The 60948-nt window shown below is 38.3% G+C and overlaps 1 protein-coding gene across 2 annotated transcripts; it reads left to right on the top strand.

Annotated features, from left to right (window-relative positions):
* Positions 1-622: 622 nt before the first annotated feature.
* Positions 623-48008, top strand: calcrla (calcitonin receptor-like a). Of its 2 annotated transcripts, none has more exons than XM_038282908.1 (13): positions 623-854; positions 32920-33022; positions 34430-34583; positions 36460-36570; positions 36996-37108; positions 37877-37968; positions 38058-38184; positions 39774-39927; positions 40005-40065; positions 40185-40251; positions 42898-43116; positions 43488-43529; positions 44946-48008. In XM_038282908.1, exons 2-13 carry the CDS (start codon positions 32948-32950, stop codon positions 45165-45167), a joined length of 1437 nt encoding a protein of 478 aa, XP_038138836.1. In that variant the 5' UTR covers positions 623-854; positions 32920-32947; the 3' UTR covers positions 45168-48008. The 2 variants fall into 2 exon arrangements, with proteins under 2 accessions (XP_038138836.1, XP_038138835.1); XM_038282907.1 differs by lacking the exon at positions 623-854 and adding an exon at positions 29712-29735 and having other exon boundaries at positions 44946-45167.
* Positions 48009-60948: the final 12940 nt, after the last annotated feature.

Below are 60948 nucleotides of genomic sequence, written 5' to 3'. Positions count from 1 at the left end.
TCAAATGCCTCATGAGGCTTCATCTCACCATCACTAAACCGATGGTATCAGTATCGGTATCAGCCAATACTGCACAGCAACGTATCGGATATCGGTATCGGGGCCAAAAAAATTGCATTTTTTATACTCTAAAAGGGCCTGCAGCATTGGCTGCTAATAGCTGTTAATATGAAATAGTGTCTGGAGTTAAAACAAGACATCAGAAATGATTTCTCATGTAGAAGGAAGTTTGCAGGCCAGCAGTGACCTCTGATGAGGTTTATCCTGTGCAAGAAAACATTGAAATCCTCCCAGATTCACTTCATGACCTCTTGAGACCCAGACTGGGATCTCTGCAGGTCCAGTTTTAGGCTTTCACTATGATTTTTAGCCTTTTTGTTCATGTAATAAGACATATTTTCTAAAGTTTTCAATGAATAAAGTATGTGATGCGTTTCTGTAAGTAAAATTATTTAAAATGAGCAAGGAAGCACTTTTTGAAGTCTTTTGTCCAGACCCTTTGCTCTGGGTCAGCCCAAACATCTGCTCTGCAGGCAGCTCACGTTTCTGCATCAAACGGCCTCTCTGTATGGAAATCCGCCCAGAATAAGCCAATGTAGAGAGCGTGGGAGTGGGTGGGTGAAAGTGTCCACTCTGCTCGCAGCTCCTCAGCTGTGGGTTCTCCACTCCACTCCACTCCACGGTGATGTAACAGGAAGCAGTGGGCTGACTTCCAACGTCAAGCTGAAGCCGCCTGAGCTGCGCGCATAGAGCCGCGGAGGTCCGCTGTGTTTGGATCACCGAGCCGAGCAGGAACCGAACCGAACCCTGAGCAGAACCAGAGGACTGGAGCGCGTGCTGGATCTCTGTTTCTGGTAAGAAAAGCTGGAATGGATCAGGATTCATTTAGTCCGTTTTTGTTTTTTTTAGGGACGTTCCTGCCGATCGCTGACAGGAGTCAGTTTGGAGCAGAGAAAAAAAAACAAAAACGGTTCTGCATGTCTGAACTGAGCGCATCTGGATCCGTCCTCATTTAATCTGCATTGCTTTGCTGTCAGGAGGTGTGAGCGTGGAGGAAAATCCACGCACGGCGTGTCAAACCGTGATCACTGTATTGCAGCATGGCCACAGTCTGTGGCAGACTGCGCGTTAAAACGGTTCCAAGCGGTCGGCTTTGATATTAAATGTCCATTGATTGTCTGGAAGCAGCGCTGAGTCAGCTGCAGGATTTCTGCTGAACAATCCAGAGCTGCCATCCCTTCCACAGATTGACAAATGGCCCCCACAGAAAGCTTGAATCCCACCCAGGCTCCTTCCACTCTGATTAAACTGGAGAGCAGTGAAGCGTTCAGCTGAGCCTCCCAGTCCAGCCATCATGCTCTCTGCTTGCTAAATCATCTGCATGGTTACATAAGCAGCAGCAGCAGATTTGGACATGCTGGAAGTTTGTAGGCTGGATGATGGAGAAGAGGATGGATGGAGGTGCTGGTGCGTAGGAGGAAGGTGTGATGCTCTGGTGTTGATAAGGTGGAGGTGAAAGGTCAGAGACCAGCTCAAAGCTGAGTGCTTCTTTGGAGCAGCTTCTGATATTCTTTGCTGATTGAACTGGAAGTGCATACTGGTTGTTTCACGCTGTCTGAACCTAAAGTTAGTCCCAGTCTGGGCTGAACTCCTCGGGTCAAGCTTGATCCCACTGCGGGTTGGACTCCGTTGCGGCTGCTTCTGCTCCCTGGTTCAGTCTGTGGTTTTCAGGGATAGGAAATGTGTCTCATATTTGCTTTTGAGAATTCTGAAATCTTAAGCTTCCCCTGGAACAGTTGGGGGGAGTCATGGGTGATCCCAGGGGCCAACAGGGGCCAGTGTCTCTGTAGATATGGTAATTGCTCCTGTTGTGTCGCCTGAATCAAATACAAAATAGAGAATATGTTAATGATGAATATATTATGATATGCATCAGAGCCAGAACCGATAGGTTTCTTGGACTATTTAATATTTTTAGTTTTACAGTTTTATTTTATTTATGTTTTGCAAATGAAGTTGTTGCACTTCTAGCTTCAATCATATTGAACTGATTGTTGTTGTTTTTTCTGCTGCAGATGTCTCTTTGGTTCACTTTGTATGTCAAATAATGAACTTTCGACTTTTTCAGTTTTTAGTTATTTTGTTCGGTTTGTCCATGAAAAAGAATCGGCCCCACCCTGACCTCCCTGGTTAATTTGGTCTAGAACCACCACTGTGGGACTTTGAAGACCATGATGGGTGGACTGGTCTCCACTTAATAAGTCCTCTGCATGGTTACATAAACAACAGCAGATATGGACATGCTGGACATTGGCCATGAAAGCGGATGGTGCTAATAGTGATGGTTGTGTGTAGGAGGCGGATGTGATGCTCAGGAGTTGTTCTGATGGAGGTGAACAGAGATAACCTCCAGTCCAGAGATGACTGGAGTTCATGGCTATTTGTGTCCATGAGGGGAACTCATCACTTTGCAAAAAAAAGAAACTATAACGATGATTTACCAATTTAATATTGGTAAATTTCCATAAATTAAGACCCTCATCTGTTGCGTCTTGAGATGTTAACAAGCACTTAAAGTCAGTCTAAAGATAAGTGATCACATAAAAAAAAAAAAAAAAAAAAAATTCCTTTATTGTTCCACAACGGGGGAATTTGTTTCCTTTATTTTGACCCATTCTTTTGGGGAGCAGTTATTACTATTTGGTTATAGCTCTCATATTACAAGAGGTAAAAAAAGAAGCAAAATATGCAGCTTCATTATGCCCTCGTCTGATTGGCTGATGGATATTCTAATGTGTTCTATTAAAGCTTATCTTAATCCTTTATTATATTTAGAATAGAAATTGACTTTGTTTTCATTACACTGTGACAAGTACAGAGCAACGGAATTAACTCTCTGCATATAACCCATCCCCTTTGGGAGCAGTGTGGGTTAAGGGTCTTGCTCGGGGACCCAGAGTGGGAGTGGGGATTGAGCTAAGAACCTCTGGAACACAACATGCCCTAATCACTAGACCACCACTCCCCCTAGGTATAATTCTATAACCCCAAACATTTATTTCAATCCCTGGAAAGCAATACAGCAGCAAACTCACTCTCTCATGAGAAGAAGATAAAACTTTATGAGGACCTGCTTCTGTTGGGATACAATACCGCCCACATGCAGAACAACAGGTATGGAGGCAGGTTATGAAGGGTTTATCAGGTGCTGGGCCTCTGACTTTTCCTCATATTTAGCGTTTTTCCTTAGTTTATCTTTTCTGCATTCCATAGTCCCAATTTCATCAAGCATGAGGCTACTGCTGTCTACTATCTATTTCTATTTCAGCTTGTTACACGTTTTCCAGCTGTTTCTGTAAATTTTGCGAGAACGAGACATAGAGGATGCAGTTTCTTCCAGTTCACAAATAAAATGGCTCCTTATACATGTCGTGTTAAATGAGAGGCATTTTAGCTGTATGTTGGGATAAGATTTGGACAGCTTGGTGAAGCCAGATAGACGGGACGCCGCAGCGACCAATACAGTCTCTCTGTCACTGTTGTCTTCAGAAAAACGTCTTTTGAACATCTCTGGGTTGTGATGGGGAAACGTCCATTTTGTGACATCCAACCCGTAGAACGTGACACCGAAGTTTTACTGTCAGTGTTGGGAAAGCAGCTGTTGAATGTGGGATTGTCAACAGCAGTGCTGTTTCCAAAATATGTATTTCAATTGGATGGACCATTTCTTAAAGAGAAATATTTTAAAATGTGATGTTTACGGAAGAGAATTAGCGCCATTGGAAAATAAGTTTCAATTCTGAGAAAAAAGTAAAATTAAGAGAAAAAAATAAAGAGAAATCTAAGAAAAAACGGTGAAGTTCTTAGGAAGAAGTGAGAATTCTGTGGGAAAAAAGGTAAAAAAAAAAATAAGAATTCTGAGATCAAAATCTGAATTTTGACTTTTTTAGTGGGTTCCTTTTTTTCAATGGCCCTAATCCTTTTTATTTACATCCTGTCCAACTTTACACCCCAACCCTCTGTTTTATCATTTAAAGCTTTGGTTTGAATTTTTTTCATTAGTTTTTTCTTCTGCGTCAAGAAAAGTATAAGCTAGTTATTGTCTTTTAGTCATATTTGTATTTATTTATTTTTTTTATAAATTTAAACGTTATTTCAATGTCAACATGACTTAAATGTTTTCCACTCATTGAAAATAACCTCTTATTTAATTACAAGAGCTGCTATCTTTTAATTTGAAAATATCACACTTTTACACAATTATTTGCTGTTTATGAACCTGTTGATGGAATTTACTTCAAACAATGACTCTATGTATTAGCTAGGGCTGGGCGATATTGCTTAAAGATATATTGTTAGATTATTTTGTGATAGCACCAGAAATCTTTTCCCTTTAGGTTCATTAGAAAATTTGACGAAAAATAAATAATATATAAAAAAACATGTTTTATATGAAATATTCCTTCTCAGAGTAGACTTGTTTTACAGTTTGGAATGCTATGCAGTTGCAAACAATGAAATACAAGATATTTTCAGCCAGTGGAATTAAACACTGAGCTAGTTCAACTATTGCGGCCCAACAACTGAATTTGCTCAATTTGTATTTGTGGTAAATCATGGTGGAAAAACAACAACTCATCGCAAATGTTGACAACAATAAACATTTAGAGACATCTTATGATTTGACCCATTCATATCACAACGATCTACAGATTGTGAAAAACCCTTGAAAAGAAAATACTGTGTGCCATACGAGCCCACCTAAAATGGGACAGAAAAGCAGGTCAATGGGGAAAAACCTCTTGAAATCTAAATGGTGAAGGCATTGTGTCTGCGAGAATGAAATGGGCTTCAAACATACCAATCCTTAAGGGTTTTCTGCTTGATCTGACTGAGACTAGTGTGCTCACAGGTACTTGTGACCATTCCCAAGTACCTGTAATTGTCTTGAGATGAATATCCGCACTCTCTAAGTACTTGGTACTATCTTGAAACCTCGTCTTCTAAGTCTTGGTTTTGCGTCAGTTTCAGACATGGGAATCTTTCCTTGCCACGACCAAAGCGGCTTCACTGTCAGTTACTGTCAAATTCCTGGTTTCGTTCCAATACAATTAATGAAGCTTTCCACTCAGAGACCACAGTAGCCAAGACTTAGAAGATGATAGAGATGAAACACAAGAGCCAGAACATTCCTTAATGCAAACAAGTGGATGTTTTCCTGTATGTGGTAACACTGAGAGACAAAGAGTGAGTGTTAAGTCCTCCACCTGTTGCCTCCACTCACTCCTCCTGCTGCTAATGCTAAGTAAGCTAACACTAAGCTGGATCTTTGTTCCTTTCAGAGCTGTCTCTGTAACTTGTCTCCAGCTTGTCAAATGTATTGGACCAGTGGGATGTGATGCAAGATGGGCATTCTTTTGGATGAGATGCTGGAAACATTTGATCTGGCATTTCAACCTCATACAGAAGGCAGAGCAGACTGGTCTGGTACCAGAGGAGCTATGGTGACTGGACCTAGGTGCTGATGGGCATTGTCACAATTTGTCCTACCAGCATGGCATTGCTGATTAGCTGAACGTCTTGGTAGTGACGTCTAAAAAAAATGACATAGGAGTTACGTTTGCACAATAAAAATGAATATACACATAAACAAAGGACATTTTATGCAGCCTGCGAGCATCAGGCGTCTACAGACAATCCAAAAAAGTTTAAAAAAACGATCCACTGGACTTTGCTTCCAAGTTTGAAGACGTTTCACTTCCCATCCAGGAAGCTTTTTTGATTCAGAATGTCAGGAATAATGTTGAGTTCGAGGTTTTATAAAGTAGCCCAACAAAGCCTTGTTTTGAAAAGGACGAACGGGACTACCCCTTTGGAATGGGGTACCCCATACCTGTCTAAGTCTCTGAAAGGGGGGGTAACTGGCCTTGCTGAATAGGCAAGGTCTTCTTCTACCCTGTATGGGGTTGGGGTTGTGATGATAGCGAGAAGGGATCAACTCAATTTCTGCATTGTAGGTTTTCGAAAGCTGAAATTTGAGTCCACCCCCTCTGTTTAACGTTGGTTTTTCTTTCTTAACAACTATTTTTGTTGACCAAAATGTGAACATTCTGGTCCTCAAAAGAATGTCCTTTGTCCATAAAGTGTTGATGTACCGCCAAGTCTTGTCTGGAGGAGGTCGCTCTTCTGTGTTGGGCCATGCATCTGTGAAGAGGTTGTTTGGTTTCTCCAATATGAAGATCAGAGCATTCCTCACTGCATTGAACTGCATATACCACTCCGCTCATATTTGGTCTGGGAGTTTTGTCCTTAGGATGCACTAGTCTCTGTTTAAGGTTCCTTTTTTGGTTTGAAATTGGATGTACTTGTCTACAGACAAGCTTTGTTCGACAGTATTAGATCCACCATGGCAATCAAGTTCTGGTGACCCAAACGTTTGTAGGAAACCTACAGTATACTAGCTTAAAATTAGGTGTTAAAAAATCAGAGTCAACTTGTTTTACTCTAAATAGAGTATTTATAACTTTACTGATTGTAAATCAGCTGAAGTTTTCGAGCTATTAGTCAGTGAAAAATTTGACAGCCATGCAGCTTCTTTTAATTTATATGGTGTTGATTAACCACCATCCTTTGAGAAGTCTTCTTGATTTTGGCGCTACAACTAATTTGAAGTGGCAACAAATTTATCTGAAACAGAGTTCTATTCAACTTTTTCTGTGCAGCGGCCTGATGCTTGCTGGTTTCCTGTTTATGTGCTTTGTTTTGTTGTCAACACTGTGGAGCTACATGCTAGATCCTTCTTTCGGCTCTCTGCTGACCTCATGGTGAAGTTATCATGTTACAAAAGCTCCAACAATGATCATATGCACCATGGCCTGCAGTCGATCCTGGATTCAGTTTCATTTGAAACCCTTTGAAATTTCTTATTCCTCACACACTCATGAATATTGAAAGATATCCCCACCCCAATCCAGACACAGTTCGGCCTCAGCAGGGGTCTGCAGTGATGTGGCTAATCTTCAGTTCTGCGTTGAATCTGTGGTTTAGGTAGCATAGACGTGGAAAAGAAGCTGAACCTGAGCATTTTTTTCCATCCTGTGAAATATAAAATATTTATGTTCAGCTATAGCTATGGCTCTGGATCCTTTTTCTACTCCATGTTTTCAGGTGCTGTGAGCAAACGTCTGCAGCAATCATTTGTCTAAAACTTTGCTGAATGAACTTGCTCTGCTGTGAAAGTATGATTTATTATTGTAAAGCTAAGGCAGATGTTAGCTGTGATGGTAGCTGACCAATTATATTGGTTGCAATCGTTGATAAAATGTTGAGTATTTTGTGCTTATACGGGGCTTCAGAGAGGAGATACATTTCAGGAGAGGTCCCTCAAATGATTTTAAGACAGTAAGCCATTAATCTATATAATCCGGTCGGTAAATTCCTTTATTTCAAGAGATGAAATCTTTTTTGAATATCAAAAGGTTTGCATTGATGAAAATAAAGCTTTTTCAGTTTTACTCCTTTATTATTATATATCCCACTTAGCTTAGCTGTTACATTTTAGCTGTTTTCAGTGTGTAATGGTAATTATTAGTATTATTTTTTGTACCATTAGTGGCCTTTATTTGATAGTATACAGGGAATATGATTGTCCTCCAGTCTTTTATCATTTATTCTTTAAAGATTGTAGAGCTGAAAAGATTGAATCAGAAAGTAATACATTTGAGAAATGTAAAAAGGGTTTCATTCAGAATAGAAAATTAAAAGATGAGGTTAAAATTTGTTCTGACAATGGGAGAAAAAAACTCCAAAAACAAATAAATACATTTATTGTCCTATTAACACTGATTTAAAACCAAAAATACCTTGACAATCAATATCAATAATGTATCACTGGAGCAGCAGATCAATAATTTTTACCTGGTGCGTTAATCGATGGACCAGTTAGCCGCGCTCCAAGGGCAGCATCTTCTAATTTCTGCCACAGTTTCTGTTCAGAGCAGCACATCTGTAGGTTTTTCTGTTTGAGGTTCTGCAAGCTAAAAAAATCAGAGGCTGCAGAGAAAATATTTACTCTTTTTTTGAATATTAATAAGGAACGAATGAATAAATCATTACTGGAGAAATGCTGTAATGAGTTGAATTAAACGTTGGCGGTTATCTGCATTTAAAATCTATTCAAATCAGTTTTGCAGTCAGGAAATCAGTCATTCTCTCTCCTCTGTTTTAAAGCCTCGCATGAATTTCTCCTAAAAATCTGACAATGACTGATTGCTTTTTGTTATTATTGATTAAACAAAGATGAACAAATGATGAATAACTTCTGTCTCCATCTAAGCCTATGATGGATCACTATGTGTGTGAAAAATGACACTCCAGCTGCTCCAAAAAAACGATCAGCCAGATTCTGCTTCAGATGCGGTAATTTCTGTTGATCATTAGCGTTATGGAAGCGGAAGTTCAGTACGGTTGTTGTTCTGGAGCGTACAGGTGTGTCTAAATACCATGAGGGTGGAAAGAGATCAGTGGCCTCAGAGAAGCAGCCGCTGCTCCTTATTAGGGCCAAAAGTTCTGAATCAATTCGATTTCGATTCATACAGTTCTAAATCGATTAATTTAGTTTCGATCTGGTTTTAATTCATTTCAATTCAGTTTATTTATATAGCGCCAAATTCACAACACATGTCATCTCAAGGCACTTTACAGTTCAACCAGATCATACAGTCAAATTGATTCAAAGTTTTCTATCTAAGGAAAACCAGTTGATTGCATCGACTCATTGACTCAAATACAATCCCTCACGCTAAGCATGCTTGTAGCGACAGTGGAAAGGAAAAACTCCCTTTTAACAGGAAGAAACCTCCAGCAAAACCAGACTCAATAATGAATGTGGTTCAGCTGTGTTTGAAAACACTCATGTATTTTGTTTTCTTCCTGTCACATTAAAAACAAAGTGCAAACTTGTAATCAAGACAGTTTAAAATAAGCAGCGTTGTCTGTAACAACTAGAGGGTGTTTGCTGCTCAGCCCCCATTTGTTAATGTCTTCAGTCAAACTATTAGCTATATTTGCAGCTGTCTGGCTTGAAGTAATCTAGAATGTGAACGTCACCGTGATCACTATAAAATTAATCAATCTCATTCCCTAGACATCGATTTTGGAAAAATGTAAAGGAATCCTTTCAAAATCGATTAAATCAATTTTTTTACCCAGCCCTACTCCTTATTAGCCTAGGAAAGGTTTTAAAATCATGTCCAAACTATCTGAAGACCATCAGTCCACATAGAGAAAGATTATTTACCTCAAACAGCTGCTTAGTTTCCCAGGAGGGAACTTTTTAGCAGATTTAGTCCAAGGTTGAAGCGTGAAGCTCATACAAAATGACCAAAAACCTGAAGAGTTCCTCTTTATCACCCCTTGGATAACACTGGCCATCCCATTGCTATTTTTAATAACTGAAGCTGAGTTTTCCACACATCAGCTAATGCACCTGACTTTTCCCTTTACCAGTAAATGCAGCATGCTTTGGGTTACTGTGTGATGGTTTGATATACCCCGTTATGGTGGGAGAGAAATGAACCGAAGTTCCGTCTCTTTAAATTATCTTCGACAGGAGGGTGAACCCTGCACTGTCTGAGGGAGACTTCATCATTGGGGCTGCAGGAGGTTCCAATCGAGTTTGTGAGTTGAAGTAATTAATTTAGCCTTTTCTATCTGTTGAAAGTCCAATGCTGTTTGTCACTTATGCTGCTTGGTTTAATATGTTCGCTTGTGAACTAATGTAAACTGCGTATTTGCTGCTGTCATACACGTGCAGCCCTCATTCTGATTTCCAGCTGGATGATTTTCCCCGTCTGAGACCCAATGATTGCTTTTTGCAGAAGTTTTGCATCCTTGGCTACGGAAGAGGATTAGGGCCACTGAAAAAAAAAAAAAGTTAACTGATTTTTAAATTTTATTTCCGTTTAACATGCGAAAAAAGTCAGAATTCTGACTTTAATCTCAGAATTCTGACTTTAATCTCAGAATTCTGACTTTTTTTATTGTCAGAATTCAGTCAGAATTCTGAGATTAAAGTCAGAATTCTGAGGAAAAAGTCAGAATTCTGAGATTAAAGTCAGAATTCTGAGATTAAAGTCAGAATTCTGAGATTAAAGTCAGAATTCTGACCTTTTTCTCAGAATTTTGACTTTTTTCCCATATTAAACTGAAATAAAATTTAAAAATCAGTTAACTTTTTTTTTTTCCACTGGCCCTAATTCTCTTCCGTACTTGCAAACAAAAAAAGTTATTTTCATGTTTTTGTTTTTAAAGTGGTAGGGAATTCATATTTAAATTTAAAATCATTCTGGCTTACGGTAATCATGTATATAAATGTACTCTTTAACAGACCATGTTGTCAAAAAAAATGTCTTAAAATGTTTGTTGTTGTTTTTTCCATTATCTTATGCAGGCCAGTTAGTTATACAACAGTTTGTACACCTAAATTCGACCAATCGTATATCAACAGTCATCTGTTGAAGAGAGGATTAACATTTCTGGGATGGACTGGTGAAGTCAGACAGAACCTACCGCTCAGAGATGCTGCTTCTGCTGCTGGATCGTAGGGATGTACTTAGTATGTCACATGCTGTTTCCCCGTTTCAGTGACATCATGGTGAAATCTTTCATGAATATTTTTCTATTTCAGAGTAGAGCTGCAACTTGCGATTATTTTGCAAATCGATTAATCTGTCAATGATTTTTTTAACTAATCGATTAATAATCGGATAGCCAAAGGTTCCTTAGAGATTTTTTTTTTTTTTCTTTAACGAAAGTAAACCAGGTGAAACTAAACCTTCCATTTGAGGAGTTCTGGATAGAGCTTATTGATAGACCAAAACATCTTTCTATCTTAAATGCAAAATATTTATATATTTTTTTTTAAGTTTTTTTACATAATTAGTGCTCTAAGTGAGTTGCTCTGTCAGCTAAAGGAATGTTTTAGAGTCTCCAGGTTAATGATTAATCGATTACTGAATTAGTTGACAATTATTTCAGTAATCGATTAATCAGATTAATTGTTTTAGCCCTAATTTTGAGGTTAGATTATAAAATTTGTTTATTTTGTTGTCAAACCAAACAAAAATGCTTTGATCTGACAGACGATAGCTTCGTTTATTGCGACTCTAAGATTCTATTTTACTCTAAATCACCTTGTACATGTCAGACTCTCAGTCGGATATTTGGCTTCCTGTCGGCCGGTTTGTCTCGGCTCCGGAGTTATTTTTGTCTCTGGTTTATCCGTGGGGATTTTAGGGGTTCACAGCTGACATTCTTCGAGTTCAACTGTTGAAAGAGTTATGTGCTGCACAAAAGGAGTGAATAATGCATGAGTGACATTTTCAACTACCAGCTGCTTCCTGAATGAGGTGAGAAATCTCTTGTTTAAGGACTTTGAGGATCTCTTGCAGATACTATAAAATTAAGCCCTGAAACGTTTTTGCCTTAACTGCATCCTAAAGAGTTATTTAAGGTTTTGTTTGGAGGGAAAAGTCTGTATCAAAGATCCAGAGATATTATGAAGACCCAGTTCGTGAAACAGATTGGAGCAGACACCAGCAGGAACAGCCCTGGAACTCCCTCTCAGCTGCACGCTGCTCTAATGATGCATCTTAATGCAGGAAGGAAAGCTCTCTGCAGAGCTATAGCTTGATAGATTTACAAGGATCCCATAGAAATGAGACCTGAAGCTCCTGAGGAAAGTTTATAATCATGCATTTCATTCTGAGCAGCTGGTTGTTAATATGTCCAGCTGTATAAACTGGTAACTCTGTTTTGAATCCATCTCAAAGCTGAAAGGTTTCGCACTAAGGAGCATTGAGCGAGGGGAGCGCACGATGGACAGGTTTTATTTTTAACCCGTATATTTTTAACTGAGTATTTGTGCTATTTTTTCCTTTGCGCAGAGTGGAGGCCTCCTCAATAGGATCATCTTTCTGTGGGAAGAGCCCCTTTTGACCTCAAGACAAGCACCCTGCTCTCTAGTTTCAGTCACTTTAGACTGTTGCGTAATAATCAGACCTATCTCAGTTGTTTTGTTGATTGATTTAAATCGTATATTAATACTGTTTCTGGTATTCACAAACATATCAATCAGAGAGTTTTTATCCAGTGTTCAATCTTCTTTTTCCATTATTTCCAACCTTGTGGAACAAAGCAGGACCCAGGGCCTCAGTGTAGCAGGTTTTCTTCTTCAGATGTTTGGAGGATTCGTCAGGAGAAAAAAAGACTAACTTAGCAGCAGTCTTCTAGTGTGCATTCCTTGTATTTCCTGCAGACTTTGATTCTATTCATAATAAAAAATATTTTTTTGGACAGAAGTGAATTATTTGTTGCTTCACTTAAATTCTGCAGGCCATGTGGCCTGCTGCCACCTGCTGGAGAAAACTCTGTGCAGCAGGCTACACATTCCTGGATCTTCCTTTTGACTAAAACTCTCGTCCTGTGAGGGAGTCAGTGATATCGATTCAGAATACTTATGCAGCCGTGTTGGGTGGTCAGTGTCAGTAACAGTTGAAAAGTCAAGATAGCAGCTTGGATGGTGGTCTAGCTTGTAACAATAATGCCTTGCAGCACTAAAATCATGGGTTTGATCTCAGCCTGACGCATTTCTGTATGAAAAGCATTTAGTTTTGCGTAGATGTCAACAAATCTCTATTGCTTTTCATTGCTTAGGAAAAAAAGATGCACCTTACTAATTAAATTTGAGTAAATTTAGTCAACTTGAGCGCTAATTCCTAAATTAGCTTTTTTTGGCTACATTTTTTATATATCAAATATAAATATATTTTTTTTTTCTTTTTTTTTTTTAAGAATGCATAACGACATGGATAAGAGCCAAAAAAAAAAATAGTGTTCATTTTTAGCCTTCCAAATTGAGTTGGTATCAGATTGGATCAAATTGAAAATAACTGGTTTGGATGAAGTAAAATACTTTTGTGAAGTTTGAACTAATATTTTTGAGTGTAGAATAATTCAGTCCAGATTTGAGAGACCTAAATTAAGAATTTGAACAGAATATTCATTCTCCAGAGTTGTTAAAAAAATAGCCTTTTACTTAAATTCTGATCCTGGTGGCCTTTTTAATGTTTGTTTAGAGTTGTATATCAGGAAACATAACTAAAATGGAATTTGTTTTATCTTATATTTCTCTACACTGTCAGGTTTACCTGATTTAATTCCCTGATTCTTAAAGAAAAGCCAGATGGCTGCGTATGGAGCGTGTAAAAAAAAGAAAGGAATACCAGCCTCTTACAACCCAAAGAGAAGGTATCTGGCTGCGACTCGTTCCATGATTGAGAATCTCACAAAGCTTCATCATTTGTTCTGTCCTTTTTTCACTTTGGTGGGATGTGTCAAAGGTGTGTTATTATTTTTTTAAATGCATGAAATGGAAACTTAATTGCTATTTTTATGAGAATGACCTTGTAAAGAGTTGCCAAACAGATTACAGTTGTGGTTTTGCTGAAGCCAACAGTGTTTGCTATAAATAGAGACATTACTGTCCTTGCAACTTCCTGTAGTGCATTGTACATCTGCATTGTTCTGAAGGATGGAATGATGGGACCCAGTTTGATATAATCGCTTCTGATTCCTCTGATCAGGAATGAAGAAAAAACAAAGTTCCGAGATACTCATAGCTAATGTAGATACATATGTTGATGTCAGAGTATTTGGTTAAGTAAGTTTGGTCGATACTTTTCAGCTCTGTGATCCAAATTCAACTAAGACGGTTCATTGGTAATTAGATTGTAGCGTTCCTATTGGACAATAAGGTTGCTATGGGTTACATACAGGGTCAAGTCTAAGCCATTAGGAGCTTTATGTTGGGTCTAGACTGACACTTGTCTGGCTGCTATAGTGGTTCGGTCTCTGGCCTTAAAAGTAGCCTCAGTTCTTCTAAGTTCTTAAATAAAAGGAAGATGGACTTTTCTTTTATTTCTCTAAAACATGTATCCTTTTGATCTAAAGTACAGTTTTGAATATAGATTGGATATGGTGAGCTTTATACTGTAGATTGCTGTCTGAACAATCACACTAATACGAGAATTTAGCTAGTCGGATGAAGTCATGAGAAAATCAACCACAGGGGAGTGATGCAGTTATTGTCCCCTACACCCCCATTATGGTAGCACGCACAGACGGGTTAAACATGGAGGACTAATAACCTCACTGTGGGGAAATACATGGACATTTCCTTTTCTTATCACCGTTTCCAGATTGTATACTGGAGGGATAGAGAAAATGATCATAGCTTTATACCGTAGTTTTAATAGTTAAGTAGTTGTTGAGGTTGTTTAAAGTCTATTTTTTGTACAAAACTAAAGGAATAAATGGGGATAAACTAAAGGGATAAACTGGTACTGACTAGTGTTGCAGCAATACGGATACCAGTATCGGGCGGTACCCCGATCAAGCACTAAAATTGTGGTATCGGTATCGGCGAGTACCAACAAATAGGGCTCCCATACCATTTTGAGAGCCAAGCGTTTATTCAATTATTGTCACCCACTCCAGTTTCATAGAAGTTCTACTGGATTCACTTTGTTTTTGTATTTTTCCTGCTTTACAAAAGTAGGCAGCAGCTTGACAAAACCATGAAGGCAATTATTTTACATCCAAGTAGTATGCAGTTCTTTATATATACACACACACATTAATTTCATACTGATGGTATTGGCAAATAGCCTCGTGAGACCATCCTGATCTCGCGAGCTTTCAAGGTTTCACTCGCCGATCAGTCTGGCTACTCTCTGTTAAAGAAAATTTGGAGCAGTTCACCAAACGAAGGTCCAATCAGCGTTGGCTTTGAGGCGGGTTGAGGTGTGACGCAACGAGAAGCGCGACAGTTCAGTCTAAAGAACATGGCGGGTTCAGCCGATGAAACTAGCGTTAGCGTGGCTATCGAGCAAGTTTTATCGGAATTACAGAGTATTTCTTCACTGAAAGAAGAGCAAAACACTGCTCTGGAGGCTTTTCTCAGAGGAAAATATGTTTTTGCTCTTCTCCCGACTGGTTTCGGCAAGAGTAGCCTGGCTTGTGGTTGTGTTTTCGTCGTCGCTCTGTTAGTACGTCATATGCTTCGTTGATCTGATTGGTTTATTTGGCCCATCTATCACCAACATAGGCCAATCAGCTAACCAGTATTTTCGCCCCTTCCCAAAATTATTTCAACGGAAGGTTTCCAGATGGATATGCGGAGCAAATCCATCTGGCGGAGTCAGGTTAATTAGCAAATACCGCACAGCCAGGAATCGGGTATCGGGGCCAAAAGAATGGCATCTGCGCAACACTAGGGGTATGCTCATCTGACAGAAGACAGTATCACATCACTTCAGAAGGCTGGACAAAATGTGACTAAAAAAACAAAAAAAACATATTTTTATGACAAGATAAATTCCCTAAAAGAGCAAGGTTGTTGTTTCGTGTAGATTAGCTTCCAGAAAGAGTCTCTTCGCCTTTACTTTGAGCTATTTTGGCGTTCTGCTTCTCATCGGTCCTCCGTGATCTAAGAAAATGTTTGTTTGTTTCACAGTGCAGGCACAGCGTGGTTAAGCTGGCTGCTTCCTTCTTACATATTGTCTGTCCACTTGTTTACACAGGAACCTGAGGGAACTTGTGGGTAGAATCAGAGATGCATGAATCAAGGGATGCACCACTTTGTACATGATGGAGTAAGATTAGCATTTTATAATAATTAAAAGCTCAAAACCTTACCTGATAAAGTCCCTTTAATCAAAATATATATAAAATTTGGCAGCAGTTGTTCTAAACTGCTCTGGTTTGTTTCTTTCATCATATAAATCCTGCGTACTATGAGTGAAATGTGGCTTCTGTGTCGTCTGTGGAGAAGATTTGAAAATGTGATAAGAAACTGTGCAGAAGTTTTTCTACCTACACTATATTGCCAAAAGTATTTGCTCACCTGCCTTGACTCACATATGAGCTTAAGTGACATCCCGTTCCTAATCCATAGGGTTCAATATGACATCGGTCCACCCTTTGCAGCTAGAACAGCTTCAACTCTTCTGGGAAGGCTGTCCACAAGGTTTAGGAGTGTGTTTATGGGAATTTTTGACCATTCTTCCAGAAGCGCATTTGTGAGGTTGCACACTGATGTTGGACGAGAAGGCCTGGCTCTCAGTCTCCGCTCTAATTCATCCCAAAGGTGTTCTATCGGGTTGAGGTCAGGACTCTGTGCAGGCCAGTCAAGTTCATCCACACCAGACTCTGTCATCCATGTCTTTATGGACCTTGCTTTGTGCACTGGTGCACAGTCATGTTGGAAGAGGAAGGGGCCAGCTCCAAACTGTTCCCACAAAGTTGGGAGCATGGAATTGTCCAAAATGTCTTGGTATGCTGAAGCATTCAGAGTTCCTTTCACTGGAACTAAGGGGCCAAGCCCAGCTCCTGAAAAACAACCCCACACCATAATCCCCCCTCCACCAAACTTTACACTTGGCACAATGCAGTCAGACAAGTACCGTTCTCCTGGCAACCGCCAAACCCAGACCCGTCCATCAGATTGCCAGATGGAGAAGCGCGATTCGTCACTCCAGAGAACGCGTCTCCACTGCTCTAGAGTCCAGTGGCGGCGTGCTTTACACCACCGCATCCGACGCTTTGCATTGCACTTGGTGATGTATGGCTTGGATGCAGCTGCTCGACCATGGAAACCCATTCCATGAAGCTCTCTGCGCACTGTTCTTGAGCTAATCTGAAGGCCACATTAAGTTTGGAGGTCTGTAGTGATTGACTCTGCAGAAAGTTGGCGACCTCTTCGCACTATGCGCGTCAGCATCCGCTGACCCCGCTCCATCAGTTTACGTGGCCTACCACTTCGTGGCTGAGTTGCTGTCGTTCCCAAACACTTCCATTTTCTTATAATACAGCTGACAGTTGACTGTGGAATATTTAGGAGCGAGGAAATTTCACGACTGGATTTGTTGCACAGGTGGCATCCTATCACAGTTCCACGCTGGAATTCACTGAGCTCCTGAGAGCGACCCATTCTTTCACAAATGTTTGTAAAAACAGTCTGCATGCCTAGGTGCTTGAATTTATACACCTGTGGCCATGGAAGTGATTGGAACACCTGATTCCAATAATTTGGATGGGTGAGCAAATACTTTTGGCAATATAGTGTACCTGCTTATGAACATTTAATTCCTTTCTTGGTATAAAAAAGGACCCTGGCCTGTTCTGGTCCTGGATGTGGGCACTGGATGAAGATGAGAAGAGACACATTCTTTAAATATACATGTTACCTTTTGGATTTCTGGCTTCGTCATTCTTTCTCTGGCAGTTCCAATTTTCAGGCTTCAGGGACTTTGCAACGTTCCGTTAGAACATGTGGCGGAGGCTCACACAGGTTTTTTGTTCTTTTTTTTCCTCCTGTGAGTGTTAGAATGTCTTTTAGGTCCTGCGTTATGATAGTAAACAGATTCATGTGCTGGCCCTGAGGACGCTGGCATGCTGCAGAGGGTGTGAGTGTGATGACATGAATACTTTGGTATCTTTTTTATTGTCTGCCTTTTAAAGCGGAAAAACAAACGCCTCCTTGTGGTTTATGTGGTTGGAGAATCAGGATCTCATCACATTGAAAGATATTTACGTATTTTCCGCTACATTCTCTGAGATCTGAAACTGCTTCTCAGACGTCCACTTATGGTCCACTCCCATACCCTGAGGTTACTCTGTATGTTCTGCTGGGATGTTAGTATAGAAATGTCAATGTAGGTTGTGGGAAAAGCTATTTAGCTTAAAGTAACCCTGCTCTGAGAGAGGTCATATGAGAGAGGCTGTGGGAGAGGATGGGTTAGTAGGAAGCCTAATTCTTTCCCATTTTTCATTAGTTGGGGGCATGTTTGTGGAAAGTCAGAGCAAAGGAAGAGGATGCTAAATTAAGAAGGACTTACGTATTTCTTCAAGGCAACAGAAATATGTTTAATTTTCACTATGTTGCTTTTTTAAATCAGCAGAACAGAATATTAATGTGAAGTAAGCTGTATGATAATCAAAGTCGGATCCTTGCAGTATCAGTTTGTTTTAAAAAAAATGTGGTTAAAACAAAGACTGCTATTCTGAGGTTTAATTTAGAACACAAAAACAATGTTACCTACTGTTATCTGAAGCAGAGGTTCCTAAAGTAGGGGTCAGGGGGTCATGAGACAACAAGTGAAATCTTCTAAATGTGATCTCTAAGTAATACGTAAGGCCAGAATATATTGTAAATGAAATACATGAATGTTAACGTTTATGTATTTATCTAATACACGTTTAGAATATTCAATATATCATTAAATCTTAAATTGTACAATTAAAAAAGAATTATTAATACTTTAAAAAAGGAACAATTAAAAGTCATTTTCTTTTTATTTATTCATTTCTTTTTGAAAAAAATTACTTTATTTTATGAAAAACATTGAGTGAAGTAAATGTACATATTTTTAGGGCATCTCCACTTTGTTTCATTGTCACTTTTAGGGTGTCGGAATAAAATGAAACGCTGATTGTTAAAGTATTATGATTTTTTTTTTGCCTTTTATGTAAAATCTTATTTTAGTTCCATAAACTAAGCAGAATAAAAAGCTCCCAAATTTAGTGTTATATTTTCTTGTCAGGCAGAATACTTTCCCCTTTTCTGCAGTTCTGTTTGTTTTTGCTGATGTTAGCTGCTTGTTAGTCCACCTTTGTGTTGTGGTTCCGCTTGCTTTTAGCTTCCTAACAGACATAAGTTTTTAGTTTAACTGATAAAGTTTAGTGTTATAGTGGCAGCTTAAACAGGATGGTAGGTGGTGCTCAATTGATTTGCACATCATGACTTTTTTATGACTGTAAATGTTTTAACTAACAACATTTGCCTTTCGTGTAAGAAAGGAAAAACATTGAGCTGAGACCAGTGGCGGCTGGTGGAGTTTTCTCCACAGGGGGCTATAAATACAAAATAGACGTATACCAAAAACCAATCAAACGTATGCCAAGTTATCACACCACTATATCTATATGAACGCCAAAAAAACATTATAAAAATACTTTATAAATACAAAACATAATTTCATCAACAGCTTTACTTTTTCGACATAAATTGCATTTCTGAGGCTTTGTGAAGGGAAATCTGTGGTTTGTATGGTCCAACATGGTTTCACAAACCTAAAAAAAACAATGTAGAAGTTTAATAATGCAGACACTGTTAATCAGCTTAATATTGTTTTAATATATAAAAACTATTTTCTAAAAAATGTGTTTAAAAGCAACTATGCACATTAACAAACATGTAGAAGTACACATTATATTATGTCTGATGTGAATTTTTAAAAAGTGCTTTAAATTAGTCCTACCTCTCCTAATCCATGCTGGGTCAGATCCTGACGTTTAAAAAAAAAAGGCAGGAAAAGCAGAATAAAGCATTAGCCCTGCTGCATGCAGTTAGCCAAGCCTTGTAGCTAAACCATGTCCAGTCTTTGGACTGCTGATTAATTTTGATGTTCGGCTGATCAGGTCCAAACGATTTTGCCTCCAGCTTTTCTTGTTATGTTGGATTTAAGGGATTTAACTTCTGCGACTCGACCCATCAATCAGCCGCACTATGACTGTGACTTAGGTTCCTGTCAGCTCTGGGCACAAGAGAGCTGCGCCCCGGGATCTCCTGTCCTCTTGCTTGCAGAAGAGCTACTGTACATTTACAACTTTTAACGAGAGTCTGCTGCCAAAGATTTTGTGCCCCAGGGAGTTTTCAATACCAATTTATCTGGAATTTGGTTAAGAGTTCACCGTATTCAGAGTAGGGATGGGGATCGAAACCCGGTTCTATCAAGGACCCGGTTCCATTTTTTTCAAAACCCGAAAATCAATAACGTTTGGGCTTATCGATACCACTATCGAGTCTGGTCGTTTTTTTTTTCTCTCGGAGGTCCTGTAACATAATTGTGTGTCCCTCGAGTCGCATCACAGCATTTAAATCTAATCAATCCAATCACTGCAGCATGTACACCAATGTTTTGGAATGAAATTGTAAGCAAACAGATATTAAAAATAAAACAAGTGAAGTCTGGCACTTAACTTTGCTCGCGACTCGAGAATGGCTGAACGGAAAAGACTCCTCCTCCTCCGGCTGCTGCCGCCGCACCACAGTCGGGCCCGTCTTCATCATCCACTCAGAGTACCACTGGTAAACGCACACACAGACTTTGTAGCTTGTCCGGTCAGTTAAAAATAGTAATTATGAAATCCGTCTCGTAATCGGAAGCATACAAGCTAGTTAGCTTGAAAAGTAAATAAAGTTTCAGACGTGCTGCGTGATGATGTGTTCAGATTGGCTCAGTAAAACAACAATTAGGTTATGATGCGTTCAAGTGTAACGTAAAGAAAACGGGAAATTTAGTTTTTGGCGAGAAACATGAGTAATACAGTTGTATATTGCTCTAACTATTTTAGAACATATAATTAAACTACTGATGCCAACATTTATTAAAAATTACATTTAATTTAAAATACAATTATTTATTGGTTAAATATTTTCCTAATCACTAAAAACATGATGAAAATTGACAGTAGGCAATACATTAACCAACAATTGTGAAAATCTATTCTAGTTAGTTTTATGTCATTTCGAAGTGGCCTATTACATTAGCCATGTTTATTGAAGGCTAGAAACCTTTTTGTTATCTCACTTGTTAAGCAATAAAAGCAATACCAGTTCTGTTAAAAAAATTTTGTTGCATCGCCTTTCCACCAAATAACAGATAAGTATCGATAGTGGTATCGATAAAGACTCGGATCGATAAGGAGTATCGATAAAGGTATCGATATCAATAAATATTAACGATCCCCATCCCTAATTCAGAGTGTCAAAAGTCATGAGGTAGGGTTAGCCTCAATTGACGTTTGTTGTCTCTGACAGCAGCTTGGTCTGACCTAAGATGGCCGCTCTGTCTGCACACCTCTCATCGAATGACGGGCGGTCTCTCTAGATCTATGGATCTGACCCTCTGAAGTTACATATGCAAATTTTTTTAATTTTGGGGAGGGATACCGGCACAGAGCATCAACGTGCGCAAACTTCTGTATATTAACCTAAAAAGTAATTTAATATATTTTAAAATAAGCTAATGCTTGTATCAAAAGTTATACTTGTTGCTTAATTGAGGTCAAGGATACAGAACCGTTACTTTATCAATTTTTCCCAGAACCTTTAGTACACAAGAATATGACGTCTGCTGAACTTTCTGGACATTTCTTTCAATTCAGTTTATTTTTATAGCGCCAATTCACAGCACATGTCATCTTAAGCCACTTAACAGTTCACCAGATCATGCAGTCAAATTGATTCAAAGTTTTTTATCTAAGGAAAACCAGTTGATTGCATCTAAGCATGCTTAGTGTGAGTCGGATTTTCCGATGTTGCAGTGGAAACTTTCAACTGGAAATCCCCTGAAAGTCAGAATCCAAAGTTGGGGTAACAGAATAAAACTCTTCCAGTTCATGGTGGCTGCTTTTCATATCAACAGATGACAAACGTTCTTACTTTGAATGTCTTGATCAGTTTTTTCTTCTTTGCTGACATTTAGTCAGTCATAAATGTACTTTTTTCTGCTTAAAAACAAGACGTTTCATCAACAGTAATGCTCAAAATACCTTGTAGGATGTTTTAGTTTTTTAATATTGCTGTACTGTAACACTCAAGTGCATCCTCAAGCAATAAACTAGAAATGACACCTCTGAGATTATGTCACTCTGACGTCCAATTTATCAGCTCATAAATATGAGAATACAAATTCCTTTTTGAAAGTTTAGTTGTGTATACAGCTGCTCTTTGTTATGGTAAAACAAAAGGGGTCAAATTTTATTTGTATTATTGATTTTAAAGTATAAAGTAAGGAAAAAAAATTAAACACCTCAGATCTCTCCCTCTGTTTTTTTTTATTTTTATCTAATTTGTTCTGACTCTTAATTATGAGGCACGGCAACACTGAGTGGTGTTTGAAATGCAGGTACAGCAGCAGACAATATAGTGAATCAGTGAGTTAGAATTTCAAACCAAGCTACAGTCATTAAGTTGCTCTTTCCCAAGAGGCCTCGGATGGTAATGGGTTTCCATATCTTAATGATCTTAATTATGGGTTCATGTGAATCTCTGCGTTGTGGCAACAAGAGTACACTATGTTTGTTTTTCCATTTTGCTTCCGGATTTTATCTCTGAAAGATAGACTGGAAGTTCTTCAAAGATACACTGAACAGAGAGTTTTTTTTAGAATCCACTTCCAATTCTTTTCCCAGGTTTTTTTTTTTTTTTTACACTGAATTCCCTCGTTAGAAGTAAAATAAAAAATGATGTCGAGTGAGCAGCTTCACAGATTGAGGTCTAAATATTTGCCGCTCTTTTTCCAATTTAATACCTGCTCTGTAATTTTTATGATGACTAACAGCAAATTATTCGGTCTACATATGAAAGTAAATCTTTTCAAATAATTATTGAATCCAAGTTTACTTTTCATCAAGGGAAAAAAAAAACAAGCAAACAAATAATACACTACAATGCTTCCTTGGTTCTAGGTGAAAGGAAACATTTTTGAGATAATGAACATTGCTTAAACAATTAAAGCCTGAAGCTCATTAGGAGCTGATTGGATTTACAGAAACCTCAATGGAAAGGTTTCCAGCTCTATTATGTGTTTAATTTACCTCTACACTAAATGTGTGTGTGTTTGAGAGAGGGAGGGGTCAGTTAGGAGAGGATTTCACAGCCTGCAGAACAGCATCAAGGTCTCCCCTGTAGTTTCAGCTGCAAACATGCCGCCCAGTTGCTGCATCCCAGGATCTTCAGCAGAAGGTTCCAGCAACAGTCCTCTTTGCCTCCGTTTGATGGATGGCAAACTGCTCTTCTCATATTATCTCACCCTTTGCACAGGTTCTCCGAGCAGTTCGGGTTTTCTTGCTGGTAGAAAGTGCTGCCATTCAAAAAAGGAAAGTTGTTGTTAAGCAGTTAGAATATGCTTGTAAAACGCTAAAGAAAACTAAAAGTCTTTTTTAGAAATTTGCAACTGAAGGACGTTTGGATCTGGCAGAACTTTCCAAAGACAGTTGAATAAAGTCTGGTCTTCTGGTGCAGGCCATCATCCTCCTGACTTCAATTTAATGAGTTGGAAAAACATTTACTCTAAAGTTAAATGTTTTCCAGTTTTCCATCTCTAGATCCTTGTATTCACCATGCCAAATAAAGCTACTGTTAAAAACATAGCAATAAAAAAAAAAAAAACTGTTCTACAGTATTCAGCACATACGCAGCTCTGAAGTGTTCCCCTAAACACAAGTATTAACTACATGACTGATCTGACTATATGCTACAAACGTAAAGCACTACTAAAAAGGGCAAAGTAGGGAAGTTTAACTACTGTTGATGTGAGTACACTGGAAAAAACTATGGGCCTGATTTATCAAGATCCAATTTTGAGTGCAGTAATTTGCGCTCGCAAACTGGAATTTTGCGCGAGGGGCTGAACCATGGTTTGCGGGTGATTTAATAAGAGCGATTGCGTAACTGGTGGCAGGTGCAAAACTGTTGGAGACGCCCTATTTAAATGATGGTTTTGCGCGTTTTGTGGTTTGCGGCAAAGTAGTTTGTACAAACTAGTGCATTAAGAAATTTAAATCTTACAGTGACCCCCCCCCCCAAAAAAAAATATATTATATATATATATATATATATATATATATATATATATATATATAAATATAAAACTTTGGCAACCTTTATTCCCTGAGGTGGTATGTGGCCGAATTTCTACTTCACTGCAGTAAAACAAAAAAAAACAAAAAACTGGTGTTTTGTATTGGCCTGTAGAAAAATGCACATACCAAATGGCTCACAAGAAGTGACTGTGGATGAGATTACTGCGCATTACGCATCCCCGCAGCATTGGCATGTTGCTCCACAGGCGCAAGGATGAGGTCGGGGTTCTCCGGTAGGGCGTCAGGGCAACATGGCATTTAGAACGTCAGACAGCACTTCTGAAAAACGAGATTGGGAGATCCAATGTTGCAAGGAGTTTTGTGATATCTGGTATTGCGTGGGTCCTCCCTGTGGCTGGCTCCAAATCCATTCGGAGTTCCCCCAACAGCTCCAAAATGGCAATGCTGGATAAACGATATGTTTTGATGATCGTTTCCTCGTTCATTCCAAAAAATATTCATACGGAGTGAAAAAATGCGTTCTCTGTGTCTCCTTGCTTCATTTCCATGTCACCTTTTTGCGACAATAACCGCTGCCATGTGTGCGCAATTACGCATGCAGACCATTTGCACCTTCTTTTGAAACGTGTTAAATATAGAGTCAGATACCGTTAGCAAAATTGCTTTCAGTTTTAATAAATCACTTTGCGAGTGCTAAATTAATATATTTACATGTTCTCCTCCCACAAGACTCACTTTTGCGTGTAAACGCCCCATATTGCATATTCATTGCAGAAAAAGTACTAAATGGATAAGAGGCGCTATTTATCACGTTTTAAAGACCAAATCCTTTTAGCACGCTGTTGATAGATCAGTTTGTAAATTTTTTTGCGTGCGCAGTGAAATAGCTCACGTTTTTATACACGCAAACCTTTGATAGATCCGGCCCTATCTATATACCCTTAAGTTAAGTAGGTAAATAAGATGATATGACGATGGAATTAGTATTTTTACTCTTAAAATAAGATATGTCTTTTTTTCCATTTGCAAAATGTCTCTCTTGCTTTCTCAATTCAAGAACAAATTTACTTATTTTAAGAAAAAATGACTTATCTAGATTTTGATTTTTTTTTCTTGTGTAGCTTTCATCCTGAATGTGGAACTCGGCTGAAATCCTGTTGCACCAATTTTCTGACTTGTGATTTGGATTTTCTTGACTATTAATTGACTTTTACAAAATGAAAGTTTAAAATTTAAACTTCCACAGACTAACAAAAATAGAGTCAAAAATTATTTTTATATTAGTGTATTTTTTCCTTCCTTACTTCCTACCTTCCCCTGTACAGGTTAGTAAGACAGTTTGCCAAACAAATTAAACTCTTCATGTTTAAAACATTAATAATAGTAATAAAAATACCATTATCATATTTTATTTGCATAATATCTAATTATTTTATTCCATCCATCCATCCATCCATCATCTTACACGCTTGTCCCAATTGGGGTCGCGAGGGGTGCTGGTGCCTATTTATACAAATCAGATAGCAGATCATCTTATTTACCCACTCAAATTAAAGGCAAATACAGTTATTTTAGTAAACCTATTCATTTTTTGCAATGTAAATAAGGAACTCTAACCTCTGGTCACAGGCAGCTGGTCACAGATGAGCTGAACATTTTATGAAAATTTTAATCTCATTTCCAGAAAGATTTGGTACCAACCCCCACACTGCCAAAGATACTAAAACCTGGTCCATCTGGCATTACTGTGCTTACTGGACTGCAAACTAGCCTGACCAAAACCTCTGAGAGAATCTATGGAGTATTTTATGGACGAAGATGAGACACCATCAACCAACAACTTAGCTGACCTGAAAGCCACTTTTAGCAGAACCACAGGCTTGTCAGATTGTCTCCAATCCATAGCGCATGGATGCTTATAATTGATGCGACTTATAATTCTTCCAAAAGGATATAAAAATATATGTGGTTTATTTTTGAAAAAGCGAAAAACACTCTCCCATAATGCGGCTCCATTCTGGTTAATCTGGTCATTTCCTCCATTACCTCTGCTGTTTATTGACACACTGATGATGGCTGCAGGTCATATTAAATTAAAGCTACAAGGCACAGCTGTGCTGCTTCCTTTGCACGCACCATGTTTTCATAGCTGGCAGAAATTAGCCCTCTCCTCTCCTCTGCCCAGTTTGTTTTTATTATTTCATACCTTTTTTTTCTATCACAGTGCAGCAAAACACACAACAATCAGCATGAAATATTATAAAATATTTACCTTCCCTCTAGATCGGGCTTCATTCAGTCTTTAGAACCGTGATCAACTCGAGAGCTTACAAGGATTAACTTATTAATTACCTTTATTGGAACTAAACTGAAGCTTCATTACTATAACTAGTTTATCTTTGATCTCACATTATTATCTCACATCTTTGATCTCTAGCATTAGTCACAGAGCAAGTAGAAAGAGAGGTTGACAAAAATAATAACTGGGTTGAACTTAGAGCTATGAGGTTGTAGAGCGATGAAACTGGCCCTTGATGTCTCCCCTGGGAGCGGGGGTAACAGTAAATAAGGGCAGGCAGGGTTCTGGCAGCAGGTGAGAAGATGACAGATGTTTTGCAGACTCTGGGTAACTTTGAGCAGATTTTAAAGGCTGATGTCATTGCTTGTGTGAAGTTTACATGACTAACCACCTGAGTGAAACTCTCTGAGGTACTCCAGATAATAACAGGCCACCCACAGATCACACAGCTCTCACAGATCAATAATGGAGTTGTTGTGCCTCAGTGGAGGTCGGCATCTCTGCTTTCAGCTGCAGTCAGGAAATAAAACATTTTTGCATACTGTGCTAAGAGTTTCTGGCATATTGCATGAATCTCTTCTGAACTGGACTAAATATGTAAGACCAAAGATAAGGGGATTATTCTGAAGTGGAAAAAACATGTTTGTTGTTTTACTGATATAAAAATATGCAGATGCCTTAAAGCGAAGGCGGTGATACCAAATGGTTTGAGTGGTTGCCTAATCAGTGAAGAGATACAGATGTTCTATGAAAGCCTCTTAAAGACCTTAGAGAACAACAGCATCATGAAGACTAAGGAACACAGACAGGTTAAGTAGAAATTCCTGCAGGTTTAGCTTCTAAAGCAATATCCCAAGTTTTGAACATCTCCCAGAGCTCTGTGCAGTCCATCATCTGAATATAGAGAGAATTGATCAGCTGTAGACCTATGAAGACATGAGTGTTTTCCCTGAACTGACAGGCTGTGCAAGGAGAACATTCATAAGAAAATAAACCAAAAGGCCAATGGACACCCCAAGAGGAGCTGCCTCAAGGCTAATGTTAATTGTGCCCTACAAAATCTGACCTTTTGGAATCATTAAAAGTAAAAAATAAAATCCAGGAAGCTTTTTCAATTTAAAATGCAATAAATAGGATTAAGTTTGAGGCTTTAAACTGTAGAGCGGACCACAAAACAAAGCCTTGTTTTGGCTTAAGCCAGGCGTACACTGTGCAATTTTATGCCCTTTTTGGGCTGACTTTCCGGTCCTGCGAGAAATTCGATCGGCCCGCCTTTCAGGCCGATCGTGCATCGTGTAGTGCAAAGAGTTCAGCCTCTCATGACCACCTCCTGATCAGGAATCATAAGGTCGGGAGACAATCAAACATGTTTGATTTTCAGTCTGCTGTCGTGGGTAAATCGCTTAGTGGGCATGCATCAACATAGCCTCGTGAGACCATCCTGATCTCGCGAGCTTTCAAGGTTTCACTCGCAAATCAGTCTGGAGACTCTCCGTTAAAGAAAATTTGGCGCCGTTCACCAAACGAACGTCCAATCAGCGTTGGCTTTGAGGCGGGTTGAGGTGTGACGCAACGAGAAGCGCGACCGTTCAGTCTAAAGAACATGGCGGCTTCAGCCGAAGAAACTAGCGTTAGCGTGGCTATCAAGCAAGTTTTATCGGAATTACAGAGTATTTCTTCACTGAAATAAGAGCAAAACACTGCTCTGGAGGCTTTTCTCAGAGGAAAAGATGTCTTTGCTCTTCTCCCGACTGGTTTCGGCAAGAGTAGCCTGGCTTGTGGTTGTGTTTTCGTCATCGCTCTGTTAGTACGTCATATGCTTCGTTGATCTGATTGGTTTATTTGGCCCGTCTATCACCAACATAGGCCAATCAGCTAACCAGTATTTTCGCCCCTTCCCAAAATTACTTCAACGGAAGGTTTCCAGATGGATATGCGGAGCAAATCCATCTGGCGGAGTCAGGTTAGCATCAAGAGTTCTTCTTATTCTTCCTCTCAGATGAAAATACAGAAGCATAACAGGAGTGTGACTGAAATGAAGTTCTTTCTGTAAAATTGACAGACCGTAGTAGCAACATTTGCTCAGCCATGTCTTTGTCCAAATAGGTCGCCGCCTTTACTTTTTAGAGCTATAAGCACAAAATTGCACAAATTGCCAAGGCAGAGTGTTTCCCTCTACGTCGTGAGCTTCATATTCCTCTTCTTCTGGTTTGGCTTCCGGATAGACGAGTCAGAGTAGCCCCATCTCACTGCGGGGTTGAGTCCGACGTGTTTTTTAGACGTACATTGTGAGCTGTGAACGTCGTACTGTGTGAGCTGTAGCTGCATCCAACGATTGGTAAAAATCGCACAGTGTATGCCCGGCTTTAGAAAACAAGCAAATTGAACCATGAATTGAAAAAGCTTCCTGGATGGAAAGCGAAACGTCTTCAAACCTGGAAACAAAGTCCAGTGGATTGTTTTTAGCTTTTTTGGAATGACTATGACCTGGGTGATTGAGAACCTTCACCAGCAATTAGAGGAACACATCTATTGAAAGAATGCAAGAAAAGTCCCCACAACTGAGGTTAAGAACCCAGCTAACATGGAGGAGAAGACGTTGTGCTCAGAGGAACCCAGATTGAAATTTCCCTGCCTCTAAAAACACCTTTTAGATAAAAGAAACACTGCAGTTTGGCCTGAAGAAACCATCTCCATGGTTAAACACGGTGGTGGCATCATCATGCTGGAAGAAAACCTTTTGAAGACCAAAGATGACCAGAGATTGCGATGGAGATTTGGAGGAAAATTACCGTAAAATGGAACCAGAGATAAAATGGATGGTCTATTGTAGATAAAAGCAAATTTATGTTTTTGCCCAGTCAAAGTCCAAAACTATATAAAAATTAGAATGTGGGGCAAAACTTCAAGAGTGATGTTTACAAATGATTTCTATCTAGTCTGTCTGAGGTTAAGTTGCTTTATAAAGAAGAATAGACAAAAAAACAACAACAGATGTTCAAAGCTAATAAACAGATTTTAGAGAGATTTTAAGTAATTAAAATCTTTCTATTTTAATATATTTTTGTTCTCATTCTCTTCTATTTGAAAAAAATACCTCAGTTTTTCTGTTTTGCTCAAATAAAATAGTGATGAAGCACACAGTATTTTAATTATAAGACGACAAAATTTGAAAATATTTTTTTATGCTTTTGCCCATCACTGTTTACAGAGTTGTATGATGGTGAGAATGGATGTTCAGAAAGACTGGCTGTACCAATAGACTGTGTTTCAGTTTGTGCTGAATATAAACATGGGAAAAATGGCAAAAAACAACAACTCTAATTTTCATCACAAGCATTGACAGTGATATAGGACAGATTAGAGGGACTGAACCACAGTGTTTATAACTATTAGGAAAGCGGTCTGTGACGTCTGTTCTCTGCTGCGCTCTGACCAACACATCCTCTGTGTCACATGTGAAAAACATTCCTGGCCAAGAAACAGCTGGGGAACTTGGCAGAGCGTCCGCTGTGTGTTTGGGAACGTTATTTTGTGTATCTTCATTCATGCGTGAAGGAGCAGCTGACCTCCTAATGGCTGTTTCCAATTTGCAGATTCCAGTTCTGTTTTCGAGTCTCTCACCCTGTGAGCCCCTCCTCACCGGGTGAAGCTCTTATGGCTCCAAGCAGCATCTCTGATGGGATAGCCACACAGTGACCCGCAGGTCAGATTAATCTGCAATGCATTGTTGGACTAATAACCCCCCCGCTCGCCTTTGCATTTATTCGTCTGTGCCGACCCTGTTAGAGCCGGAAAAAAATCTATTTGTTAACCAAACAATGAAAATTGAAGGTTGCTTGTTCCCAGGGGTTTTATAAGAGAGAATCTCCCCCTGGACTCTGCTGCTGACTAATAGAAATCTAGTTTTTTCAAAACTAATCACTGATGGACGCTAAACTTAAAACTAAAAATAATTTTAATGTGTTTTTTTCTTCATGGAACTTTGGGTGATATTCTGTCTCTGTAAATGTATTTTTACTTGAAAGTGCAATTTCAATATACTAGAATACAAAAGCAAAATCATCATAGATATGTTTTTGTTTAACAGAAACCTGGCTCATGGACAGTATCACACTATCATGTTCTGGATTGTGTTTGAAAAGGAAACTAGCTGGCTACAACCTTGTCTGCCCACTATACACTGAGAATGATCTGTTGATTCAGTGGACAAAGCCCCATTCGTAAAAAACAACTGTGGATGTTCTTCATCTCTCTATGTCGAGATAGCTACGGCTATCCTGGAACCATAGATATTTGCTTGTGGAAGAGAAGGCATTTTTTTTATTTCTGGTTGGAGGAAAAAACCAAAATACTCATCTGGGTTTTTTTCTGCAAATATTTTGGCAATATTTTGAAGATGCAGGTAACAAGCTTAACATTTTAGATCTTGGTTTTAAAAACTGCTACAGTGGTATTTGTTTTCAATTTTAATTGTCTGTTACATAACCTCTATACCAAGACCATCCCTTTTTTTCAATTGGTCACAGTCGTCCAATCAGAAGCTCTCTGCTAAAACTCCTTAAAATGTAAAAAAAAAAATATATATATTTTTTTTCGTAACAGTTTAATAATATCAGAATAAATTAACTTTTGTTTTGTTAGAAAAAACATACTTTATTGTTGATCAAAAGCAAAATTTTCATCTTCTGCATATTAAAATAAGTCCAGTAATGAATTCTTTTGGACTTGAATTGAAAATTGATTGATTGATTAATTGATTGACTTTTTTCGATCTCACAGTGGAAAGTTTAAAATTTTAAAAGCTAAACAGATGTAAATTTACTATTTTCTTAGCATTAAGAACCAAGTATGGGAGTTTCAGGCAAGTTTAATGGATCATTTTAGCTGCAGAAAGTCTGTCTTTGAGTCAGTCACAGTATTGATCTGACAATAAAAACAGTTTTGGTTTTCAAAAGAGGAAAAGTTTGTCGTGTACCTTACATTTTCCATTTGAAGAAGACTTACCAAGATATTTACTTAGTAGGCCTAATACTTTTGCACTACTTAACAACAAAACGCCTCCATCTGCATCAGTCAGATGTCTTGTGGGTACCATTCTTGTTCTGCCTTAAGTCCCCGGGCAGTGAATGGTCCCCAAACACCTCACGTCTCTGCATTGCATATTTTATCCAAAATAATGCTGCCATGTAGAATGTAAACATTTTCAGATGTTCATTAGACTGTTCATTTTTGTTAAATCACTCACTTAATTTATTTAATTTATTCTACCTTTGCACACTCATATCGCCCAAAAAACGTGTGTGACCTTCAATCATATTAAATTTTCTGCAACAAAAATGTCTGAAAAAATGTATGAAATTTTTTACAATTGCGGATATTGAAGTAATTATAGATTTATTTTATTGTATTTTATTTATGTATTTGATACGTGATCTACAGTATTTTCCGAACTATAAGCCGCTACTGTTTTTCCCACACTTTGGACCATGCGGCTTATAGGAAAGTGCGGGTTTTCTATCGATATTTCCTAATTGCCTGAGGGGGAAGTCAAAGTTTGAAATGAAAGGATAAGGGGCTAATTTTCATTTGACACAAGAATATGGTAGCAGCAGGCACGACGAAGAACAAACGTCCCAAATTCACACATTTTGACATTTATTTGCCGCATTAAAGCTGCCAAACCAATGAAGAGACTGGGCTCAACTTATGCAGTCAGAAATAAGGAGCTTATAAAGCCCCATCTTTCAGTTGAAGCTCTTACAGCTTTGAGCCAACAAGCTAACGGGAGCTAGCATTCATCTTCTTCTCTATTTCAGGGGCTATATGTAGAGCTTCCCCTACAGGTTTGGTGGGGGACAGTTCAGTAGATATCAGAGGTTTATAGCACAGGGCGGCTTATATATGTACGTTTCCAGTTTTTTCTTTAGTGGGAACAACTTATAGTGAGTTTTCAATTGTTTCATTTGTTGTGCTGTGTCAATTTGCATGTTTTCCAAACAAAAACCTTGTTTTTGTTTGGAAAACATGCAACACCTCGAACTCATCTCTATTCCTGAAATTTTGAATTGAAAAAGATTCCTGGATGGGAAGTGAAACGTCTTCAAAATTGGAAGTCCAGTGGATATTTTTTTTTTACTTTTTTGGAATGACTATGACTTAACTTATATTAAGGTGCGCTCTATAGTCCAGGAAATATGGTATAAATGGTCTCTAGGGATTTTATTCAACAATAACCTGTTTCTCTTTTATAAAACATTCAAATGAAGACATGGATAGAGTTGCCACAGTGCAGTTCAACTATCTGGGTGTAGGCATTATCCTGCAGCGAAGATGAGTTCCTCCTGAGGGAGAATTTTTTTTCTGAATTCTGGCTCATCTGCTGTGTAGCAGCCATGAAACCCCAGTGGTCCCCAGCTTCAGTCCAGTAGAACCTCCTGAGTACAGCCTTTAAAAGTAAAGGCTGCAAACACACATGACTGAAAGCTAATGATGTGGTGTCTTTAAAATACTGCAATACTGCTTTTTTCAGGTTTAAATCAACGTCATAATGATCAGATTCTTTACACATAGAGTCCTTTAATTTCTGATTCCAATACACTGCAGGAGCTTCTCATTTTGACTGACCCAAATGATGTAAAGTCTGCAGTTTTCATTGTTCTCTTAATTAATCTATTTCTCGTATTCCCTAGTATTACAATGTGATGATATGTTTGTTGTTTAGACCTGTGACATGTTTTTGTTAGGTTTTGGTCATGTACATGTTGATTTGCATCAGTTTTTCTATGAATATGCTTTCCTCTCTGTTAGAATGAGATAAAATTCAGTTTAGGGGAGATCAGTGAAGCAGCTTTTCTGGGGGGATTTCAGTTGTTTGTTCTCTGTTTCAGATCTGAAACTGTTGAAGTGTTACTTGACATGGCTGAAAGGAAGATGGGCGGCTTCGGGTGGAGCTGGATGGTCACGCTCATGCTTTTGTGCAATTTAACAAAGGTAGGATAACCCCTCAACACGCAATCAAACACACGCAATCAAACACACAGCTTTGTAAACATAAACAAGCTTCAATTTTACTAAGCTTTGAACAGATACTTTTAGTAGCTAAGGTAGGAATCTATCCACGTTTATTCCATCCAAACCCAGTTCTCATGTTTGTTTCGGTGATTATTCTATTGGAAAACCCTGCTGGGTACAGGTGTTCGCCATTTACATCAGGCATCTCCAATGTCAGTCCTCAAGGGCCGCTGCCCTGCAGGCTTTAGAGTTTTCCCTGCTCCAGCACAGCTGATTTACATTGATAGCTGATTAACAGGCTTATGATGAACTGCAATCATCAGAATCAGCTGTGCTAAAGCAGAGAAACCTCTAAAACCTGCAGCACAGCGGCCCTCGAGGGCTGATTTTGGGAATGTCTGATCTAGATGTTGATCTGCATTGAAGTAAGATAACCTGGTGGTCATGCTTCTTATTCATTAGTCAGACTATCATGCAGTGCACCGGTATCACTATATAGCCCCTTAGCATGGTGCTGCCATCACCATGCTTCGCACTTGGAGTGTACGTTCCAAAGCTTTACCTTATTTGCTTTCATATTATCATTTCATAGTCAACTGTCAGTGGTATTATATCAAAGTAGATGTTCTTAGGTAAAACAACAACTGAGGTATGACGTGATGGGTCATGTAAACAGGCGGAGCAGGGACAGTGGATATTGATGCACAAAGTGTGCAGACATTTAACTTTCTGTAAAGTCACCTCAGACCTCCAGACTTGATGCAGTTTTCAAGTAGCTGAAGAACTGTGCATAGAGAGCTTCATGGAACGAGCAGCTGGCAGGCCACATACTACCACACACTTCCTTCTCTATAGTGATGAATTACACCAGTAGTACCAGTTGAAGTGCTATGAGTGCTCCCAGCAGTGGTGTGGCACCTTCCTCCTCCATCATAACTGTGCACAAGGAAAGGTTCATAGAAACCTGAATAGAAGAATTTGGTGTGGATGAGGTTGACAATGTCCTGACTTCCTCCTCTTTAAAAAGGAATGAAAAGGAGACAGAGAGTCAGGCCTTTTCATCTAAAATCATAGTCTATGATCTCTCAAATTGGCTTCTAGAAAAATCATCGAAAATTCCCATACACATTCTGAAGCCTTGTGGTCAGAGTTCACAGAAGAGTTCAGCCCATTAAAGCTGCAAAATGTGGACCAACATAATGTTGTACACAATCAATTAACAATGGGACGTCACTTAGTTCATATTCAAGTCAAGGTAGGTGATCATAAACTATTGGCAATATAGTGTTTGTGTGATTTTGATCCTGTGCGGATTAGAGAAAAGAGCCCATTGTATTAAATGTATTGGTTTCCCTAGTAATATTTTATGTCTGACGTTTTTTTCAGTTCCTTGGTAGGGCCAGCATGGAGGTTAACGAAAGTCAGCAAGAGCATCCTAACAACGTCTACCATGACATTGGAATCACCAGAAACAAGATAGTTACGGCCCAGTTTGAATGCTACCAGAAGATCATGAAAGACGACACAAACGGCAGACAAGGTAGCTTTAAGGTTTCATGTTTCTACTGCTCAACTCATTTCAGATTACCATACATGTGGATGGTACTGGGTAAAAAGAACAAAAAAGATAGCCTAAGAATTTGAGTTATTTTATTTGTTAGATTTTTGATCCCCTTTTTATGCGTTTGCACACATAAAAAAGGGATCTGATATAGTTTTACAACGAGGACAAAACTGTGATGGGATCATGGTTGGGTTGAACTGCAGTTTCTTGTGAGGCATATTTGGTCTGTTGAAATAGTCCAAGTAAAGAGCCATGCTAAACCAGCGACAGAGTCATTGGAGGCCAAGGCTCATTGATGCATATGTGGAGCAAATGCTGGACCACGCGGTCTGATCCATGAATGAGCTAACAAAGCTAAGATTGTAAACAAGTTAATCCTGGTTTTGACAGAATGTGGGAATAGAAAGGGCATCAATCGGTTGTGTATGGGAGATAACTGCAGATTGGACAGGACAGTCATGCTGTACCTCTTCATACTAAAATACAATATCTCAGAATTCAATAAGGTAATTTTTACTAATGAATCACGCTCTTTATTAATGCCATTTTGATGGCCAAATGTGTCTAGGTTAGCATTAGAGACTGACACGGGAGTGGATTTTCACTCCTGTCCCGTCCCACTCCCACAGAAAAAAATTATGTCCCGGGCCAGAGTAGAAATCTAAATCTAAATCCTGTCCCGTCCCACTCCTGGTGAAATTACTCCCACTCCCATCCCGCTCCCATTCAGAATGACTCCCGCTCCTGCACCACTCCCATTATTGTTGTCTTCAATAAGATTTCTGCCAATACATTGAATCTGAATTTCTATGAAGGGTCAGTTAAGTTCCTGTTTCTAACTGTAGTAAAGGTCAATTAAAGTAAAAGGAATAATAATTATAAATACATAATAAAAGTAACAAACAAGGAAACAGACCATGCTTATCTTAGGTGAATAAACAATCAAAACAAAACTTTTCGAAGTCGAGTTCGCCACTAACTGTTGGTCCCTCCATTGTTGTTTTTGAGCGCGGGTGAAAAACTCAGAGCGGAAGCACTGTTGGTTTTTGGGTCGTGTAGTCTTTTTGACTCGCATTATAGTGTAGGCTTCAAGGGAAAAAAAATACAAAATGGCGGCGCCAGTACTGGATTTTTTTTCTTTCTATTTTATTTTATTTTTTGGCATCGATCCTAGTTTTTTTTTTAGTTACTATTTGTTTGCTCCCGCTCCCGTCTGCTCCCGTTAAGGTTTAATCCTGTACCGTCCCAATCACATGATCGTTACTAATACTGACTCCCATCCCACGGGAATCCCGTGACCCATGGGATTCCCGAAAAAATGTCAGTCTCTAGTTAGCATTAGCATATACTAAAGGCGGATGATGAATTGACTGCATGATGATTTGGGTTTCAGTCTGTGAATAAACCTTAGGTCCTGCCAATGCGAATGTTTATTTGATTTGTATATAATACATAAGTCTTCTAGACTTGTAGGATGGTTTCTTCTGCCAATTGCTTGAGGAGCACATTGGACAATCGGAATTGATTCCTTAGACTTTAAATTTCCCTGACCTCTATTCAATAAAGCATCTGGGGCATATGAATAACAAAGAAGTCTGACTCATCAAGCCCCTCCAACTTCCAAAAATTAAAGAATCTACTGATAACATTTTGGTTCTTGACATCAGAGGACAAATTCAGGACTGTTGTAGAGTCAATGCCTTAAAGGGCTTAGAGATGTTTTGGTAGCCAAAGGGGGACCAACAAATATTAGAAGTTAAGTCTTAATGTTAGTAAGGCTTAATGTTATGGCTGATAAATGCGTATATTACTCAATCAAAGTAGCCCAACTAAGAAATGTCTGTGGTTTTAGAATCCATGTGTAATCGGACTTGGGATGGATGGCTGTGTTGGGACGACACCGAAGCAGGAGTTACATCGGAGCAGCACTGCCCCGACTACTTCCAGGATTTTGATCCCTCTGGTGAGATCTGCTGTTTCGAACAGAGAAAACAATAAACATGGATTTTATTTTTTATTTTTTTTTACCAAGAGTTTAAGGCAACTTCAACTAAAACAGCATCAAAGAAATTCTAGAAAACTACAGGGAAATATTGTCAAGCGTGGCATCCACTATGTTTTTGTTTTTTTGACTAGAGATAAGACAGGTATAATATCCTTAAATTATAATTGATTACCAAAATGGGTTCCTAAAGACTGTTTGGATCCCATCCATTATTTCTTTTTGAGATCTTTTGAGCCCAGCTGGCTGCATCGATTCATTGATGATTATCCGGAGTAAGCTTGTTATGGCATTGGAAATAATGAGTACCTTTCACCAAAAAAAAAAATTTATATATATATAATTTTTCTTTTAATTATTTTTTTAACTTCTGTTTTCTCTTTCAGAAATGGTGACAAAGATTTGCACGGAAAGTGGGCAGTGGTTTGTGCATCCCTTCAGCAACCGGACATGGAGCAACTACACACGCTGCACCGAGCACACCAATGAAGGCATGATGGTATGTCCTCATAAAGGACATCTTTGCATAAACTATTGAAGATCTGACCTTTTTCAAGCATCTGAGATAATACTAAACAGTTAAACACCAAACTCACACAGCACCACAAAATTGACCTGGCTTTTAGCTCAAAATATTCCCATTTCTAAAATTAGTAAATGTGTAAAGAAACAACAACAACAAAAAAAGTACAAGGCATTGAAAGTTGCCAAAGATTGATGCCATCATGTTTGGATGGCCAAACAAAGACATCAATGAATGACATCTTTATCAGACCCCACTAGTGATGGCAAAATTTCCACAAGATTTTGCAAAATAATTTACTAAGACATCGGGAGAGTTATCTTACACAACATGCCCTGAGACTTAGCATATCACTAACCTAACCACGGATCTAAAAAGCACTTTCTGCTGAGCCCTGTCTACCCGAAATACATTCTCCATATTTCTATTGAAAACATATTTTATTAGAATTAGTCCATTCATATATAAAGGCTCTTTCCCACTGAAAATGATGGGTTAACCCGTCATTTTTTTTTTAAACATTAGTGGACTGATGGCAGCTGAAAGGATTTCACCAAGCAGCGTCAAAAAAAAAAATATTTCCTTATACCAACGTATCTGGCTCCTAGCTGGAGAAGAATGCACACACCTCCAAATTGCACACATGATTTCAGGATTGTACCTTAACTGGTTCCAGGGAGGCCTAATGTAGAGGTTTTGAAGACATATGTAATTGAGGAATATCTTTCTTCCAATTCTTTCCAGACGGCGATGAATCATTTCTACTTAACCCTCATAGGACATGGACTCTCTCTGGTTTCCCTCCTTATCTCTCTGGCTATATTCTTTCATTTCAAGTAAGTCCCTGATATCGGCCTGCTTTAAGTTTAGGTCTCAATGGTTGATTCTCGTCTGAGTGAATAAAAATATCTTATTTTTCCTGCAGAAGTCTGAGTTGCCAGAGGATTACTCTTCACAAGAACCTCTTCTTCTCCTTTGTTCTGAACTCTGTAATCACTATCATTTGGCTGACCGCAGTGGCAAACAACCAGGAGCTGTTGCAAAGAAATCCAGTGAGTTCATTATTTGGTTCTAATCCATCTTCACTGTTTACTTCCCTGTTCTTTCAGCTTGCACTGCTGCTCAAATCTGGGCCTAAAAAGCAGCTGGGAGAATACTGACGAATCCTTCTATATTCATTTTAAAATCACAGATAAGTAATATATATCACTAGTAACCATTAATTGAATGATCTTTGAAAACACATTAGCTGGGAAGCCAAAATTGTAAATAATTGGGGATAATATATGTTTATTTTGAAACTGAAAGTTAGTTTTCTAGTTAACTGTTTATAGGGCACATTACAGTTTTTGATCACTTGCATACCCCTTACAAATGGAGTCCCCCCCATCCCTCAGTGAGGTCTAGAAGCAAAAGATCTATATCCAGCCATTTAGCAAAGATACTGCTACATGGCCGTTCATCTTATTTTGGCATTTGACCAATTAGATGGGCCCTTGAATTATATATTACCTACTGTAAATTAAATTGGGGAGAAAAAGAGTTAAAAAGTCAAGAAAAAGGGTAAAAAGCTAATAACAAAGTTCAAAAGTCAAGAAAAAAAGTAAAAAGCTATTTAGAAAGTTCAAAACTAAAGTTTAAAAGATAAAAAAAAGCTAATTACAAAATAATAAAAAAATCAAGAAAAAAAAGATAAAAAGTTTATTAAAAAGTTAAAAAGTCAAGAAAAAAGGTAAAAAGTTAATTAAAAAGTTCAAAAGTCAAGAAAAAAGTAAAAAGCTAATTGGGAAGTTAAAAAGTAAAATTTAAAAGATAAAAAGCAAATTAAAAAGTTCAAAAGTCAGGAAAAAAGGTAAAAAGTTAATTAAAAAAGTTCAAAAGTCAAGAAAAAAGTAAAAAGCTAATTGGGAAGTTAAAAAATAAAGTTTAAAAGGTAAAAAGCTAGTTACAAAATAAAAAGAAAATCAAGAAAAAAAGATAAAAAGTTTATTAAAAAGTTAAAAAGTCAAGAAAAAAGGTTAAAAGCTAATTGGGAAGTTAAAAAGTAAAGTTTAAAAGGTGAAAAGCAAATTAAAAAGTTCAAAAGTCAAGAAAAAAGGTAAAAAGTTTATTAAAAAGTTAAAAAGTCAAGAAAAAAGGTTAAAAGTTAATTAAAAAGTTGGAAAGTAAAGAAAAGAAAAGTCAAAAAGTTAATAGGCCTAGTTAACAATTATATTTAGGGTTATAAACTAAAAAAATGTAATTGCCAGTATCAGCATTAATGCCTCTAAGGTTATGTTTGACCAAAAAAAAAAGTGTTTCTTTCACACTCAGAGAGTTTTTCATGAATTTCTTATTGAAGCACTTTTGTTATTTTTCTTAATATTTTCAGGTAAGTTACATTACATTACATTGGCATTCATTTTTGCCATCAAAATATCCAAATTTTTTTATGTTACAAAGGTAATAACGTCTTGTCCTGGATTCCAATAACACTATTAGCTTGAAATGTGGATTTTCAAAGGATTTCACTATAAAGGACTAATAGTTAACATTTAAAAGATCCTTCTGAGAAGCCATAGACATACAGATGTTTTGCTGTCTTACAACTCTCCTGTGTGATATTCTCCTGTTTTTGTGTGTGTTTTTTGTGTTTCCTCAGGTCAGCTGTAAAGTGTCCCAGTTTATCCACCTCTACCTGTTTGGTTGTAATTACTTCTGGATGCTCTGTGAGGGGATTTATCTGCACACTCTCATCGTCGTGGCTGTGTTTGCTGAGAAGCAGCACTTGATGTGGTATTATCTGCTAGGATGGGGTAAGTGGGGACAAATAGGTCTATTAAAAACACAATTACTCCTCTATAAGCTAATTAAAATGTTGCTCCTTTTTTAGGCTTTCCTCTTATTCCTGCCTCCATTCATGCTATTGCTCGGAGTTACTACTACAACGACAAGTACGTTTACTAAAGATAATGATCAACATGACAAATCTTTGTGCCGAACTGTTGTAAATAGGCCGGTACTGTGCGCTGCTGATATTGTTGCATAAACTTCTCTCTTTACTCCTCTGTAGCTGCTGGATTAGCTCCAAGACATCGCTGCTCTACATCATCCATGGTCCCATATGTGCTGCTCTCTTGGTAAGACGGCTCTGATGAAATCAGTCTGTTGGCTTGGTGGAGTTAAACTGATCCGGTCCATGTTGTCTCTGGGCACCCTGTTTTTATTGCACAATGAGCAGAGCGACCTGTTTCTGGCCTCTTCTGAGAGAACACTGCAGTGGTGGTGGACGGCTTTAATTTTGTTTGTCTTGTGAAATCACTTCATCTGCCCTCCGAGGGTCCACTGATAGCCCCCCAGGTTGTTTTTTGTTTTGTAAGAATTGACCCAATTAGAACAACAGGACGTACTGTATTTCAGAGGAAACGGATCAGTCAGCTGTCTGAGACAGAAGGTTGCATTTATTAAAACTTGTTTGGATTTCAGACGCAAAGTTTTAATATTGTAGCCATCAAACAACTTTTCAATCATATTCTTAAGTGCTCTTTATCATGAAAAGTTTAGGTTTTTGTGTTTTTTACCTTTGCTGCTTTTCTTTCTGTGCAGCCTTTTCCACAAAACGACTCATTTAATCAAATACAGTTCATTTCTCTTTGGGATTAATAATATATTACTGAATTGAATCGAAGTCTGTTGATGAGTAATGAAAAATAGTTTTATACCGTTCTACATCATGTTCTGTCCTTTCCCAGATATGGAGCTTGTGTAGGGATTTAAGCAACTGCTATGATGTGATCCATTTTCCCGGTGTTGGTCTGAATTAAGCTCCTGATGCCTGATTTTATATTTACAGAAACACATAAACTGAGGCTGATGTGGTGATCTAAACTACAGAAGACAACTGGGACTTTTGCCCTTGTGTTTCCCTTTACTTTTATTTGTTTTCACACTGAAAGATCAACCAACAGGCCTCCAAATAGGAATTGGCTAAAAGCCTCATGGGATGCTAGGCATGGGCATGGGAAAATAGACAACCAGTGTGGAATAATTCAGTCCAGTTTATGTCTAAATCAGATTGATTCCTTTAATGAACGACCATAGTAACCTGTGATTGGGCACTTTGCTGAAGTTTATTCTACCATACAGTAGTACGGAAGAGGATTAGGGCCACTGAAAAAAAAAAAAAGTTAACTGATTTTTTAATTTTATTTTAGTTTAATATGGGAAAGAAGTCAGAATTGTGACTTTTTTCTCTCAGAATTCTGACTTTTTTTCTCAGAATTCTGACATCTAACAAACATGTTAGCATCAAACCATAGGCATGTCTGTTTTAGAGACTAGCTCTCTTGTTTTAATGACCTTCTGCTCCTCCATTAATGAGGAGACCCCTCAGGCATGTAAAAAGTTGCCTAATTCCGCCATTTTCCACCAATGTGTCACTGGCCACCTCAAACAACTCACATCGTTGTCAGTGAAGCTGAGTGCTCCACATCTCTTCCTTCATGGTGTCCATCTACATTAAGATCCAAAATTCTGAGATTAAAGTCAGAATTCGGAGAAAAAAGTCAGAATTCTGACTTTTTTTCCCATGTTAAACTGAAATAAAATGTAAAAATCAATTAACTTTTTTTTTTTTTCAGTGGCTCTAAATTCTTCCGTACAGTAATACTTAGGCCCCGTCCACACGAAGACGAACCCTGGCCTAAACGCACAAATCTTTCACCAAACCAGCCTATCATCCACACGAAGCCGGCGTTTCGGGGGTCTGTAAACTATCTTTTTTTTATTCAGCCTTCAGAGTGGGAAGATTTCGAAACGCCGTTTTCGCGTTTCCATCTTTACGCTCTAACCGCATATTTTTTTTTACAAGCATGCGTCATAGCGTCGCCTCTAAACACGCATGCGCGACCAGTATCACAACAACAATGGCGCCGTTGCTGCTAATGCTACTCACCCTGCTGTCGGGCTTACAACAGAATCTTCCTCTTCTGGAATATCTCCAGGAAGAACAGATCAATATCGACGACATAGTTCAGCACCTGAATTTGACTTAACCACGAAAATGGACCCGCAGGGCAACCATGTATAAATATTAGTGCGCATGCCCAACATTTCGTCGCTTATTTTTGCTTTGGCACCACAGCGCCACTTACAGGCCTGGCATACATTTTGCAGCGTTTTCATGCATTCTTGTGGACGCTCACATTTATTTTACGTCTCCGTCTTTACGGCAAACGTTTTGGAAAATATCAGCGTTTCGTGTTCGTTTTGACTTCGTGTGGACGGGGCCTTAAATTGACTCAAAGAAGGAAATGTTTGTTTCATTACGAATCTTCAGGATTTCTGCACAGATGATTCAAATAAATAGGCTGTATTCATTGTCTTGAGTCTGACCTTAAAGCGTGAAATTAGAATCGGAGGTTCCAGACAGGGCGCCGATGATTGAAAGCCTGGCAGAGAACCGTGAATTAAATTGAACCCCAGGGCTTTGTGGTTGGGAATAGTTTTTGGTAGATCATAAAGAGTTCCACCAAGAAAATGGCATTTATCATGTGACTAGAGACTTTTAAAAGCTTCAGCATACTCTTTAAAGGACTCCGAACGTGTTTCAGACAGACATTCTGTCCTCTTGGCAGCAGTGAACACATCTGGCAGATGTGCATTTACACATGGTGAAGGCAGATGATCTGCAAGCAGGTCGGTCTGTCCTAAAAAGACAGACTGAGAGTCAAACCCAACAACCTTATATCATAAGGAATATTGACCTGACTCCCTTTTCCCTCCAGGTCAACTTGTTCTTTCTGCTAAACATCGTCCGAGTTCTCATCACCAAGCTGAAGGTGACGCATCAGGCAGAGTCCAGTCTCTACATGAAGGCAGTTAGAGCCACTCTCATCTTGGTTCCTCTGTTGGGAATTGAGTTTGTTCTGCTTCCTTACAAGCCGGAGGGACGGGTCTCCTCTGAAATTTACGACTACCTTATGCACATACTAATGCATTACCAGGTAAGCAGCCAACCATCAGCTCTGAGTTACCGACTGAAATAACCGGAACCATCTTGTATAATGTATAAATTGTGCTTTTTAATAGCTGTTCTCTAATAATATGTGCATAGAAACATCTTTGGGAGTTTTATCTAATTTATTGTTTATTAAATCTCTGTACATCATATATCTTCTCTTTACTGAACATCATTTAACTAGAATAAACTGCTGCTTGGATATCCTGCCCATTATATCCTGCAATACGAAGAACAAGCCCCCCACCCCCATGAAATGTCTTTTCTTAACTTTATCTACTTTGTAGCTCTATAGCCACTAGAACTGCTCTCCCACATAAGTCTTAATGGAAGAAATGTTTTATTTTCCCATTTCAGGGTCTGCTTGTGGCAACCATCTTCTGCTTCTTCAATGGAGAAGTAAGTCGGACATTTGACCTTTGAGTGATCTCTTCTATACTTCGTCTTTGTTCTCCATGTTTAAGGTATACCGGCAGCCAATGTTTTAGACAGATATTTGCGTTTTTTCTGCATCAGTATTGGCCTTAAAGAGCTTGGTTGAGTCAATCTCTACTCAACATACAGAAACATTACTATTTTGTTCTCCGTTCTTCTTCTATCATGTTATTTTTTTTTCCTAAAGGCCAATAAACTTCAATTAATGCTAACTTATGTAGCATTACTTTCCTGCAACCATGGGCTGAGACAGGGGACAGGGGTCCTGTAGAACTGATCATGTCCACTGTACCGAAGATTTAGAATTAAATGTATTTCCTATTATATGTACTTACAAAGAAACCATAACTGATTGGTCACTTTGATTTATTTTTTGTCAACCTTTACAGTTTTATTTCAACAGTGATTTAAAAATGAATGTGTTGCTCTTTTAGCTTCAGTTGTATTGAGATCGGATCACAGTTTTAGGGGTGCGCCAGTTATCGTATTCTGGCTGACAGCCGATCTTTAAAAAGCCTGAAATGCTCATTGCAATTTTGACCAATAGCAGTGTTTTATAACAGTTGCTATAAGGTTCACAACGCACCCTGAATTTTACAAAAAAAAAAAAAGTCCTATGACACATTAAAAACTAATTCAAAGTAGACAGCATTGTTCTGTTGAGTATAAAGGAAAAGTTAACAGCACTGGGATTAGTGGTTATTATTGGTTTTACATCTAAATTTCAGCTGGAAGCACATGGTGTATAAATCAGTGGGCTCTTACTTTTTATCTGCTAAACCTCGGTTCTCCAGATTTGCAAGTGGCTATTTGCCTTTTTATTTCTGGCCCCCATGAACAAAATTTAGAGCTACCACTCGTCTTTAAGGTACATGTATAGTGGAGGACATTCTTTTTCTGGGTGGATCATCAAAATAAGTGGTCCTCCTAATTGTCAATCATTCTGGTGATATGTTTATGTAAGGCCGTCCTACGTGCTTTGCCCCATTTTCACTTACCGGTGGTAAGTCTGACATAGTGGAAAAATTGTAACTCTTCTTTTGGAAAGTAAGTTTGTATGAGCGATGCAAAGAACAACTTTTAAACAGAGCGCGCACGAGGAGAAATGGGCTTGTGCACGCTCTCGCAAGTGGTTAATAGGCGTTCCCTCTCTGGAGCGGGTACAGGGTTGTGCATGTCCATTTTTTTAAGGTGGAGAGCACGAGTCTTTTCAAAAATTCGCGAAAATCCTCCACTATACCTTTAACAAAGAGCAAATTGTTAAGTTATATTTAAATAGAGCAATTATTTCTCATTATAATCAAAGGGATGAACTGTATTCGATAGGGCCACTGCTTCTCATGAACTCCCTTCTGTCTAACCCCCGTCTCTCTTGCTCAGGTCCAAGCGGTTCTGAGGCGGCACTGGAACCAGCACCACATCCAGTTTGGCAGCAGCATTGGGAACCACTCGGACGCCCTGCGCTCAGCCTCCTACACGGCCTCCTCCATCATCGAGGTGCAGGGCTGCTACACCATCGATGGTCACACGGAACACATGAACGGAAAGGGCTTCCACGACACAGACGCTTCCATGCTGAAGTCGGACAGCACCTTCGCCTGACAACCAGGCCCTTTCTGACTCTACCCATCCCTCCAATTTCTTAACATCTGCATCATTCATGGAGAAGAGGGGAACTCTGACCGGACGGTGTCAGGAAGTGTGTAGAAAAGGATTCAGAGTGTCACAAACATTAAGGAAACGCTCACTTGTCTGCCTCTCCGGAGGTCGGTGAGCTCTGCACAGCTTCTCTTCCACTGTTCTGCTGACGTGTCGGTCGTTCCACCTGGACTCTCACATTCTACTATTCCTGATACAAAAGTTTTTAAACTAATGCATAAGGACTGCTGGTTTATGCTTCTGGCACCATGTTGTGGACAAAAGCCCTTCGTTTAGACTGTAAAAACCCTTTTAAAGAGACAGTGCCAAACCCGTCTTTCCAATACAGCCGCTCTCCTTACGTTTATCCAAGAAATGACGAAGATATAACATTAAATCATAATATATATATTAAAGATACACCATATTGTTTATCATGGTTTTATCTAAGCATTCGTGTTTCTAAAATATTACCATGCTGTCTTTATTATAGACCTGCTAGGTTTTATTTGAAATCAGACAGCAGATGTGCTTTAAAATCATCTAACCATGACTGGGAGGAAAAGTCTGGTTTTGAAGAGCAAGATTGTGTCACATTCCCTTTTTATCCCTTCACGGCTCAGACTGAGCAGAAATGAAAGCTGTTTCGGGTAGAAGCTGCAGATCGTTGTGTGAGAGAGAGAGAAAAAAAAAGAACTGAAGGAAATCTTGTTTTATAACTAGAAGTTTTACCTCAGGTGTACGCAATATACTCCACAATGGATAGTATTTATTGATGAAAGCCAAGGGGACAGGCTATGAAATAAAAGCTAAGCACAACCCACAATTTTATATCAGCTTCGGGTCATTTCGACCATTTGCAAATTCATACCTCCATTTTGTACCCTTAAAAAGACATTTTCTCTTTCTTTTTTTTTTGTACCTATGTATGTGGGATTTTTTTCTGATCCCAGTTTGAATCAGTCCACTAATGAAGTTACGCTGACAAAGATGACTAATCAAACCAGAACAACTTAAACTTTTTAATTTAATCATGAAAAGAAAAAATTCTGACTTGGACTCGTCTGTTGAGTCCCTAAATATCTTTATGAACTAAAATCAGGAGTCAAAGCGAAGTTGTCTGGAAGCAAACTGCCGCTGTGATATGGTCAACATTCATGCTCCTGTCAAAGGGAGCGCTTGATTCGTCCACCAGTTACCTTCAGAGCTTTAACCTAGAGTTGGTAGCTTCCTGCAAACAACATAGATATTTTCTAGCTGAAGTCTGTATTATTTTATTTTGGATAATTTTAGTGGTGAATTAGCCAAACCGCCTAGCCTAGCCTAGCCTAGCCTAAAAATGGAACCTTATTATATCGTTAGATTGTTATAAGGACCTTTTTCTGCTTAACAAAATAAAAGCTCTCCCTGTTATTTTCAGACATTCAACATAATTTTCCAAGTCTAACAGAACATTGAATCATGCCAGAAATCTTTAGTACAGTCCTTTTTGTTTGCTGATGTTTAAAGGCTCAACACTTGTTCATTTGCAGAACTAAGTGTGGAGAGCTGTTGTTCAGATTAAGAACCAGACACCAAATCACACCAGTGATCCCTAAAGACGCCTAATTAGGGACAGGGAGAGCATTTTTTTTTATTTATAAAACCTCACTTAATTACTGACTTAAAATGAATTCAAGCTGATTTAAACCACTGGTATTGGAGAGAAGTAGCTCAGGTCCAAATCCTGCTTCCCATGTCGCAGCATTCAGCCTAAAAATGCTGAGCAGCAGCAGACATGGAGAGGATTAAGAAGGCGGGTATCACACCAGATGGACTCTAATGGGATTTCCAGAACAACTTGTTGACAATGATGCAAACTTTTTTTTTATTTTTTATTCTTAAGATTAGCCTTGATTGCTTTCAGGTTGAGAATCTTATTATTATTATGATTAATTTAGAAAGAGTTAAACCAAACCTTCATTTTTTTAGCGGCAACTCTTGTAAGATACAATAAATAGAATTAAAATATGTTCACAGCTTTGCAGAAATATTGAAAAAAGTAGAAATTCTGTTTTTTATTGACTGACGTTAACCAAAAAAACTGTGACTTTAATCACAAGGTATCTGTAAATATTTTTAGTGTACCTTTAAATGCCATTTACTCACGATCCTGCTATGTTGTAATTTATGGATTGGAACATGTTTACTGTTAAGTCTTAAGAAGGTTTACAATTAATGTCTACACAATCTCAAAAAAGTGAAGTTTTCTTTTGACAAAGATTAAATAAAACCTCAGAAATTGAAAAAGAACAGGTTTTTATCTATTTTTTTTATTGTTTTGTCTAAATACAAACCAATAATCAATTTTAACAATTTGACATTTGATGGAAGAACCAAAAATATAGATAAAACAATTAATAAAATAAATTCAAAGGGTTTTAATTTCAAACATCAAGATATGCAGGGTTATATGAAACCTATCTAATTCATATTGTTTGTAGAGTTAAAGAAACCAGATAATTGAATTAAAAGAAATTCCTCTCAGAAGATTCCACATAAATCAAATATAATATTTAAAAACACATCAGTTTTCAAAGGTACGAAACATGTTGGTATGAATTGAAGCATGGTCTGTCGAAATGGCCCAACCTGCAAAAAGCATCTGGTACAAAACGACCAAAAGTACAAAATGGCGAAGGGACGAAATGACCAGCACCCTTCAACAGCTTTTAGAGCCAAAACGCAGCAAAGGTTGAACTTTATCGCTTTTTCTACGGCTTACATTTCAGCTTAGACATTAAAAACTGCTTACGGACAAAAGAACTGCAGGCTGGTTGTTTGTTTTTTCTAGAGGGGCTATTTTAAGGCCAGTATGGATAAATTATTACAGCAGAAATATTTTTCTAAGTATTTCTTGGAAAGCAGAAATAAAACATAGAGGACTCTATAGAAGCGTTGTGCAATAATTGGATAAAATCCAGAAGCAACTAAAGCCTTTTTCATTGCAAGTTCTCATTACACCAAAGAAAATGTATTTAATTAGATCTGAGGAAGGAAAAATGCATAAAGTCTGTTTTTAATATACTTTCCATCTGAACATAATAATTTCTAGTTTATTTTTAAGTTATCTGTACACTTTCGTTTCCAACAATGCAAATAAAAATGAGGCGATTGATATATTTTTTGTAACAGGTGAGTAAAATCTAATAAACTGTCATCTTTCTAGCATCATTAGCATGAAAATACAACAGGTTCTTAATTACTACACTTTGTTGTCTGCATGCGATCGTACTCAGCCCATTTATCTCCCAAACAACTTAATTTTCCCTGGATTTTAGAGGCCTTTAATGGATCGGATCCACAATGCTGGGAACATGAATCTGTTTGAGCTGGTGTAAATAATTTTGTACATCTTTTACCAGAGAACATGCAAGATAATGCCTGCATGATTTCTATATAGACAGTATTTCTGTAAATTCAGAGGCATCCAACCACTGCTCCTGTGTTTGATAGAGAGGGGTGGCTCCGCTGAGCAGGAACTCTCATGCTACCGTATCCGCCTGCCACTCGGACCTGTCATCATCCCCGTCACATTGTGTCACCTCTCCATTGTGCCTGTTAGAAAGCATGAAGCTGATAAGCTCCAGTTGTCTCGCACACACTTCAGATCCATCAACAAAATCATTGCTGGTTATTTGTTCATCGATTGAATGTCTCCGTTTTCAGACTTTAATTCAGCTGTGATGACTTACAGGATGCAGCGCTGACCAGGAGGCACCATATCTGCAGGAACAGTACATGGACTCATTAAAAATTATTTGTTTTGAGAAATTAGATGATATACCTGGAATGAATCAAACAGGCTTGGTAAAAAGAAAGTACACCCTGGTTTGAGCAGGTCATTTCACAGGACAAGATAAAACCGGTCAGGACCCGAGCAGGTTCGAAAGCTAATTCTGTTTGTGCTGGGGTGTGGAAAACGGATTTGACAATGTGAGTTTTGATAAATAAGAGCCTTGATCCAGCAGCTCATAGAACCACCAACAATTGTAGAACCACTGTCAGCTGTGTTGAAGTGTGGAGAACCTCCCTTACAGCTGGTAAAACCTTCCTAAAGGCTTGTAGAATCTCCATAGACATTTGTAGAACCTACATACATGTTTGTAGAACCTCCCTTAAGCTTGTAGAACCTCCCGTAAAGCTAAAGTAGCTCCCTTACGGCTTGTAAAACCTCCCTAAATGTTGTAGACCACACGCTTGCAGAACCTCCCTTACGGCTTGTAGCACCTCCCATAAAGCTTGTAACCTTCCTTAAAGCTTGTAGAACCTCCCTTAAAGCTTGTAGAACCTCCCTTTAAGCATGTAAAACCGTCCTAAAGGCTTGTAGAATCTCCCTTAAAGCTTGAAGAACATCCCAAAACGCCAGTAGAACCTCCCTAAATGCTTGTATAACCTCCATAGACATTTGTAGAACCTACCTACATGCTTGTAGAACCTCCCTTAAAGCTTGTAGAACCTCTCTTAAGCTTGTAAAACCTCCCGTGTAGCTAAAGTAGCTCCCTTACGGCTTGTAAAACTTCCCTAAACGTTGTAGACCGTCCTTACACGCTTGCAGAACCTCCCTTACGGCTTGTAGCACCTCCCATAAAGCTTGTAACCTTCCTTAAAGCTTGTAGAACCTCCCTTAAAGCTTGTAGAACCTCCCTTACGGCTTGTAGCACCTCCCATAAAGCTTGTAACCTTCCTTAAAGCTTGTAACCTCCCTTAAAGCTTGTAGAACCTCCCTTTAAGCATGTAAAACCTCCCTTAAAGCTTGTAGAACCTCCCTTAAAGCATGCAGAAGCTCCCATTTGGCTTGTAGAGCCTTCCTTATGGCCTCCACCAGCAGCAGAGGCTCCCAGTAGTCGATAGAGAAACTCACGCTGCAGTCAGTCTATCTGGATTCTTTTAGTCTTTCACATCTTCGGGGAAAAAAATGAAACATGCATTGACTTTTGCAGATATTTGTTCCTGCACAGCTCTCTGAATATATCCAGAGAATGTACTTAAGGCTGAGGTATCTGCTCTTTGACTAGGCCACTGAAACGCCTTAAATGCTTTTTAATTAATCTGTTTCATATTAGCTGCTATGTATGAAATCTTCCAGCTTCAACTGTTGGACACAATTGGCACAAGTTTGATTCTTAAAACAGTGACTGCAAGGTGTCCAAGTTACCCAGCTGCAAAACTAGTGAGATCATTGAATTAAGTTGAATTTATTGAATTGAACCAAACTGAATCATTGTCCCTACACGAAGCTTGACACTTACTAACAGCTGTTTTATGCTGTTCTGTATGTCTTTTTCCGAACACGTAGAAAGACATCTTTGCTCTAAAATATCATTTTCATGTAATAATGCAGAAGTGTTAATGTTGCACTTTTTTTTTTTTTTAATACAGAGTAATAGTGTTGGATCCATTAGATTTTTCTCCATACCTACCTTATAAGCCCCAAAGGATTTCATAAAAGCCTGAAATTAAAGAGGGTGTACTTTCTTTAAACCTCAAATGTTTTTGTTTTTTTCATAAAAAATAAACTTTGCAGGATAATCTTTCTGATCTTTGACAGAATTGTTGAAGTGAAAGAACCAGAAGTCAGAGTTAAAGATTTTTCATCAAGACATATTGAACCGTTTTCGATGCTTAAACTTTCAATAAACTCATCTAAACTGTGGTAAAGCCAAACAATTTTTGGCAAAGTGTTGTAAGTTTTGTGTATTTATGTGTGAAAAGTTTTCATATGACTCTCCAAAGAGTTTGTGAAGTCCCCAGTGACAATTTTTGTAAACTGTTGTAAAGGATGTCAAACGCATCAAGGACAATGTCTGTAGTTCTTGTTTCTAATGTACTGTATCTAACTTTAATAGTCTCGACACGTTGACGCCACACTGCTGTTTGAATGTTTATGGTTTTGTTTTTATTTCTTGAATGTTAAGAACATATATCTATATATTTACATATCAATGTTTCTCTTTTAGATATGTCAGTGAACTAGACAATGTTGCTATCTTGTGTGTATCTGCATACTAAAACAGAATAGCACAGCACAAGTCCTCGAGTTCTTTGTTTTTATTGGCATTTCCCGAAAAGACAATAGGGTCTTGGTTTCACAATTGTGACAACACAGGAAGTTTTTACCAGGGGGTCATGATGAGAGACAATGTTAAATAGGTGGCCGAAAGAGAAGAAAAGTTTTTGTTTCCTTTGAATATTTAGAGAAAAAATAAAGAAGTTTGGACAAACTTTGCAGAAATTGTGCCCTTAAAATCAGTGAAACTGAATTATATATTTCTCAAGTGGACGTTAGTCATCATGTGTTGACATTTAAAATTCTAGACGTCATATAATTTGGTCCATTAAGATCACTGTGATTAAAACATTGTTAAAAAAAAAAAAAAAAAACTCTTCGAAAGCATATGGATAACACAAAGAGGCTTTGGAAATACTGGAAACACCTGTGTTTCTTCTAGATGTTTTGTGGCGTACAGTACATGCCCTAGAATGGGACAGATTATTATGTACAGTAGGAAAAGGCCACATGAAGTATAAAGGCTGCAGACATTATTGTCCAAGTGTCTTATTTCCATGCAGAAAACATTTCTATCAAGCATATATGAGTAGTAACAATAAAATGACTTAAAATTTAGTTTTATTCAGTTTTTCAATTCCATTAATATAGCGCCAGTTCACAACACATGTCATCTCAAGGCACCTTACAATTGAACCAGATCATACAATCAAATTAATTCAGAGTTTTCTATCTAAGGAAAACCGGTTGATTGCATTAACTCATAGGCAGTCCCTCACACTAAGCATGCTTGTAGCGACAGTGGAGGGGAAAAACTCCCTTTTAACAGGAAGAAACTTCCAGCAGAACCAGGCTCAGTGTGAGCGACCATCTGCCAGGCCGACTGGGGTTCACAGAGACAGAAGCAGAGATAAAAAAGGCAACTATAAACCAGGTCCACAGGCGGCCACGTTCAGTAAACACAAAGCCAGCCAGACAAGCTCTGAGCCAGCTCCCATCTCAGAGGATGAAGAGAGCACATCCAGCCAGTCACCAGGACTACCCTGAAAAACAGGCCAATCTTGAATATCTATAAACAAAGGTGTTGATGGCAGCAGCACAGATGCTATTTCTCTCCAGGATGGAGTCACAGCCCAACAGGAACAGACCAGATGAAGCTACAATGAGAAAAAGCAGAGAGAGCATAACGATAGAGACTGAACTAACAAATTCTGCAGAGTGGGAGAATAGAGATAGAATGAAGCAGAATGATGAAAAAGGAGTCCCTATGTCCTCCAGCAGTCTAAGCCTATAGCCCTCTGTTACTGTATGATGGCATGACTGTGTTTAAGTATCGAGGAAAGTAAATTGTATTTGCAAGTGCAGCTTGAAAAGTTAAAGTTCTTGTTTCTATGTCCATGGAACCAATGTGGTCAATCTGGGTGCAATTTGGAGCTGTGTGCATGAAGCCGGCACTGTTTGCAAGGGCCTTAAGTATGATGACCTTCCAATAGAACGTTTCTTTAGAAGGGAAACTCTCACATGTTGTTTATTAAGGAGTGCACTGTGTTCTTGATATGTGGCAGAGAACAACCACACATCCAAATCCTGGCTGATTTTGAACTTTGCAATGGGATTTTGATCTGTTGACTTGGACTTAAACTTAAAGTAACAGACTTTAAGGAAAATATGTTAATATAAAACAATTATGTTTAACTTTGTTAACCAATGGCAAGTTGCATAATTTAACTTTTAGAATTGTATTCCCCTTCTGTTCAACAGCTGAATAATTCAAATACATAATACTGCAGCCAACAATGAAAATATTAAACTCTGGAGGTGGTTTGGGGAATTGGGAATGCTAAGAAAGGACCAAAGGTACTAACATTAAAGGAAGAGGAGTACCATTCCCAGCATTGACGTTAATCACACGCCCTCACTAAGTCATAGGAGTTTATGTCGAGTCCTTGCTGTGAGTCACCATTAATCTAAACATCCTTCATTTTTTAGGCAAATATAAAAGCTTTCTAAGGACTCTGAGAATCTTTGTGAATACATACCAAGAACTTATTCAAGCTAGAAGCCTCTTTATGACACATACTGTTTGTTGATGAATGTTAAAAACAATCTAACCTTTTCCTTTAACCTAAAACCACACTTTACGCCATATAATGTGATCCATAAATGTTAAATGGCCTTTTAAAAAAGCACTATTTTCTTTAATGTACATTTGCTCTCACAAGACCTATAAACACATCAATAAATCTACTCCCATTTTAAACAACTCATAAATACACTTCCAAAATATTAGATTTAAAAACTGTTCTTGTAATTCTAATTCTACTTTAGTTGAAACAAACTACAGATACATGTATTAACGTACATTTCTGACCATCCTAATTTGAAACACAATTATATTTACTTATCCCATATTACAAGAATAAAGTCCATCAGAACAAACAACCAATCTGCTACCTTTAAGTGCTGGATTTCTCTCCCAACAGACAATCATGTAATTATAAAAGCTGCTCTCTATTGAGTTCAAGAGTTCATCCACCTCACTGGAACTGTGCACACAAACATGTTCCACCAGCAGCCTTCTCTCTCAGCCTATTTCAGCAGTTAAAACTTCCTCAGTTATTAATGCACTGCCGCATAAAGAAGCCCGAGCTGCAGCAGCCCTCATCTACAAATAGAAATTTTCCCTGATGACGATGCAACAAGTGGGAAAAATGTATTTGTGTCTGTCTTGTTCCACATTACTGTAACCTACTGCTTGTTTGTGAATAATTTGCAATGTAATCCTGAACAAAGGCAGGTGACATCTGCTTTTGGCCTCAAAAACAACAATAGAAATCTGGTAGGTCAGACAACAGGCTGGACCTGTTATTATTACTCATGCATCAATACCATGATTTAAAGATGATTATTCCGAAACCAAGAAGTGCTTTACTCTCCACCTTAAATTTTAACAACATTTGGGTGTTCAGGTTACGATTCAGACATTTAAGGTCTTCTAGATGTTATGTAATGTATATATAATTTGGATCGATGAACACCAACACAGGTACTATAAATGTTCAATTGTTTCAGTGGCTTTACAACTAAGCTCAAATTCAAGGTGAGTGTTTTTTTTTTGTCAATGAAATTTTAAGCTGCTTAACAATCTAAAATTGTTAAAATGTGACTTTCTCTGCTCAACTGCTTAATGCTATAATATCTCCTTACTGCTTAAAGAGTTTGGCAGGGTTTTTTAAGGTTCTTTTTAAATTTATTTCTGCCTAAAAATAGAAGTCAAGAGGCAGATCTAGGTTCAGCCCACAGAAGAATCCAATAGGAGTCCAAAGATAGGCCAGGCAAACAGATCAGTCAGGGACAGGCAGACTCAAAGGTCCAAATACAGAAACTGCTCAAGATCAGACAATCAGAACACAATAGAAACAATAGAGAACTCTCAACACAAAAGGCTCAAGATAATCTGGCACTGATGGCTGGGTCAAAGCAGTTTAAATAGAAGCAGGAGCACTGGAAAAACGACCTAGAAATAAGTCAAAATTTCTTAAATTAAGTGTATTTACCCTTAATTTGAGTGGGTAAATGAGATAGTTTGCCAATGAAATGAGTATTTTTACTCTTAAAATACGATAATTAGATAATATGCACCTGAAATAAGACAATGCAATTGTGTTTTCTGATTTTAAATGTAAATTGTCTTGTTCCATTGGCAAAATGTTTCTCTTACCTCCTCAATCCAAGAACAAATTCAGCTATTTTAAGAAAAAAAGGACTTATCTAGATTTTGTTTTTTTCCAGTGAGCAGGTGGATCAGGTGAGCAGTGATGAGAAAACATGGCACGGCTAGACAGGTGAATGAACTGAGCAATCAAGCTAGCCATCAGCGCTGATATCATGGCAGGAATAATGTTTTTTTTTTTTAAACCAATTTACTTGAGTCCCAAAAGGGTGATTTTGGAGAAAACTGCCCAGAGTTAAACACCTGCCAAGTGAGGCAGTTTTATTGCGTATTCACTTGAGTTTGTACAAAAAAATATTAGTGCAAGAAAATAATAATAAACTAAATGGTTATTTTCATAGGTAACAGTTAGGCATTTTTTTTTTTCGCTCTGTATTCTTTACATTCATTTATTCATATTTCAAGGGTCCTGGTCTACCTGGTAAGAGGGATGCAAAACCTTCGTTTGAATTGTCAGGTTAAACATCAATCCTGAAGTAACCCGATTTCAAGGTTACTGAGAAAAAATTAAAACAATAAGAAAGATATGAGCTTCACAGAATCCTTTAAACTGCTATTGTCTGCAGGTTTTCTCTGAGTTAGTCTAAGCCTTAAAAAAGGTGATACAAAGAGCTTGAGTGGTATAACCCAGAAGTCTAATGCTTTGTTTGAAATCATCAAATTGGTAAGGAATCTTTATCCAAAGTGGAAGAGCATCAGTAGTCGTCCTGATAATTGCTATCTAGACAGTAAGGTGGAGACTGTATGCTTCCTATTATATCTCCTTTAGCAGAGGGAACTCGCATTGTACCTCACTGGCATCAGCCAATCTCACAATGCTTTACCTTTCAAGACATATAAGCACATACCACCTCACAGAAATGTACAAAAATACATTAATGCTGCACATTTACTAATTGTGATGCATGCAAATTTATGCACCTTCACATGTTTTGTGTATGTAGAATAGAAGACTTCAGCTGTTCACTGCATTTGTATAACTAGCTTCTTTTGTAGCTCTTATTCAGTGCTGTGGTCTATGATTTGACCAGTGTCAGCTATGTGCGTTTCTGTCTCGTAAGCCTCCAGAAGCAGCAGTCTGGACTTTCTTCACACCCAGAAAGAGTTCATTCTGTTGAATTCATTGAAGGTGAAGAAACACATCATAGCAGCAATTTGATTAATTTGGATGCAACTTTTATTAAGTGGTTAATCTTTTTTACTTTATGTGTCTTATATTGGATTCTTAAACTCTAGTTGTTAACACAGACTCACCCTGGTGTACTTATCATATATATAAGATAAACAATGTGCCCCCACACATCTCTTAACAGCCTTCCAACTATCTCATAGCCAAATCCTATATTTACTTCCCAAACCTACTTTCATTTACCCGTACTGTGCTTCTCTTTTTCCTTCCTTCCATCCTTCTTTAATTTTACTCTTAGCCCTGTTTTTGTGGCCCCACCATTTTGTTTTGTCCCCCTCCACAGTTATTATACCTCAACCGTGCTTTGACAGGTGCAGATATCAGAGATGTCTGTGTTTTTTTCTACTGTGGGATTATGTCTCTAATTGGGGCAGGGGAAACTAATTGGGAAAACTACTCCCTAAGTGATGTGACATTTTGACCCGGTGACATATTTTATTCTGAGTCAGAGATGAACAATCCAATGATTTTGATCCCGAATGTTCTAAACGACTCTGGTGCAGAAGTAGTTGAAGGTAGCGAGAAATACAACGTTTACCCTTCAGGTCAAGATGAATTCTAGCTAACATGATGCTATGGATGGACACCATTTCTAATAGAAGGACAGGCTGTTCTACTGGGAGCTGAAACTTTGCTTAGGAGTAATCTGAACTGGATTTTTTTGCAGGACATGGTAAATAAGACTAAAAGAATCGGATCAGTGATTTAAAATATTTCTGTTTGGTTTCATGCATTTGTCTTGATTGTGCAGAAAAAATATATCCCCAAATTAAGATCCAACGTAGTTCATTAAATTAGAATTCAAACATTTCTTCTGATTCAAAAGCCTTCCGCTGAAGAAGACTTACTTGACTTTGTGTAGTTCTTGAGTCCATTCTTACTCTTACATATTTCCTGCTCCTGTTGAAGTCTCTGTCAGCAGCTTTCTACTTTTATTTGTTCACCTTTGGAACTGTTTCACATCTACCGATCTAAATGCAGCTTGCAGAGATTCTGGGAATCCCTAATGCACATCATCCTAAAGGCTGTTTGGCAGCTGAAGCCGGACACTGAGATGACAGGTGTACGGTAACAGAGCATGGACAGAGCAGAAAGTGAGAAAAGACGGAAGAGCTGTGACTGAATGTTTGCATGAGGACCTCGGTAGGTTTGCACAGGAGTCAGTTGCTCCATATTTCTGGTTTTTAGTGAACAGAAACTTAGATGTGTGTGTAGTAAATATTATGCATGATCAAAGTTTGCACACTGCAGACAATAGCACTGATAAAACATTTCAGAGCTCGGCAAGCTGTGCATCCATAGCAACATAAACACGTTTGTTCCCCTTCCTTCGCCCTTGGATTTGATACCGGCGGGATTTAGCTCCATGCTAAATCTGTCACTCTGACTCTGGAAGAGTCCAGCACTTCAGTTGGCACTGGGCCCATTGGGACTCCTTCCATCACTTCTCAGAACACGGAAATCATTCAAAACTTTTTGTTTTATTATCTGTAGAGAAATTAACCCTAAAGATCATACTTCCCATTCATAATCCCCAAACCAACACCCTCTTCTTTTGATCTCATATAAAGGAGATCAAAAAGTTGCACATTAATAACTCTTTTTTTTATTTTTTATAAGGAACATTTATTTTTCTTTAACATTAAGTTTACATACCTCTAACCAGGGATCAGATACTTTAAACTGCTTTAGATAGGCCTTATTTTCACTCTGCTGCTAAGATTACAAACAAATAAATGAAACTATATGAAAAACTAAAAGTTCAGACCTGCAGACAGTGAAAGAAAGAGCCTGAAAGCAGAATCTTCTTCACACAGACAGAAAAATTTAAATGTTTTTTTAATTAAAACATCTGTTTAGATTTGACAAGTCAATTAATATTTTTTTTATATTTTTTTTGCTCTTCTTCTATTTTTTTCCAAAACAGAAGGCATCATTTTTAAGTTTGTTTGTCTTAGTAACCAACTTTTAGTCAGATTGTATCTTTGTATTGTTTGACAGCTTGTTGCTCTTGCCTTAAAGAGACAAAACAAGGTTTTCCGCAATCAGATCTGTCACTCAGCTCTTTAAACGGGAACAAACTCAGTCAGTTTCTCACTTCCTCCCCATTCAGAGACAGAGAGACGAGGTGGGAAGAAGGAGCCTTGCTTGTGGAGCCAGCTGTCCAAGACGTCTCCTAACAAGACAAACTGCAGAGAGCAGCTCCTCAATCAGTGACGGGAAAAGTTTGAGTGAGCTGCTGGTCGCTGACAGGACCAGAGTCTTCCTGCGATTGTGCACAAACTCTTTGGCACAATGCATATTTTCTCAGCTTTTAGCTGCAGTGATAACAGAATATGTTTCCCCTAAAACTTGCAAAGCAAGATTAGGAAAAATAAGCACATATCTAATTATTGGTTTAAGAACTGATGACCTGTTCATCTCTTTTTTTTAAGCTACTACAGTCAGAAGCATGTAAACTGATTTTATAAAAACATTTTAAAGCAATATGAATAAATTAATATTAAAGGTTTAGGTGTAAAAATTCAGTCTAATGTGTATTTAAATCTTTTAAGGGATGTTTTTTGCTGCAGGATATAGAAAGTGACTTTCAGTCTGTAAAAGGTTGAATCCCGAGGAAACAGATACCAGTTCTAAAAGATAAACATCCTGCCCGGTGTAAGAGGGTCCTGTCTCCTGAGCAGCCTCTGGAAATCCAAACTAGATCATAATCTGAAACGTGTTACTAAAGGCTGCAGAAACAAGAAGAAAAGGCCTCAAGAACTCCAAAACTAGAAAACACTTACAGACTCGTGATAAAAAATATAGAGAGAGATTTCTAATTTGCTGAGATTATTCTTTCCCTGCATCATTCATCAAAGTTAAATATCCAAATATTCATATTAAAACTGTGCTAAAATGTAGGCACTAAGCAAAGCTTCTGGCAACTCTGGAAAATCCTGGGAAACTGTGGGATTGGTCTAACCTGACTCAGCCAGATGGATTTGCTCCGCATATCCATCTGGAAACGTTCCGTAGAAGTAATTTTGGGAAGGGACGAAAATACTGGTTAGCTGATTGGCCTATGTTGGTGATAGACGGGCCAAATAAACCAATCAGATCAACGAAGCATATGACGTACTAACAGAGCGACGACGAAGAGGAGCCAATTGATAGATCAAACTCTTGCCGAAACCAGTCGGGAGAAGAGCAAAAACATATTTTCCTCTGAGAAAAGCCTCCAGAGCAGTGTTTTGCTCTTCTTTCAGTGAAGAAATACTCTGTAATTCCGATAAAACTCGCTCGATAGCCACGCTAACGCTAGTTTCATCGGCTGAAGCTGCCATGTTCTTTAGACTGAACTGTCGCGCTTCTCGTTGCGTCACACCTCAACCCGCCTCAAAGCCAACGCTGATTGGACGTTCGTTTGGAGAACGGCTCCAAATTTTCTTCAACGGAGAGTCTCCAGACTGATTTGCGAGTGAAATCTTGAAAGCTCGCGAGATCAGGATGGTCTCAAGAGGCTAGGATTGGTCGTGGAACTTTCCAAATCTAAATTGTTGAAGCAAGTGAACAAAAAAATGCTGTTATCCAATTTTTGAATGATGATTTTGAATGTGTATGAAAAAGGAATTTTTAAATAAAAAAAATCTACTGAAACAGTAGAAAATAAAGTTTTGGTTTAAGTTCCAGGCTTTTTTGTCAGATTTTTTGGAAAATCTGGGTTATGGTGCCTTGGAAAAGTGTAACAGACTAAATCTTTTGCATTTTATCAACCACAAATTATTGATATTTTTAAGTTGTTTTTAAAAAAATAATAATATTCTAACAAAAAAGGATTTTATAGGGTCAATGTGGGTCAGTATCTTAGCAGTGAAAAACAATGAGCGAGACTAGAAGAATACATCAATAGTGTCTGAAACTTGAGTTATTCCTTTTTCTGATTATCATCATCATCACGTCAGATTTTCCTTTACTTGTTCTACTCATAATAATCTTCATTACATTAAATCCCAGCACATCCCCTCAGATAAGACTTTTCTGTAAACAGGGAACGGATTGTTTACAAGAAATCCCTGCTCCCTCTTTTGCCCTTCACTCATACTTGAATGTAATTAAGGAAATGATGCTGTATCAACTTCAGTGTGGGAGTGCCGCCGGGCTTCTGCGTCAGAAAACAAGATGGAAAAGGGAGCGTTTATTGCGGCATTTAAACCTCAGATGAGGAGAAATAAGAGCCTGACTCAAAAAATACATTTATATTCATGCACCAAGCACCAAGGATAAGATATACACTGAAGCTAATGGAGCAGATGAGAGGAGGGGGCGTTTCAAAATGCACATATGTTCTTAAAGGCAGTTTTACCTCTAGCAGTAAAAGTTCAGACCACACTCAGGAAATAAAAACATTATTATTATGTAAATAAAAAACGTTTTTTTCAATAAACCATTGCTTTCCAGATATTTATTAAAGACAATCGTTTAGAAAATATAATAAAATCTCGTGAAGCTCCAGTAAAAGGGCAAACAGTGTTTAAATATAAATCAGCTGAACTGGTTTTCTTAAAAACTTTACCTTTTATCACAAACCAACAATTGATCCTAATAACTATATTGTTTGACTGCACCATTTTACTTCAGCTGGTTGACATAAAAAAACACTTCTATTTCAGTTTTTCAGAAGTTAGCCTGTAAGTTTGCCAGAGTTAGGTCAAAGCTTCAGCTGCTACAGCTAAAAAACACTGATTATTATGGAAAAGCTGTTGTCATGAGCCTTTTATCACCTGAAGAACAT

Source organism: Cyprinodon tularosa, unplaced genomic scaffold (genome assembly GCF_016077235.1).
Source record: "Cyprinodon tularosa strain WSP-4 unplaced genomic scaffold, ASM1607723v1 ctg189, whole genome shotgun sequence".
Taxonomy (NCBI): Eukaryota; Metazoa; Chordata; class Actinopteri; order Cyprinodontiformes; family Cyprinodontidae; genus Cyprinodon; species Cyprinodon tularosa.
Note: the sequence above shows the minus strand (reverse complement) of the source record. Positions and strands in the feature narration are given on the sequence as shown.

Excerpts from the sequence above, each read along its gene's own strand:
- calcrla (XM_038282908.1), top strand. The coding sequence starts at position 32,948 with ATGGCTGAAAGGAAGATGGGCGGCTTCGGGTGGAGCTGGATGGTCACG. Across the intron at positions 34,584-36,459 it reads CGACACAAACGGCAGACAAG|AATCCATGTGTAATCGGACT; the intron begins GTAGCTTTAAGG and ends CTGTGGTTTTAG. Across the intron at positions 43,117-43,487 it reads ACATACTAATGCATTACCAG|GGTCTGCTTGTGGCAACCAT; the intron begins GTAAGCAGCCAA and ends TTCCCATTTCAG.